Below are 72,089 nucleotides of genomic sequence, written 5' to 3'. Positions count from 1 at the left end.
ACACCCCAAAGGCCGGCCCTGCCTGGCATGACCCTGCTGAAAAACAATGCAGGAAAGGGGCAAATACCCACCTTTCTAAATTTGCCCTGCATATATCGATACTTCTTATATACACATCATCAGAGTTTGCTGCGTGTACAGTATGTCTCAAGTACGTCCAGTCTTATTTTTTTTATTTCATCTCTAAATTCCACGTATATATATCTATATATATATATATATATATATATATATATATATATATATATATATCAACATTTGATGATTCGCTGAAGCTTGGTTTATGAGAGTAAACGACTATAATTTCTCATTAATTTACTTGAGAACTCATTCTGTAGGGCTGGAAGCATCAGTGATTTTGTGATGTAGTGAAAAATAATGTCTTTAATGAAACTCATTAGTACTTTCAACTATGCTGGAGGGGTGGAGAAATGATTTCGCTAAACGAGATATAATTGCTTGAATGCCTAGGTACATAATACAATTTATTTAAAGTTAATGGCTGAAAAAAGATGCAGAAACATCTCTTCTGAGTTTTCAGCCTGTGTTAGATACTATGCTCACAAAAGTCTCATTTGTTCAGATGAAACATTTCAGGTATATCTAGCCTTTTAACAGTCATATCAATGGAATACAGTGGAACTGAAATTCATGGTTTACAGATGAATACCATTACTTATAACATACTAGGTAATCCCAAACTGTTATGGAAAACGGCCTTTTTGTGTGCAGTTTGGGCCTGGTATAATAATAGCTATAAGCATGTTGTGCATTACAGTAAACTAGGATCCTCTATGGATTGATGGTTTCACTTACACATTGACATGGGTTGTTGGCCTGTCCTACTGCAAGATGATTTGTTGGAATGTTTGTTATCAGCACAAATAGATATTAACAGACAAGATAAGTTATCTATACCTTCCAAGGTTTATTTGAGATTTGAGTCTTGCTGATAGTAAGATGCAGAACAAAATAAAAGTAACTTGTATGAATCTACTGAAGACATAAGAAGAGAGGCAAATTGAAAAGGACATAGTATACATAATCTGCAAAACAAATGAAATTATAGAAAATTATATATAATATATATAATTGTATAATACAGTAAATTATACAGGTAGTCCTTAAAATAAACTATCCTCAATGATGTTCTCTGTGTTCTTATAAATTGAGAATTTACAACTAAAACAATGCCAGGGATGCATTTCTGATTGAAAAGAAAATTACAGTTCAATATTTCTTTAAATTATATCAAAGATATACTTTAAATCAAGACTAAGCTCCTAGACATAACAGAAACAGACAATGAAAGGGTGTTTGAAAGGTTTAGAAGTCTGATAAATGATAAACTCTGACAACCTACAAACATGTAGAATCTAAGATATTTAAAAAGTGTATGTATCTAATACACACAGCATCCTCGTGAGTTTTATGAACCACCAAATGCAAACCGCAGTTGGATGCATGGGTCTTATGTATACAAAGTGATTCTGGTACAAAGTTTAACAAAAATTATTACCATAGCAACTAATGAAATTAGTTACCATAGCAACTTCCGCTGTTAGGACGATTCCTTTGGTTGGTGTGGTGAGAAGACAATGTTTAAAATTTTACACCAGAATCCTTTTTTATACACAACTTCAACTAAAAGTAATTAATATTTCTTTCTCCATCATGTTTTCCCTAACCTCTCTCAACTTATGCCTTATTCATGAAAAATGAAGAAACAACCTAAAAATTCCTTAGCAAAAATAGTAACACCTGAAAATGTTCCACCAAAGCATAGCCATTAAATAAATAACAGACACAGACACCATGTGACAGAAGATACAACCATACCATTTATCAGTTTCAAAGCAGCCAGCAAATTCATTATTTAACACTCAACATTTAAAAGGGCATCAAAATGTAGGAATTGGCATTTCGTTTTTTTACCAGGCAAGCTTCCCAATCAACCAGTCTCAGACCTTCCTGTACAAATAACACTGAGTTAGTAGCCAATCAATGAATGAGCTAAACATCTAACCAAATTACAAAAGGTGGTAAGAAAACAGAAGGAGGAAGAAAAATAAAATACATTTAAATAAATTAATATATCAAACACTACTTTCATAACTAAGAATGACTGTAGAATGGGCCTCAATGGGTCTAGACTTGACTTGGACGCCGGCCAACTCTTCGTGTTCGTCTTTGTGTTCGTCTTCGTAGGGAAATAAATCTTCGCATTCCACAAATATTCGCCCGTTCCTGTGTTTGGTTTGGGCTAATATTCCTGTACATTCTTCGTGTTCGTTTCTTTCTTAGTTTTTTTGTATGTATACAAAGTGATTCTGGTACAAAGTTTAACAAAAAGTATTACCATAGCAACTAATGAAATGTTTCTGCTGTTAGGACGGTTCCTTTGGTTTTTCTGTAAAAGGGGTTAATACGGGGTTAACGCGGTACGCAGTATGCAGCAGCTTTGGTGCCAGGATTTTAAAGGTCTGTACGAGAATCTATTGATCGCCAGCAGGGGCCTCCTCTGCCATCAACCAATGCACTTCCACTGGTTTCCCCGCTCCAAGAGTTAAAGGTCCATACGAAAGACCAATAGAGTCGCTCGTACGGACCTTTAACTCTTGGAGTGGGGATACCATGGATACCGCCGTCAGGAGTTAAAGGGCTGTGCAGGCGACTCTATTGGTCGCCTGCAGGGGCCTCCTCTATCATCAACCAGAGACAGGCCTTCAATGAAGTCTCATCAATCATATACTGACAATAGTATATGACGCGGAAAGAACAGGCAGGTACCTGCTGTAATTGGTACCAAGCTCATCGTTCTCCCTATTGTGCTTTTAGACAACTTGTTAAAACTGACGGTCACTTTTGATGGCATTTTTCAAATGGATCTATTCAGTTTTTAGCAATTAGTTTTAAAACTAATGATATTTCTAACAACAAGAGAGTGAGAGAGAGAGAGAATGATCTCCAAAAAATACAACAGGGAATGCTTAAGATAATCGTAGTTTATAAAGTATCAAATAATGCACACTTTAGCGCACAGGTATTTCTACAGCATAAAATCTAAAATCCTTTCAACACAATATACTTAAGATAATATAAAGATTTTTGTGGTTTTATATCAATTAATTTTGTGCTTACATTTTGGAAATTTAATTTTAGACAGGATATTAAAAATTCTCAGTTTTAGTACTTGGCATTAAACATTGCAATCGTTTTATATTTTTGGAAGCTGAACTATAATTAATACTGTGCTGGGCTGTGTTCCTCTGTTTTGTTCCAGAAAACAGCATGGGTTGTGGAACACTTGCTTAGTAGTGTAATTGCATTTGTTATTTTACTGTTTTTGTGTAAATAGTCAACTTCTGCTGTTTCAGAAACATGTTATAGGACTACTAGTGGTCTGACTGGTAGGTACTGGTGCGCTGCAGGTTGACTTGCTACATACACCAGGACACAAATGACAGGGGAACTGCAATGCTCATAAATATCTTGTCTGAAGTTCGAAGCATAGATCTTTGACTTCTGTAAAATGTACTTCCTTGACAGAAATCTTTTGGATAGCTTTGGTGGTGTATTTAGGTGGGGAGCCACCTTAGGCGTTACCCGTACAAGGCCCCAATTTAAGGTGCTGTTCCACAAAGCATTAATGTACTCTCTAGTATGGAAAGCAAACAGCAGATCTGCATACCTGGGAACTCTCTGGGTTTGACCCGGAGATTGACGGGTGAAGCACTGCTTCTCTGGTTCCTAGCTTGAATCAGTTAAAATAAATTGGATGAGAATCAAGGGTACTGGTCTTAACTCTCCGAACAGGGCCAGTCTGCTTGCAGAGCACTGAGTGGCTCAACATAACATGACTTCACTGTGGTAGACTCCAGCTCAGGCTCTGACGTGCAAGATGAGTAACTTTGAGTTGTGTTTGAGTAACTTTGTGTTAAAGTGTGCGAGGGTGTTTTTCCAGCAATTATATTTTATTTCCTCAACTCTTTTCTTCTGAAATCCATAGAATGAAGTCCAAGGTGTTCCTTTTACCCCATACTTTTTTGTAATCGCCATGTAGCTTTACTTTGATTTTTAACCCCTTAATGACAAAGCCCGTACATGTAGGGGCTCAAAATGCATTGTTTTCAATTGGTTTAGGGACCGCCCATTGTCCTTAAGGGTAATGTTTGGTATGTTATTTTATGTAGTGTTTTATATGTTGAAATGTCATATAGACATGTCTTAAATCAAAAAAGACATCAAAAATTGAATCATAAGGGTTTCTCATCATGTCACCAAATGTAGCAGCCTACGTTATTTTAATAGATAGCATAAGATTTCCAAAATTCGTATTCCTATGTTTCCATTTTTATACAAAAAACTTAAATATAAATTTATATTCCAGGGTGCTGCTGCAATAACCAGCATGTACTCACAACAAAGCAAAAAATCAGCGCACATCCAGCAAATACTATTTAAAAGCACCTATCTGAGGCTATAATTCCTATAATTACTATATATTGGAATTCTGTCACACTTTATAGCCATATATTGCTTAGCATGCCACTAACCACCAGTACCCCAACTTCTGCGAGTCCTTCTCGGGACACCACTAATGAGGCACCACTAATGAGGCACCTATGTGGCAATAAGGTTTGGTCAGAACCTGCAGAAAAAATATACAGAAAGGGAGCACATCCGAAGCAAATGTATTTCATTTCAGCAGTTTGTTTCTCTGGTTGTTCTAATATAAGTAAGGGCTGATTTATTGTTGAGATTCATGCAAATTTGAACAACATCAGCTCCCTATAGTGAGGCAATTACTTCATCAAAGGATCATGTTGCGCCTGGTGTTCCAGTAATTTTAACAACTTAAATAAGCACTTACAAGTTACTATTATATACAAGTCTCAGAGGAACCAAGCACAATTTTCAAAAATACTAATGTTGCTCATAATAAAAAAGTTTTGAATTCACAATAAAGTCATCTGTATGTTTTACAGTGAAAGAAAACTAGTGTTCAGTCCAGATCATTGGTGTATTTTGGCCCTGGCCTAGAACAGCACCCAATCTATATCAGCGGTGACCATTATATCCTATTCGCAGTGGGATATGATATCATATCCCAGAACACTGAGTCACAATGTCACACACCAGGTATAGAGGCTGTGAAACGAAGAACACACCTAGTATAACTAGATCTCTGATTTCACCTAGCAGCACATTGTGCAGTGGCACACAGGGGAAAACAATCACCCAACAGGCTGATCTGCCCCAGAGGGGCTGCAACCCCAGACCTATTCTCCTAGGCCTAATACACTACCCCTTTTCACTGACCAAGAACTTTTTTTGGCCTAATTTTTTTTTTGCTTTGGGGGCGTAGCGACGTAGCTTATTTTAGCAGAGATCAGACATTTTTTGCCACATGCTATCCAGTGAATGTGGAACAGCTGACACAATGCTGGTTATTATTTTATTGTTTTTCCACATAGGTTACCATGATAGCAAGCAGCCAAATTAGCTTGCTCTGTGGACATAAAGAATTGTACTTTTTGTTGTTGATGTATGAGAAGCTGTCAGTTGGTCTATGACGAATTTCCTGTGTTATGCTTACTGTAGAGGAAGCCATTGAGTTTAACAAGTCTATAGTGCATTAATTGGATCAAAAGGCATTTTCCAAAGGATACTGACTCTTTGTCAAGAGGCATCCCTGTTTCTCAAATAGCAGATAAAGACAGGTGATAGATATGTTGCACAGGAAGTGAATTTAGGGTGCCAGCTACATATCCCATGCATATGGCACTCTCTCCTCCTCCCCTCACAAATACTGAATGCACGATTACAAGAAAAAAACATCTTTATTTAATAGTGGGACTGCCAGTAAACACCAGACTCTCCATTACTATTCATGCAGGCTTTCAGAGGGGACATTGTGTGACCCCGCATGAATAGCAATGGAGCGTAAGTAACCAAGAACACTCTGTGCCTCTGCTTGTAATCCATGTGTCCAACATGCCTTTGTTTTTTAAGACAATGGACCAAGATAACTGTAGTGCAACCTTTTATCGCCTAAGTGAATGATTGCAATACGAAGGCTTCTTTGCAGAGCCAGAGTGGTAGTAAAGCAATAATAATAATTTTCTAATCTAATGTTGTGAAGGTAAAAAAAAGATTCCCCAAACAGAAAACAAATCCAACATTTTACAGTTCTATGCTATAAATAAACCCATGTAATATCGTTTACAAATTAAAAAAAGATATATATAATCCACCTGTATTTACCCCATAACCCAATAAATTATACCCTATTATTAGGTTGGTGGATGGTAAAACTGGATAGAAAAAAAGGTAGAGAACACAAAATTGATTAGTTAATACTAGTTTTGTCACAGGTTGCCATCAGTCTCAGCTTCTACGAGGTTACATTTTTAACTGAATATATCTCCAAAATAGGTACACTGATTGAGAAACAAAAATCATATGTTACAGGTAGCTTTAATTAATTAATTTAGTTATCCCTCGAGCTGTGATGTGATAGTCCCTGTTTATTAAAAAAACACGCCTCAATATACTACTGTGAATGCTTTGGGATTTTGTAATTCTGCGGTTTAGCTTTCAAAAACAAGAAAATAATGATGGAAATGTATGAATATAATAAAAATATTAATACAAATATCCTAGCTAGAATACAAATGGAATAGTCATTAAACGCTATCACTATTTCTACAAATGTATTTTTAATTATTATGTATACGCAGAAAAAATGCTTACTAAAATGTTAGTAGATTTAATGTGCATCACATTAGCATTGATGCAATATTTAAAATGCTAATTATTAGTTTGTGTCATAAGCCAACTTAACAAATGCACTGATTTCTAATTCTGTGTAAGTGAGTAAGAGGGAGAAAAAAAGAAAAGCAGAGAACAGGAAATTGGAATGGACTTGTGACATGTACCAGTGGCATTGTTCAAGATCTGAGAGGTGAGGCAAAACTAAAGCCTCTGCAGTATCTTAAGTATCTTTGATTGGGCGTCATTAAATCTACCTGATATAAGCAAGGTCTCTGTTGTTATATAAGTTATATATATGTTGTTGTACAAACCTACCCCACTGCACAACAGTGTTCTAACAAACTATGTAGTTTAAATGAGTGCATATGGTTTGATATACATAGCTGGTTTTAACATCAATTTATGGATCATAGGGAAGCACCCTATGCACCCATTATCCTCCTCACACACGATTATAAATCCGTCAAAACCACAACTGCAAGCAGGCTCTCTGTTCCACATTCCACTTGCATAGTTGACAAAATGTGAAAAAAAACTTGCACCAGTATATAGCAAGCCAGACACTGACAATTGTACAGCATAACTCCCATCATCCAATAGTGAGCCGGACACTAATGATGATTCAGCATAATTCCTATCATTATATACAAAGACTGACGATGGTACATTATATGAGTATAACTCCCATCAGTATATACTGAGTCTGTCAGTAGTTTACCACAGCTCTCATCATTACATAGTGATCCAGACACAGACAGTGGTACAGCTTGACTATATACAGTTCCAGACACTGACGGTTGCACTGCACATCTCCTATCATTATGTTTATCCCCACAATAACAGTGGTACAGCATAACTCCTGTCGTTATATAGTAAGCCAGACACTAATGGTTGCACAGCATAACTCTCATCATTATATACTGACCCTGAATTGGTACAGTATAACTGTACCTGACAGTGGTACACGACAACTCCCATCATTACTGATCCAAACACAGACGGTGGTACAGCATGACTCCTATCACTATATAGTGATACAGACATAGATGGTGGTACAGCATGACTACTATTATATATACATACACAGATAGTGGTAAAGCTTGACACGTATTACTATATGGTGATGCAGACACTGAGTGTGGTACAGCATGACTCTTATAATTCTATAGTGATCCAGATACTAAGGGTGGTACAGTATGCCTCCTATCACTATATATTTATACAGACATAGATGGTGGTACAGTATGACTCCTATCACTATATAGTGATCCAGACATAGATGGTGGTATATATATATACAGAAGGGACCAATTGCAGGAGATGTAATAATATTCTATTCTACTATTACTTATTTTATTAAGAGGGCAAACACACAAGCGTAAGAACTCTCTATTTTATTCAGGATCACTTTTAAAATAAGCAGCAGTTAAACTTTGTTTTCTCTACAAGGTAAGGACATCAAAAAGTAATAAAGATGATATAAACAAATCTTACTCCAAACAAGCTAGTAGAACAACACCATTAAACGTAGCATAATCTTTTCAGTAAATCAAAAAATATATACAATGTTACTGTGGGCTATAGATTAAAGGAGATTAAATTTGAACAAATGGTATAATAATATTTGGTGGCACGGTTGTATTTTAGTTGTATGGTTATTGTGTTCGTATACACTGTAGTAAATATTTTTCAAGGTTATAAAATCAAGCTCATAAAATGATATCATGCATTAAATTTATTAATATCATATAAATATGCGCTATTGATATTTCTGTGTTTATAAATTAAACATCTGCCGATACAATTATAGCAGTCTGTAGAACAAATATTTGTGTTGTTTACCTTTGTCATAAAAATTGATTAATATATTCCATAATACTCCAAACCCTGAGCAATCACTGCTGGCTTTATAAAGAACCCTTGTTGTTTTAGGGCGTCAAACCATCCGAATCCAATAGAAGATACATGAGAGGAATATAACCTCTAGTGTTTCTACTGAAGATATGAAGCAATTGGTAAAGGATAACATTTGGTATTTTTTGTAAGCAATTAAAGTGGACAAATAATCAATTCTGGTTTGTTTTAGTTTATGTTTTGTTTATTAAGCCTGTAATTTAAATAAAGAGCAATCCATAAAGAATACAGTTATTCAAACTTGTCTGACGTCTTGATGGCATTTATGACAATAAGGATAAAATATTTCCTGTGGTTAAATCAAATGGACAAATCAAAGCATGTATTGTTACTAATACATAAGTAACTTTAATGTTTTAAAGTAATAAATAAACACTATTATTATTGTATTACAACATCTTTTGGACAAAGTTCAGCAATATACCAGCAGTTTCCCGAGGGATCTAACTCAAAATGTTACATAATCATTATAGCAGTTTTTGTGTCCAAAAGCTAAGTGGGTGATACTGTGTTAGAATAAGTTAGAATTACGGTTTATTCTATCAAAAAAATCCATCCTGTGTGAACCCTCAGCATTTGTGCTGATGTCTATATCTTTCAATATACAAGGCTTTACAAATAAAAGCAGAATGTGCATAACATATGTACTTTATTTTTTGTATTGTATTTCTATTTCTATTGTGTTCAACAAATACATTTTTATGAAGAATCATTGCCAGTCATAACTACTAGACACGGATTTTATCTAAAAGTATGATGCCAACATTATTGATTTTAGACAAACGTACACTACTGTTCAAAGGTTTGGGGTCACTTAAGGAAAAAGGCCTATTTTTTTAAGGAAAGATAATTTTCTCCATAAAAATAACATGAAATGGATCAGAAAAACAGCGTATGTGATGTTGTTAATGTTGTAAGTGACTATTGTAGCTGAAACAACTGATTTTTTATGGAATATCCTCATAGGCATACAGAAGCCCTTTATCACTCCCATCACTTCTGTGTTCCAATTGCATGTTGTTTTAGCTAATCCAAGCTTACATTTTAAAGGCTAATTGATCATCAGAAAACCATTCTGCAATTATGTTAGAACAACTAGAAATTTCCTTGTTTACCATGAAAACAGCTAAGTGACCCCAGACTTTTGAATGGTAATGTATGCATGGATATCTTTTAGTGCCCACTAGGTTACATGTTATACTACAATAAAGTAATGTAGCCTAATAGTTAATATAACTAGTATTATAAGTATATTGTATAAAATAGTCTTTAGAAGAACCTTCAGCATATCAAAAGAAGACTCTTGAACATACTGCTTGCGATAAGTGATGGATTTACCTTGGGCACTAAGCCTGACCTAGGGCAGTACCACAGGTCCTCTTGGACACACACCATGGATGTTGTGCCATCATATTGTAAATTGATCATTTGTTGCCATCAGAGATCTCTTTTGTAACTAGCCTATTGATCAATGGTGCACTAGGCAGTCTGATCCTCCAACAGAGCTACAGAATAGTTGTTGTTCCAACTGGATCTCAATTGGCAGAGCATTGGCCAGGGGCGTAACTAGAAGCCTCGGGTCCCCGCTGCAAGAATCTGTTAAGGCCCCCCCACCCAATCTACCCTCTCCCTGCCCACCTTCTCACTATCTACCCTCTCCCCCCTTCTCACTATCTACCCTCTCCCTACCCCCCTTTGTAGGTCACTTACCGTGCAGTCCTGTGGTGGGGGCGCGAGGCCTTTGTCTCGCTGCTCTGTGCACGGCTTCACTGCTGAGCGCCGGCATATGACGTCATATACCAGCGCTCAGCGTGAAGCGCCGGCACCCGAGACAGGCGCCTTACGCTCCCACCACTGCAGTCGGGGCAGCGCTGAGGCAGTTGGCGGCTGCAGATCCTTACAAAAAATGACTGCTGTGTTTTCTGAAGTAATACTGCAGTTTCATGGACATGAAAAAAACTGCAATACTTCACTTTTACTGCAGTATTACTGCCTAGGAGACAGAAGGGTGCCGAGCGGTTGCTGAAAACGACCGCTCGGCACCCCTTGGGCACCCCTGACTGGCAGAACTCCAGGGCCCAGTCGCAGTTGCGACCCCGGTAGTTCCGCCACTGGCATTGGCCATAAAATGCTTCTTGCAAACATTGAAGTAAGTTCAACAAATTTGACAAATGCTTCACTTCACTGCCAGTAGTTACCCCACTAACTCAACTGAACTCAATGCATGTTATAGTGAACAGCAGAGCTAAAAATTCAGCTTAATGGAAAGTATTACAAATTGTCCAATCAATTGGAGTGAATCTTTTATTCAGGAAGAGGCAAGCTGAACAAATATATGTATTTAATATAAGTGAACACATATAAGTTTTTAAAAGGTTGGTTGAAAAAGATAGCTAAATACCATCCTTTCATCCCATTAATGGTTTAACTGCTCAGTAAATAGACCTCACTTCACTTTTTGATCTGGCAACTGCGCTAATTCCATGAAACTCAAATAACCATCTTGAAGGACGAAACATTTTGCCTTTTTGCATGCCATTGTTTTTCTTTATAAAGTTTTAGATTTTGATGTCCTTTGGAAGTCTTCAAGAGATCATATCACTAATTGCTAACATAACTACTAGTCGTATATATACACTGCATCAGGTTTTGTATTATTTTAGTTTTGGACTAGCCCTATTCTTGGGTTCAAAATGAAGACTAAGCGTTTTGATGTTCATTGACAGATGCCCTTTTATGTAAGGAAAGAGACTCTTTTTTTAAAAGGTTGTACCCTTTATGTGGCAGGGAATTTCCCTAATTTTAAAGTTTTAAAAATCCAGAAAAGTATATATTTCCTTTTCTTGGCCAAAACTAGGGTACAAGTTATTTTCTGTTGTCTCTTGTTCTTTGCAGGTAAAGTAAATTACTATAATCCTCTAAGCCGCAAAAAACCTGTGGTACAGCGTGTTCATGAGAGACCTATCTTCCAAGTTGAATTACTTTAATTGCAAGGGGTATGATGTTTTGACAGTTCATGAAAATCTCTATCTCCGTACAATTTTCTTACTGAAGGATTACATGTTTATTGCTTACAAAGAGATATTGTGTACAATAATGAAAACAAGCGCACCATGCAAAGTATTCGCCTTCCTAGAAAATGATTTGCCAGTATTCTAAGAAGAAGCAATTAGATGCGCTGCATTTTTAGAAGCTGATTAAATATCTGAAATTGAATAGCTGCATCAATTATAGTTACATAAATTACTAGGTGGTAGTCAATAAAGTGCAAAAAGCTAACATGTTAAAGGGAAAGTGTCATGGAAGGAAAAAAAAATATATTTTTATTTTAGATTTAAATTTATTGTTTATTCCTATGCACCACTGCTCAATTGGCCGGTTAAAAAAAGACTGGTGATCTTACCAACTGGCCCATTTACACTAGAGTACTATACAGAGTAGGCACAGAATACATAGTTTACTTCCTCCTGGAGCTGCAGGACCTTAAAAGGTGGAACACCAGGATATCACATCATATCCCGGCGCTCAGAAGAAAGGTGGCGGCACAGGGGTGGCGGCAGATAGTGACACTGCCCTGGGTAAGGCATAGGACCAAGCCAAATATTAATACAGCACTGTACCTTTCTGTTACAATATGCAGAGGAACTACACAGGTTCCCCTGTAAAGCTATTATCAAGCTAGTGTGTGTGAGCAAAATTGAACATCATGCATACAGTACAACAAAAGATAGCTGGTGTTCATACTGGTTTCATATTAATAGATGAGGGGGGGGAATATATCGCTAAAGTAAGTTAGGACTGTGGACAGTTGCGAGCAGTACAGTAAATCATTCATCTTAAGTTCGTGTTCTCGGGTTTGCGTGATTTCATTTCGGTGGAAGCTGCTCATGGAATCTTTTAAGGGGAGAATGCAGAAAATGTGCCACTGAACAGTGCATCACTGAAGTATGGAAGAGGATATGAAAGCTGCTCCTGGAATAAGTCAAAGTGTGGTTGTGGAGAATGCATGTTCTTCCATCATGTTCCAATGAAATAAGCAAAATGATTCCTTAATTTACAACAATTACCTTGATTATAAAAAAAAACCCACAATCAATATTTGTCAATAAAGTGTAAGAATTTAAAGGTACACTCCAGCCATTATAAACATTTTAATACACATGATAGCTGTGATGTCAATCTTACCATTTTTGCATTGCAATGCATTGAGGAATTTCTTAGAACATGCATCTTGGTGAGGCTATTTGGGTCAATAAGATGTCCCTTAAGCGTAGGCATAGACCTGTCCTAAAAAGAAGACAAGGTCTTGCAGCAGCATTTTCTCTGGTGTGATGCTGCTTAATCAGCTAGTTCTACAACCAGCGATTTACACTAGAGAAGACTGGCACAGCCTCCATTCTATGTTGTATCAGGCATCCTGCGTTGAGATATGATGTTATATTCCGGGGTTCAACAGTAAGCTGCAGAGGCGAGTTCTCGGTGCCCTGTATCAGGCCTAGGGCAGCTCCTAAGAGGTTTGAAGTTTTACTATAGAAAATCCCAAGGGATCTTATATCTTAATATTTTGTTTTTAGAAATTAATTTCATGATGCTATTCCTCTATATTTTTTAATTGAAATTTATGCATGGATTGCTATTTGATTATGCATGATAGATTTACCTCTGGCATTGAATCAAGCCCAATGTATACGGCAGAGCTGCATTAAAAATCAATTCTTGGGAGGAAAGAATCTTGTTTTTACTAGCAACTTAGTGAAAAGAGACATCTGTTATGCAGTTTTATTCATCAAGGAAAAATACAATTTATTTTCCCTGTCTCGTTTTTATGACGTTACCACTTGGCACCGTATGCAAATGTGCAATACCCAATCTCCAAATTATGGAGAATACAGCAAAGTACACCCTTTTTGCTGTTGGTTAAAATTTAGCTTTCTTCGAAATTTTCAAGAATGTGATCGGTTAGTAGGTTTGTTGCAATAGAAACTGAATAAATGTCTCTAATATTTGTGTTGTTTTTATTTGATTAAACTTTCAAGGGTAAATAAAATGACATACGCGGTTGTGGTTATTTTATTAATGTGATGGAGGGTGTCAAAATGAAATGACCAGTATTAGAATGTTGATGTTTGCTTTGTGCAACGAGTGGACAGGCCAGTGACGAGCAGGCTCAGCCTTTTCTTTTCATCTGTACCAACTCTTGTAAGGACTTTTCTTCTGTTGTAAGTCTGGTTTGGCTTTTGCTCCATAACTCCACTACTGGTGGATCAGGGAATCTTAGTAAAGTATTAGTAAAGGGTTAATATTTTGTACATACTTACTGGTCTCTTTAAGAATATAAAGTAATAGATATGGTGTAAGCCTAGAAGAAACTAAAATGAAAATATCAAGGAATGCCTAGAAATAAGTACAGTTCTAAAGAAGACTTTTTGGCCAAAACGCGTCAGGGCTTCTACAACAACTCAAGTGTGCTTTATCATGTATTTTTTTATGAATATGTGTAGACGTTCCTGGAAGTGTAATTTTAGTTTGTTCTAGCGCTTACACCGCATCTACTACTGTAGAATTTCTTTTGGGCTTTGGGAACAGCTCTAGTTTGTGTTTAAAGCAGCATTCTCATTTTTCTTCCTTTTTTTCTTCCTCTATCTTACCATTTCTACTGGCACAGGTCTATGCCAAGTTTCTCTTTAAGAGTAAAAACAATATAAGCCAAGTAAAACTAAGCTGTACTGTCTATGTTGCAAAGATTACTAAATACAATAGATAACATATAATATTGCACACTTTATATTTTTGTACGTTCTAAATCCCTTTAAAGTACTTTGTTTTCAGAGGTCTAAGTTTATGATTCATGATTCCCTTAACCAGCATTCTTGTAAATCTGCTGTTTTTGTCAATGATTTGTCTCTGAAGGGAAATTAGATTTTCTTCTACTATGTCTCAGAAAATATATTATTTTTTGGTCAAATGGGCAAGGTAGAAAATGATGTAATTATATATCTGACGGCAGGAAGATCCAATTAAACCTCTAAATCCATGTTAAAAGATGCATGACATACATTGTTTGAACCACAGCGTGAAAAGTGAGGCTTGTAGTCTTGAAACTCTGTGCATGCGGTTTTTATCTGTAGTATAATGTTTAATTGAAGATTTATTTTATGAGCAGTTATCTATTTCCAGTAACATGAATACTTACCTAATTGTTTAGGTACCTAAATCCCCTTGTCCCTATTTCCTCCTCTGATGAAAGCACATTATTCTTGGCAACCACAAACCCTAAAACAAAAGTGTCCCTTCTTGGCCACTTAAATTGTTGGAAGATACGAAAATGCATCAAGAGACTCTGTGTCACAGGAACCCCCTTATCTCCTATGTGTAATGCACATTCTTTTTATAATGTTTATTTGTTAATTGGCTTCCTTATCATCTTCTGTCTCTGACTTGCACCTAGTATTTTGTCCCTGCGACTATTTTCCTTAAAAAAAGAGATTTTTTGTGTGTATTAAAAAACATGTAATCATAAACCTGTTCTGGGGGAAAAAACTCTATAAAACGTTGGATTCCAAAAAAGTTCAAGGTGAATCAATCTCAAATGTCATATAGGAAATAAAATCAAATATATCAGCAATACTTTCTACATTTTAAACTCCTCTCTGTGTTATTAAATCACCGAGCTGCCAAACTAATATTACCTATAAAGAAAATAATAACTGAAGTTGCATATGTCTAGAGGGCTCTAAGGCTTAAATATGAAAGGCAAGAGTCACCATTCAGAACAGAAAAGAATTTTGATGAAAGATATTAGCAATAAAATGTGCCTTTCAAAATAGAGGAAATGTTTCAGAAGTTAAAAATCGGGCACACAATGCCAAAGTTGTGTCTCAACTCATATAACAATAAATCACGGCACAAAGAGGCAGAGAAATCACATACTTTACAATCAATACTTTGCAGACTCCACTTGTCCATCTAGCGTATGCTCGATTCTAAATGAGAATCGTCAGACAGCCTTCAAGACAAGAACTCTAGTTTATCAACTAACCTTTGTCCAAAAACGTTCATCTATTCTCTTTTTCAATAGGTTCGCCAATTTATAGTTGACATATACATATATACATTGTTGTGCTTTGGCCTAGGCTGACTAGGTGGAACAACATACCCCAAAGGTTTCAGGTGTCCAAAGTGTAGGGGGTGTGTCACATACTCGCCTTAACCGATTAGCCAACTAACAACACTATCATAACAAGGGAGCTTATTGTGGATATCCCGTGATCAGGTGATCTCCCCAACAGGACTATGCTCCCCGCTGGTAGTGGGAGAGCTACCCGGGACAGTGCCTGAAAATCAGGAGTGTCCTGCAGAAACCAGGACAATTAGGATATATGCCTTTAATGTACATAGGTGGTACTTGAGTGATAAGGAAGCATTACTGTGCCTTTAAATTTCGAGGCTGATTATATTTACTTTTGATAGATGTATAAAAGCTTCTTTTCAGTACTTCATACATACTGTAGAGTTTATTAAAATAGGTTAATTAGTCATGTTCTTTGGTAGATGGAGGATGGAGGGATTTTGCAGTTAATCTATTTTAACTAATGGATTTAAAGGATGGTTCAGTAATCTCTACTGCGTCTCCGGCACATTTGAAATAGTAAGCTGTGTCTTTTCAATAAATTAGTCAATTTGTGTCAGTGCTAAAAATATTCTCCAGCGTTTTCCTTAATTAATATATGAAAAAAAACATTAATTGACTGCATATCTATTAATGAAAGATAATTTTTTCTTCTATTTCTTTTATTTGAATTCACTTTGAACATGGCAGTGTACAATGTTTGTTATTAACTTATAAGATATATAACCTCCTTGGCTTAGACAACCTTGGGTGTCACCTTAGGTCTGACCCCGTGCAAGACCACCTGAGCTGCTGATGGCCTCACTGCTAAGCCCTGGAATATAAATGACTATATACACGACTGTATTTATGCTCAAGGTGAAAAATATATTCTTTACATAGGACATCCCCTGTTGTCAGAGTCTGTGTCTATATATGTTTGTTTTTAGGGTGACAGATTTGCATAATACATAGCTAAGGATAGATGGATATATAACTGTTCTGTGTGATATACAGTATATGATTATACATTTTCTTATTGACAAACCTTACCTTATAATGTTTTGTTTTAATAAATTTAAAAAGAAAACCATGGACTGGTTTGAGTTTCAACTATATACAAATATATTCATATATTGACTACTTTTCAGTCAAAGTCACTTTAAAAGCCTCATTGGGATTAGCCTTTAGTAGTACTGTGTTGAGTCCGTAAAATATACAGACAACTAATTTGCCCACGTTTGTAAATCTTTCTTTACATTTTCAGTTTGATTCACAGTGTGACTGTGCAGGCTCTGCAATAAATAGCTACTTTTATATACCACTGTCCCAATTAGACAAAAGACCTGTCAGAGCTTTCACAAAATTATACATCCTCACTCCCGCTAACACTGATAATGGGAAGAAGTGATGGGCAGGTTCTAGTCGCGCTAGTAAATCCAGGAAGAAAACAAATAAAACAAGGTAGCACATTAGCAGATTTCATACCTTCGTCCAACTCTCTACTATTATTATTTTAAGGCTCTTCCACTTATCTACCACCCTCACAGAGACATTATAACGGATACTTCTGTTGCTTGCTTATAGATGGTAACCAAAAAAAGCTGATTTATTCACTAGACATTGAGCTTGCAGGTTTGTTAGGTTGGAACATTTGATCTCATTGACTTCACTATGCATTATAATGGCCAAAACTGAGTTAGCTTCTTCTTGGCGTAGAGCTGGGATAGCCCTGTGTTATTTAATTAAATGAACTTAATTAAAGATTTCATGAATACCACAATACTGATTAAGCATTGCTCTATGGAGCATCCTTTAAAGTGTGCAAGGGTCTCTTCGTTAAAGTTCATGCTGAGAAGAGTTAATAGTCAAGGCGTTCCTTTCTTATTTACATTAAAAGCCAGGTCTTTTTTGTTTTTGGCATCAACGTTTACTTTTTTGGAAATGTCTCCTTCCTTTTAAACGGAAGGCTTCTCCTGACCAGTTTGGACATTCATGAAAAGATAATCCTTATAATAATGTATTTATTTACATAGCACCAATAATGTACATAGTATTTACACAGTTTAGTCTATGACAAATTCCAAATTGACAAACTCTTACTCTTCTCTGAAAAAAAATGGATGCAGCAATGCATGTTCTATATTTTTAAAAAGTAATTCAAGCAGGACTCCCCGCAAACTCATGCATGTTTCGTTATGCATTACTGTTCAAGCGACAGTCCACATATACCTGAAACCAGTCACATGCACTCTATGTAATTTGGATGGAATATCGGAAACCGTTGATTATAAACACGAAAGATTCCCATCTTGTTAACTCTTTTTCATTAAATAAACAAATGTCTCTTAAACATTGTAGAACTCTCCCAGGCCTATGATGAGCATACCTGGGAACTTCACGGCTCCGGCTACCCAGAGCCTTACCGTGCGGGACGCGGTCCCACTGACGTTGGGGGGCAGTCCCACTGATGTTGGGGGCGTTCCTGCTGATGTCGGGGGACGTTCCCGTTGACGTCTGGGGAACACTCCCATGTAAATGATAAAATGGGCGGGAGCGAGACCTGTCAAGTTCCCAGGTATGATGATGAGTAGCTTTCTTTTATGCTTACAGTTATTCATTGACCAATGATTGCATTCAATAGCTTTGCTAAATTTTGTTTAAATAACACCTCACATATGGAGGTCAAAGAACTTCAATCTGTTGGTACAAGCTGAACTTCCCAGCACCACATGGACTACTTTGATCTGAACGCTTGTTGGGTATATATAGCAGTATATGCACCCTTTGATAAACAATGCAAGCTTGGACTGAGATTGTGACGGAACAAATAAAAAGTAAATGTTTGATGTGAATCATTCTCTGTAATGATTCTCTGTCCTTAGGTATTCACTTTGCCCTCTCTGGGAAAGACATGTATGAAGACAATTTCTAACCCACTAACAAAGGGAAGAAGGTGAAGCTTAGGTTTACCAAATGTTCCCTTTGACATTTTCCCTTATACCTGAAATCCTTTAACATTTTGCAAACCTGTTGTTCTTGTCTTCTCTAGGGGTTAACAACATCTCAGAAATGGATGTGATACTGTATTTTCAATCATATTCTGCCAGGTGGAGAAAGATAAATGACATCATTTTATTATTTTTCTTCCAAAAGGTCAGGTACTTTTATTTGATTTACGATTGACAACAAGGTTGCATTGCTATTTCATACTGTTCCAAACATCCACTTCAATTGCAGATCTCATGCTGCAAACAGAATTTACCTGCAGAACAGTGCTGAAATATCTCCTTTGGTCGGGAAATGACACAAGCAGATTTTTTTTTTAGTTTTCTCGTAAATTGAAAAATTATTTCCTACCAAGTATCCATTGAACCATTCTGCATAAATAGCTTCTGTCAGTTTGTTCAGTATCCTCGTAATATGTATCCGATTCAATGGCAAAAAATGTGAATGTATTAGAAATATGGTATGTTGACCTCTATCTTACCTAGAGCAAGTCAAACCTAGGGAAAACAAGTCTTAGGTTTGTGGAAGTGTTTGGTAATGTGGCTTAATTTGTAAAGACTGGTTCAAGGGAATTAGATTTGGGTGCAAAACAAAGTAAAGATCAGAAAGATCGCAGAAGATCAGAGTTCATAGTGCCACTACAGATATACGTTGCTAGTTACCTGAACCCACTTTGCCTGCTAGGTATCTCCTACTTAGCTGACAGTGTACTGGTTAAGCATATCTCAGAAATGAACTCTTTATGCAATATAATATATACCAATTCTAGAATCAAGAACATTAATAAAATTATAGTATTGTACATACCAGACACAATCTCCTGTGGAGGCAACTCAAACAGGAGATGTAGGACAGCTCTATCAACTTCAATTGGGCAAAATGCCCTTTGTACTCATCGTAGACCAAACTGTTTAAATGTTTTTGTGCAAACCTAATGTTGGCCTTATTTGCACGATATGATAAGCCAACATCACTTTTTCAAGAAGCCAGAATCTGTGGTATTTTTCTAAGGTCTGAATTGAATTGGCAATACCAGTAGTCATCTATGTGAAAAGTAATGTCCTAAATCAATTCATGGTTTCCCAAACACTTCTCCGCCTCGCATCATTACTTCATATGCCTCTGACATTGATCACTACATGTTTTTTGTCAATTGTCTTAGAATCTAGAAACTCTCTGGCTCTGAACCTTAGTGTCAAAAGATGGCAAGCCACATCATTATGTCCCCAGGATGTAAATGGTTGAATCAGTTCAGCAATCTCTTTTCGTGACTGATTGCTTACACACGACATTAACAGAGAACCAAGTGTAGTTGTAAAAGTAGTATAAATGGACTTTTATAGTAGCGCATAATGTGTGAAAAAATTAAGGAATTCTTAGAGTAAGGTGAATAAACGTTTTATTGCCTTAACAGGTTGCCGCATATTTCTCGTTTATTGGATATAAAAATGTAATGGGACTGATTAATATAGTTTATAAAGGTGATGAACACCTGACCTGAATATCTTTTCCTACAGCCATCCTTAAAAACTGATACGTTTTCAGGAATAGAAATAAAAACCCTTCCATCCCTCAAGCCAAGCTATCATCAAGGCAACATTTTCATGACAAAATCAATGGAGAATAGGAAGTATGTATCTGGAAGGCAATGCTGAAAACACAAAAAGGGAGAGAATGACATTTTCTCCTTGTCAGAAATATCTAATAAATGATTTAAAAATAGAACTACCTAACACCTCAAAAGTCCTTGCAGCAAACTCCAGATAGCTTTTTTTTATATAAATGAACTTTCCGGCAACTACTCTGACATTATAGAAGCAAGAAAGCAATGAGTAATGGAGTAAGTGGTAATTTGAAGTTTATTTATTAAAAAAATTACAGTATCTCTACATACCACCCAACATGTTAGGTGTCCAAATGGGGATACCTGTCTCAGGTGTGTGGCTAGAGGTAGGGGGATGGGTTCAGATGTTAGAATGGACAGACTAGCGGTGGGACTGAGTAGGGCCAGGAGCATGGCTACCTGTCCCTCTTATCCGAAGAACCACCTCATTGCACTCAGGAGTGTCACAGGGAGGCCATTGTGGGAGCTGCAATGGAGGTCTGTGCCGCAGCAACACGCATTATACCCCAACAACATACATGAATATGGCATGTTAGCCATAACTAATTTAAATCCAATCATCTTTCAGTTTTTAAATGCAACTTTTATCATATATCAGAAGCATGGCTGTTATGTCGACCTTAGAATTGATTATCAAGAATCTGGTTTTTTTTTGTATTTTGTTACATTATTTATTTGGTGGTTAATAACAACTGATTTGAATAGCATATGCCCTACTATTTTACAAAACGTGATTATATTACTAAAATAGCAAATATACAGTAGGCATTTGGCTTAATGTTAAAATATGTTGTGCGTTTCATATTTTGCTTATTCAATTTACTCATAGTACATAGTACAATAAGCTATCCTTCATTTAGCATTCCAAATGAGACAGTCCCAGACAGATTAGCGAGTGAATGAAAACAGGAATAGCCGATGTGTACCATTGAAGGCAATTTTGTGCGGTAGGGTTGCCCTTTAATTTTCACAAGTTTGCTCTCAGTTTAATTAACAGGAATGTGTTTTGCACTCAGGCAGCTGTTTAAATGTAAATACATTCAATGTGTAGAAGCGAGATAGATGCATTAATATAAATTATACATTCAAGTTGGTTTTAATTAAATTAGAGCGTTGTAGATAAGACATTATGTGCAGGAGAAATATTGGTTTCACCTTAGTTCCTTTGAGGAAGTGACTGTAAATTGTGCAAACAGTATACTATCAATGGGGTAAAAAATATTTTTGACAAAAATAATGACAAAATTATCTCCATCTGTGCCAGAAAGGCTAGGAAAAGGTCAGCAAAACAACGTCGATAAACAATAAACTGATAGCAGCTGTCCATTCAATATTTAGCTATAATTAAACTCAGCTATTCTTGCAAATGTGTGAGTCGTGATGTTTGCATTTATTCTGTGTCTTCTAGAAAAGCTTCCAAAATAGCTTACCCATTCAGTAAGTAGGGGGTAACAAAAAAGATGCCATGGCTCCTCTGCAAGACATACGGCCAAGGCTGGATTAAGGAGACTGTTCTCATTATTCTGCTATTCAACATCAAACTGCAGGTCTTTACTTTTAATAGGATTGTGCCTTGAACATGTGGGTTAAAGATATGTAAATCAGACTTTAATAATTCCTCTTTAGACTTACAGATCAATGAACCATAAGGTGTTTATGGTTTGGAGACTTCACTATAATGATTATTAATAGCTTTAGCAACCAAAAGTTTGTTTTTTTAATAATAAACTTACATCTTGTTGCTTTGGCTCTTTACTTTGCAAATTAGAATCAACAGCAGAGCTTAATCCAGATGCGGAACTAATCTTTAGAAGGGCTGTTTTATTTGTTTAGGCAATTTGGGCCAGTGATTAAATATTAAAACATTACTGATAACGCACATAGAATGTCATAATGGGCAGCTACATTCAGGATTTTGCCGTTAACGATTTGACACTTTAAGCCATGGAAGAATGCTAGAAGAAACAGAATTTGACAGCAGATACAAGCTCGGTGGCCTGTCTAGTCTGCCATTTTTTTCCTGCTGTAAAAACCTCAAGCCTTTTTTGGTCCTTGGTCTCGTATTATGTCTTTTTTATTTTTGATGTCTTGCCTCGATGTCCAAATACGTGCCATAGAAGGAGCCAAGGCGGATCATCAGATCACCGGATACACCATTCGGCTTTCATACTCATTAAAGAGCATACAGTGGTTTGAGGGTCCATTTAATGTATGGTTGTTGGGAGGATAGACATAATTTTCTTTTCAATCACACGCTCAGGTACCTGCTATACTAATAGGTAATCTACACCATTATATGGATGACCCTACGGAAACACGTATACAGACATATTTACGTGGTGCGTCTGATATTATTGTGTACTCCTGAAAAATGTATGCATCAGTCAAAACTCTGCTGTCTGTTTGTGTTATGCTTGATGGAAAACAATGCCAGATTTATGAGGGAAATATTCAGATATGATTTTCTCAACATGCCGAAAGTGGAGCAGCATTCCGCCTACGTATACCATATGTCATTGAAATAAAAGGAAACAGTGAATGGCAGCACCATATCTTATGCCAGATCGTTTTAAGCCTCCTTATCAGAACTGCTTCAACATTGTCATTCCTGTTTACAAAAGTTAACAAATTGCCTTTTTGAGAACAGGAGGAAAAAAAAAAAAAAGATTATTAGTTTCGAGAACTACACTGCTTGCCCTGACTTTAAAAACAGACTCCTTTGCATTTTAATTGCATTTTGAACAGAGCGAAACTAACAGCCGTCTCTATTAAAACCGTGTATTGATTCTCTTTTATGAATTACATTTTATAAGGCAAAGTCCTTTATTGTGTTTTGTCAATTCTCCAGGCACTGTATTAGGCCATGTGCCTTCTTGAAAAGATAATAGGGAACAGGTCCCCACAGGTTGAATGGGGTCATTAGTATGGCAGTTTCGCAGCACAAACTTTGTTCTGATCTTTTCACATTAGCATAACTAAAGTTTTCTTGTAAATCTCAGACAGGCATAACTTCCAGGCTGCTGAGCTTTACAAAATTCTATCTCACTATTTTTTAACCCCTTCTGGACCGGGGCTTTTCCATACCCTAAGGACCAGAGATGGTTTTGTAATTTTTTTGTCATGATTCCCCTTTCCCATCGCACTCAAATTACACATTGTTGGTTTTTTTTTGGAGTAGGGTCTTCTTTTAAAATCATAGATACATAAAACATCATACAGTAATCATTATTCATGAATAGTAGGTAAACTCCCATACTAAATATACAATTTTTTACCATAGGTGCCGCAGCTGAAAAATGACCAAATTTATGTTCAGCAACATAGCCATACCCCACATACAATTTTTTATGTTCAAGAGGGCCACATCCATCCTTTACATACTATCCCATATTACATAATTTTTAATATTACTTCCTTAAGGGGTTTGGGTGTAGTGATTTTTTAAATACATTTTTTAATTGTAGCGGTAGGGCTAAGGGGCACTTAAAAAAATATATATATTTATATACACTTTTTTTTGTTGTTTTATTTTTTCAATTTTTTTTAGTTTTTGCCCTGTTACTATTGCTATATGACTCAGAATCCCTTTGGGGATATATATAATATATAGATTATTACCGTATTTTCATTTTTTGTTTGTTTCTCCCTCTCCTCATTCTGATCTGTCTGTACTGATGATACTGTAATCAGAAAGCATGACTCCATAGCTCTGCATTGCTGATTGCAATAGGTGTGATCAACCAGTAGAAAGAACCTGTCCTCAGTGCTGACACTCACTGCAAGGAATGTTCAATCGCATGATCGAGGATTCCTTGTATAACAGTGTACCGGCATCGTGCAGCGTACCGCTGCAACAAAGTCAGGACTTCCGGGTACATCCTAAGAGGTGCCAACAGGTTAAAGAGAGCCACATGTACAGTGCTAGGAACTTCTTGGGTTTCAACCTGGAGGAGCCAAGAACCTCTGTAGCCAAGCCCTTTCCAGTCTAGCAAGAGGCATTGCACTTGGTCATGTCCACTCCTTACCAGGTTCCACTTTCCTCAATTAATATAATGTACTTTGTAAGTACATTAATATGCATTCTTTCATTTAAAACCATCATTTCATTTAAAAATACTTAACTTAGATCTGCAGCAGAATGTCTCCTCAGTTATCTGAATCATGCCCATGACTGGCTGCCCAAGATTGTCAGTCAGCGACAGGAAAGCATTCCCATTGAAAACAGTGTGCACAGGGATCTCGTTAGACTCCCTCACTCAGCGTCGAACATATCTCTTGTTCATCAAATATATGGGGGTCAGTTAAAAGTGAAGCGTTTGATAGCAATATCATGGGGATGAGACCATTTTTCAAATTGATGCTCACTTTGTATTGTGTTCTTTGCTTACCTCTGCTACCTTAGACTTCTATACTTCTAGGCTAGTTGAAGCTTCAGAAATGTTCACTTTGTACTATGGGATTGTTTAATTTATGAAAGTGTTTTTTTGACAAAGTATAGTGTTTGGTAACCATCTTTCATTAGAGTTTGTTTTGTGGTCAATGTGAATTTCTGGACTATGTACTACATACAGTAGTCTCTTTGAAAGGAGAACCTTATAGAGTCTTTATTTTGGACTGAAGTTATGCATAAAGTGTATGCTGTGTGTGTTTCCACCCATCAGCCTTTAGCTTTGGTGTTAGATTCATGTTTAATGCTACCTAGGATATCTAGGGAAATGGAGAAAAATATCTTCTTGGTTATAATTCTTTCATCTGGAGGGCATCATTACATGCAACACACCCCCCAACTTATTTCTTACAGCTGGACACACAGATACATAAAATCATATAGAGTATATTCCCATAAACTGATTAGGGAGGAGCTACTACCCATATGTAATGCAGCCATTCGGGTAAGAAGAATTATGTCAGGTGAGATATAATTCTCCCCATTTTGGTATGATGTTAAAACTGTTGTAGAACGTGTACACCCAATAAGATATAAAAAGTGCTGGCAGATGATATAGAAAAATGTTCATCCTAATACAACATAAAACGGGCAGGGGATTTAGGCAACATTTGTTAACACCCTGGACAAGATGTGGAACTGTACACAAACATTACTATCTGTTGGGCTTTTGAGTGACTTAAAGATCCATTTGCCTTTCTGTGATGAGGAAGATTCACAAACTTAAGTTGACAGTGCTTTTAAGGTTTGTCATACGGGAATAAATTGCTTGATGCCATCCAGACTGGTCTGACTGGGTGATCAAGGATTGTCACACCATTCAAATATAGAGCATAGACATAAATGTGTCAAAGCAGAGCTCAAAGTTTTAAAATAGCAGGAATGAAATTGAGAGGTATCATGCATTCTGTTCAACTTATGTGACCCTGCAATGTTAATAAAAACTGCTTTAGTGACCATGACACATCCAGCTAAAAAATGTAGCCCACATACATGGTGTCCTCGTTTGCAAATAAAGCTGATAAAGAACTCAGAAGTATGCACAAGGCAGTCATAGCGTGGCTCGGAAAACCAATAGCTTTGTTACATGTCTTATCACTGCCTGTGCAGTAGGGAGACTGTGTAGGGAGACTGAAATCCAACAGAGTCACTGTCTAGGGGAACATAGCAGTGAGATACTCAAGGATAGTTAGTGTGTACCTGCAGGTCACAAGACTTATAGGTACAATTTGTCAACAGTTAAAACAGCTCTGAAAGGCTTAATGCTGAATGCTTACAAACGACAACTGATTAACTTTTATAGTTTAAAAGACTTCACACCAAGTAAACAGACAAAGATTGTGGTCCAACAAATCTTTAGAAGCAATTTTTGCCAGAAGACAAAGAGATGATGGTTGCATAAAACACAAATTGTTTACCATCTTTTGTATAGTTACTAAATTATTAGAATGATTACTGATCATCCTTTTTAGTGCATATTAGCAGGATCTTCTAGTTCAGGGCAATTCTTTTTTGTTCAGCAGCTCCAGCAGAATGCTACTGTTTTATTATCGAATACTGCTGATAATTGTCTGGTTTTATGCTTGCTGGCAGGTGCTTTATGATGACTTATTGCACAGATTCACATATTCATTTTAGGAGGGTTTACCACTTACATTTAATGATTGTAATTTAACTATTGTGGATGATCTAATGGAGGTTGTCAGCTAGAGTTTTAAAACTGTAAAAGCATTTACCAAGTGCGTGCATCACAAGAACCTGAGTATCTTATATTGAGGCGGGGACGATTTTTGTAGTTTTGCTAGAGTTTAAATTAGGAAATACCAGTTTACACTCTAACTAGGGAGACCTACATTTTATTCAGCACAGGTTAAAATATTTATAAATCACAATCAATCAACCCCTTATACCCTTTATAACACTCCATAGTTACATGAAAAGACCTTGTACCATCACTGAGAAGTCACTGGAAGTATTGCACAATTCCGTTTAAACCCAAGACTTTAAAAATAATAAAACAAAAACTGTGACTGCTGCTTTTGTTTAGCACGCGCATTGTGCAGATTTTCTTTTTTTTTGTTTGTAAAGATTTTGTAGTAGATTTACTGTAGCAGATTGTCCTGCTGCATTACACAACTTCTTCTCAGCTTCAGCCAGTGGACAGCCATCCTGACATTATCCTGAGGCAACAAAGCAGCCCCAAATCATGATGCTCCTTCCACTCTTCACTGTTTTGATGATGTTTTCATGTAGATATGCACTTATGCAGTATGTGTATGAACAGTCCACAAAACATTTGTACTTGTACACCTCTAATCACGTTTCATTGCTTCGGCTCCATGTTTTCTAACTCCTGACTCCAATTAGCTTTTGTTGAAGTGATTAGCCTAGGAGTTCACATACTTTTTCCAACCCACACTGTGAATGTTTGAATGATGTATTCAATATGGACAAGAACAATACAATCATGTGTGTATGTGTGTTATTAGTTAAAACAGAATGTGTTCATCATTCATTATGACGCTTTTATTCAATGGATGAAATTATGCATATAGTTTATTAACCAAATCAAAATACATGCATAATAATCAGATACAATAAGAATGGAACAGATTTACTTACATGCCTTCCTGAACCGGGGGACCCTTAAATATAGATTTTGCTTTAGTGCGAGACCATACACTGAGCTAATCCATGGCAGAGTCTCTTCTTTAGCTGGAAGGGTGGCACTTTTATAACATTCAGTAATATAAAGAGTCTACATGCTTATTAGGCTACATGCTCTTAAATCCATTCATTAACTAAGTACCATTAAATAATACAAAAGGAGTCTATATGTCTATCAGCCTACATGCTCATAAATCTGGATCTTCATACAGCTCTCCATATCCTGTGAACAGCCCAAGACCCTAGGTTCAAAAACAGCTTTGTCATCAGCACTAGAACCTTCTACACTATATAATTCTACATAACATCACTTTAGTTTAAAGCTCCTATAATTTTTTGTTTGTTTTTACAGAGAATAGCTGCAAAAACATCATAGTGACATATTTCTCATTTTTACATTAACCTTTACACCAACTTGCCTTCATTACACTATTAACCCTTTTGCGTCACAATTCTCTTCTGGGCACTACAGTTACCCAGATTTTGGGGCTCAGACACCAAACTAAATGGTTATCTGGTCACATTTTTTAATTCCAACTTTCTGTAATTTTAAACCTCCATAGCCCACTCTGTCTAACACACTGTGTGCCAGGGAGTGATATCACATCCAGCTATGCAGAGCAGTGAGACAAACGGAGTGAGAGGGACTTGCCATGAATGTAGAGAGTGGTGAAGAAGAAGGTATGAACCTGAATTTAGATGTCATGTCCTGCAAGTCCTGGGAAGAGGTGTTCACAAGAGAGCGTGTCCCTGCAATGGATGTGTCTAAAATGTTGTGACAGGGATTTCCCTCTGGAAGGAGATATTTCTGAGATCTAAGTAAATTCCCAGCATCACTGAGAAATGTGGTATCACCTTAAATGGGTGAACAAGCTTTCAAATTCTAGTTTCATGCATAGATTGTATATTTAACTAGGACCCGTCTTTCAGAATACAAGCCACTTCAACTTTCATAACTTCACTGCACCTTGTAGTTGTATTTCATCAGGGGTGTCCAAGTTTTTCCTGCAGCGGGCCACTTCATCAGAAATGTATATGTTCGGGGGTGCACTCATTTTTCACTGAGAGAAAAAACGGCCTTTAATAAGACATGCAGATTGAAATAACGTAAATGACACAAAATCCTTTACAATGCCTCTCACTGATTTCTGGGCCTAGAAAGTTTTGTCCTCTGACATGACTACAAATTCAGGAGGGCATTTTATCTCTGAATACGTAAAAATCAAATAGTTCTATTTATTCTAGGGATGCACCAAAATGAAAATTCTGGATCGAAACAGAAAATGACCCCCCCATCTTTAAAAATAAAATAAAATAAAAACACTTTTAATAAAAGTAACATACCAAAATTGTACAAACAAATTAAATAACAATATATATAAATATGATTGTTAACACCACACATAAATTCCAACATGTACTGGTTGCCTGGGCATGATAAGAGTGTGATTGCTGTTAACAATCATATATAAATTGATATTGTTTTGGTATTTTTGTTACTTACTTTTAATAAAAGTGTGGGTAACACACCAAAATTGGACAATAAAATACAATACCAATATTAATATATATAATTTCTAAATGCAATTCCACTCCTATCATGCCCAGGCAACCAGTAAATGCTGGAACCTGGGCATGATTGGACTGTGATTGCTGTTAGCAATCACACCCCTATTGTTCCAAGTCAGTCAATACATGCTGAAACCTGGGTTGCTGCCCCCTTGTGTATTGACGCTGCCTGCAGTATGGGGTCAATTACAGACTCCCTGTGCCATGCCCCCACACATCTATGCTATCACACATACACTCATTCATATACTCATTCATTCACAGATTCATTCCCTCAATCACGCATACAACCCCACCCTCTTACCTGCACTGCAGATCTCTCACTCACAGACTTATGCAGGGGCTGCTGCTTCCCACTGTGTAGCTTGCGAGCAACTTCTCTTCTGACAAACAGCAGAAGCAGGAATGGAGCGGAGTCATGTGATGTGACATAAATTCACGTGACTCCTTGCGATTCTGCGATCCCGGTTGCCCTGCCTGCGGATCTCACGCGGGCCGCTCCTGTATTACATGTTTCAGAATGAGGTGTCCTGCTGCACAGACAGCTAGGACATATTCATTTGATGCAGGTAATGAGATATTTTTAATATTAACCAAACTGGCTGAAATTATTTTATCACAATATTTCCATTTTCTTGCCTGGATAAAGCTGACACAGTATGTCTCTCTTATCTCGGCATTGCCATCTTCTTTCCATGAATCTCATTTTAGACCATTTACTCCAGAAATGCCTCTGAAGCATGATTTATCAGTCAGTTAATTCACCAGCCTCGCTCTAGCACGATTTTGCCTACAAAAGTCATTTATTTCCTTCCCATTACACTGCTAATAGGTATTCAGTACTCCCATTACAGTACTTTGTTAAAAGCCAATTAGCATCTTTATGAATTATCAGTTAAACTAGAAGTAAAATGTTACATTATTAAAAGATCTACCCTTTAACTCTTATTTGGGATGTTGACCTGTTTACCTTAAAAATGTTACACACGTTAATGTTGGTCATGTTAATATTTTCTGTAATTCTTATAGTTGTAACCATGTATAGCCTTAAGACAAAACTAAACTAAAAAAGTCAACAGTTACTACTATTAACCAAACCGATATTTTGGACAGCTCTTTCAACAATAACACGCAGTCACGTTTTACAAACATTTAAGTGGATTTCTTATCATACAAACAAACTAATACATAGCTGGGCAGTTTCCAGAGAAAAAAAAATCTTATTTGTACAATCAAATTGATAGTTACCGTAAGCTATAATTTTACCAAAAGTTTACTTTACTCCTAGTGTGCATTCAAACTTGAGGCCAGATAACGCAGACGGATTAATGAACAAAGAGGTGCAGATCTGCATCATCTGCATTATTCTGGCCTCCTTAAGTACTTCTACCATTTTGTGCACATTGAGAGAGAGTGAATGAGAGTGTGAAAGAGAGTGAATGAGAGTGTGAGTGAGAGAACGTGAGTGCCAAATGATTGACAGAGGAAACGCGAGTGACAAATGTTATTTCCAAATGGAAAAAGCCCTCGGACTTTTGTCTAAACCGAAAGAGCAGGAAACAAAATGAATTGTCCAAAACAATTTTAATAGTTTTTAGGCTAGCGCCTGAGAGGCTTTAGGGTGAGAACTAGATCCGTATCTCCAAAACACTGATTGTAAAACTTTAAGCACAAACTTTAGATAATCTTAACTAATTTAGTTAATGAAGCATAAGTGCTGTTGCTAGTGAGTATGTATTGATACATATAGTGTTATTTTTAAAAATACTGTCTAGTTAATGGCACTAAATAATTAGTATTACCTACTAATGCTTGGCATCTGTCAATATGAAGTACGATACATTTATTTAATCTGTGATAGCTTGAGCTGAGTACCTTCAAGTCCAGATGACAATAATCAGCTTTTTTTTTAATCATTTCATAGTTTCCTTTTCTGATTCAGCAAAATTGTAATAGTGGGCTGCAAATGATGAATTGAATTATTTTGCTCAATGAGCTATTAGATTAATGATTACTTAGTGATTCATGAATATTTAACAGAAACTTGAAATTATACATATTAGCCCCTACACTGCTGAAAAGCAACATATATAACAGTATAATGACATCTCATAAATCAATCCATACGCAGACTAATGCCATTTTTTTTGTTTCGAAGAATCCTCCTCAATTTCAAAACCACTTTTTCAAGCAGTATAAGTATTATTTGGACTAGATGACTTACAGATGAGAGTAAATATCACTGCTATCAGCGTGTCATTATTGTAATGACATTAAATATTCTTGATTTCTCTGACTCTTAAATTAATGAATATTAATTACTTTGCAATGCACAAAAAGCAAATATAAAAAATAGAGAGTAACATTAACACAAACATCATTTTTCTATAAGGAATGTATAATTTTGGATAAAATAATATAATTTGTTTTTCCATTAGCATTATTAAATTGTTGGAAAATACCTATTGTGTCAATTGTAAAATAATTCACAAAGGGGTTGGTTCATTAAAACGGAAAATTTTCTGCACTAAATTATGTACTTCTCATCAACCGTACTAGACAGAGTGCAGTGAGTTCTGTTTTTAAGCAAAACTAGCATAAACGTAAAGCCAATTTTGTCCAATGAAAGGAAATAATTCCTTAATAAATTAAGCCTGAGTCATAAAAATGTCTATTCGGTCATAATGTGTTACTTGTGTACATGGCAGGAAAATAATAACAACCAAATCTCAACCAAAATCATTAAATACATTTATGAAATACAAGATACAGAAATGAAATAAACATAATCTTCAAATTAGATAGATTTCACTTGAAAACAGGTAATCACTCCAGCTATTAGAACCATAGGAAGACAGAACTTGATGGCAAATCCAAGCCAAGACTCAACCCTTAATCAGTTCTTGGTCTCGTGTTAGACTTAGGAGAGTCTTATGTGCATGTCTAAATCCACCACAGTATTAAACTCCACCACTTCTGTACAGTTTATTGTTTTAGCACACAAAACACATTTTAGTATCTGCAAGTATTTATGTGTACCAAATGCTACTGCAAGCCAACATAATTAGTCTAAAACTCAAATGCTTCTAATTTCCCGCGGTGGGAGTGCAAGGCCTCTGTCTTGATCGCGGTGCCGGCATTTCATGCTGAGTGCCAGAATACGAATATATGGGCAAATTGATGCACACTGTTGTGTATAGTAATTTTGTAACAAAAAACTTCCTCTCCATGTTCCTTAAAACCAGCATTTGAGTTGACCAAATCAGGGCAACTCTGTTGGGGTGTGTAGCAAGGCTTGGGACCGGTCCTGGTGGGACAGGAGGTGTCACCCATCTGCCTTACCTGAATAGCCACTTTGTGACGTTAGTGCAACAGCTTTTCACCTCCATGGGCTGGTCAGGGAAGATTAGAGGGTCTCCCCAACCAGCCCATTCTCCACATTACCCTGTTAGGAGCTACAGGGTTTAGAGTGGGCAAGTGATATGCTCAACCCAGCAGCTGGTTGTGCTTGAAAAGCTATCACACCTTAAAAGTATTTGTCTGTGAAACTGAAAAAATACTTTTTGCTAAAAAATAAATATACATGCCCACTTTCACATCTTTAAAATATATTATTACTAACACTAATTATCTTTAGAATTGTGTTAATAAATGTCTGTGCATCTGCTTGCTACAGAATATTTTATTCCAAAGTCCATAAAACAGTTAACTATATTCTACACACAGTGGAACGAAGATGACCAAACTTTTGGTGAAATTCTTCCTCTGCCTTTATCATAGCCTCTTCGTCTATGTAGACAGCAGGTCTTCGTGAAGCAAGAAAATATTGCACTTTCCGGAGACTCCAACCAATCACGTACATGAGAAAACCACACACTGCAGCTGTAGAACGTCCAACACCTGCATTACAATGAACATAAACAGTGTGTCCGTTTTCTAAAAGTCCAAACAGGAGGTAAACCGCTTGTGGTAACATCCGTATTCTGCCTGAAAATAAACAAACAAGAAATATTGGACATACTGTATATAATCAACAGAATACATTACAAACTATTTGTGTTGTAATTCTATTGCCGGTGACAAGGTTATTTTAACATTAGTATGAATAATACACTTTGAAATAGACACAAACGGGGAAAAAAAGCAACTTGACATAGGATTCCTTTCATGTTAGACGCTACTGATAAAAAAAAAAAAACAAATTCTGTTCAACAACATGCCTACGTACACTAATACTTTATTTTTTATGTTTTTTTATTTATTTTGATTGGAGGTCCTTTTGGGGATCTTAAGAATTTCTCTTGTGAGCAGACAGCACCCCTTACAATGTCATGGTCAGAGCCGGCCTTAAGTGTTCTGGTGCCCTGTGCGGACTACTCCTCTGGCGCCCCCCCATCCCCTTCTCACTGCCTCCCCCCCTCTGCCTTCTCACAGCCCCCCCCCCCCGCCCCTTCCCTCTATCCCTACTTACCTCGTTGCCAGAGTCCTGTAGTGGGAGCGGGAGGCGTCCGTCTTCCCGATCTGCCACGGTGCACGCTTCACAGCTGAGCGCCGGAATAATTCCGGAGTTCAGCATGCAACGCCGGCACCGCGACAGAGTCACGGAGAGTGAGGGGCGCCGAGCGGTCGCTGAAAACTTCACGAGCGACCACTCAATTCAACTTGAATTGAAACATCGGGTCGCACACCCCTAAGGCCGGCCCTGGTCATGGTACTTATTTTTATTGTAATATTGCATTTTTTTTATTTTATTTTGGAACACTTTTGTAAACTCTGTCCCTCCCTATTCTCAATTTGCAGCTGAACACACAGTGATTGGGAAGCAGGGCCATATCTGTGAGGGCCTGGATTTTGCACCAATGTCCTGTGGTTTCTAGTTACACCCCAGATAGTGTCATTCTTTATCTCTTCCTTGGACTGAGGATGATGAGAGTCGCTGTTCAGTAAGAGCTACTTTAACTACATGCAAACTCATACTAGATTCGTGTGATACAGTAGAAAGCATTGTACTGCAATTGGAATGTTTTGAGCAGCAAGAAAGACTTGTAATTTCCACTACATCATTTGTATGTAAAATGGATTTAAACAATGCACTATATCAGAAAGCTTCTGAGAAGCTTCGGAAATTGAATCAGGTCTCTTAGTATTGCTTTTTCTTCAAGCCAATGATTTTTTTATAACCATATCGTAAAATAACCCAGTGCTGTCATAGCAATCATTGTTTTGTACTATAAGGCAAAGAATGCTGTGACATATTTATAATGTTGTACAAAGGCTCAGTATGTTAAAGGACAGTTTGAAGAAGCAAGCATCACTTGTAGTGGAGTACATATACAAAAACAGACTTTCAGACCGGATTAAAGATCTTGGTATTATTCTTCTGAGCTTCAAATTATATTCAAATTATAAAAATGGGGCAGTTGTGGGACTATGTACCATCTGTTACAAAGACAACCAATTACAGTGGGCACACACACTCATATATTGTAGTTAATGAGAAGTGAAAACCCCAAACTAGAGTTACATACCTGATAAATAAACTATTTAATATAGTCAAACTTATGGGTTTTTAAGGAGGGTTGGAAAAGTTGGTGTAAGGTTCTTGAGGATATCATTTGATCATCAAATACAGAGCCCTTTAGGGCTTTTATGGATATAAATGTAGCAATGTATAATAATCACTGAATCAGATGGGGCTGTTTTAACACCTATATTTCTGCCAGTATTTGTCTCAAACTTAAAATGTTGCAGCAGAAGCTAATGCAGTATGCTCACCACTTATGGTGCCAGTGCCACAGGAGATGATAGTACGACAACTGAAGAAGCATTGGGATATGTGAAACTTGTGTGGTTTTATAAACTTTTAAGGCACCTATATTCCCTATACAGAAACAAAGTCTTCTACACACAAGCACAGATCCTGCTCCCAAATCAGATGCTTGCAGTTTTAAATATATATATATATATATATATATATATATATATATATATATATATATATATATATATATATATAAAGTATATATATATATATAAGGAGCTAGATTCTCAACACTTTCATCCTACCTTGATTAGATTCATATGTGCTCACCAGAGGGTTTTGGCTAAGTACCCTAGAGTGACGCAAGAAGAAGGAGGTGATTCTGCCAAATTACAAGTCAGGCATTACCTAGTGTATTGTACACAGTTCTGGAGACCACATCTCTAGAAGGATATTCACACATTGGAGAGAGTTTGGAGGAGACTAACAAAAATGGTAAGTGGTTTGCAGGACAGCAATTATCAGGAAGGGTTAAAGGATCTTAATATGTATAGTCTAGAGGACAAAAGAGAGAGGGGAGATTTGACAGAAACATTTACATACTTAAAGGGATTTAACAAGTAATAGGAGGCAAGCTTATTTCAATGTAGGAGAAATGTTAGAACAAGATGTCATGGGACCAGACCAAGGACTGATCGGGTTTGAGTCTTACATCAGGAATAATGGGCAGATGGATCTAATGGTTCTTACCTGCTGTCAACATTCACAAATGTTTTTGTGTAGTGCCCTGGACCACATTGTGTGTGTTACCTCAGCTCACTTTAAGTTTTATGTTTTGAGGCAGTATTATGTATATCTTTTTTCATTCTGATATTCCATGGTTGAAGATTTATTTCCTACCTTCTGAAATGTATTTTGTAATATATTTTTTTACAGGCAGTCACTATTTTTCCATGTATTTATGTGAGCAGGAGTTGATAGCAATGAGGTCAGTAGGTATGTAAAGTGCCCCAGGAGCCGATACCTGTGGTATCAGTACGTACACGGAGTACAGCAGGAGCTGAAGTAGAAATATGAATTATATTTGAAAGAGCATTGTTACTTTGAGAACAATGAGGCATGACCAAACTAGCCATAGAGAAGTTTACAGAAAAAATCTAGTTCAGTCACAGTTCAAGCTTAGCTGAAGATTAATAAATTGCGTTAAACCTAAAATCAGTTTATTCTTAAGAGTAAAGTTCTGTTGTGCTAATAAAAAATGAATCCCTCATTTACAATTTTAATGTAGACTGAATTGTTACTCAAAGCCCATAATATTGGACATTTACATAATAACCTTTTTGCCCTTCAATTTTTTTACAAAGATTATTGGAATGCAAGATTGTTTGCTATTTTATGATGTCATTCTGTTTCAGGACATTTGTTTTAAAAAAAAACACGATTTAATTCCAAATGTATCCATTGATACTGAGGTGTATCCATTCACATTGATCTTAAGGAACTAGTATATATACATAACTACTCATATCTAGGGCTGCAACTAACGATTATTTAAATAATCGATTAGTTGGCCGATTATTTTTTCGATTAATCGATTAATCGGATAAAAAAAACAATATGCAAATTTTTCGTTTATTTAAAATAATTTAATGAACCGGATGTTAAAAAACAACTTAAAATTTACATTAACATTCTTATTTTGTTATGATGTAATAAAAAACAATATTTTCAAAGTACAAGAACCCAAACACAATATTTATGAAACAAAATAACCCCAAACATTCTGAAAAGAGGTGGACTATTACTGTTCAAGAAACTTTGCCCCAGCCCTGGCACCTTGCACCCAGCACTTTGCACCCAGCACTTTGCACCCAGCACTCAGCACTTTGCACCCAGCACTTTGCCCCAGCCCTGGCACTTTGCACCCAGCACTTTGCACCCAGCACTTTGCACCCAGCACTTTGCACCCTGCACCCAGCACTTTGCCCCAGCCCTGGCACTTTGCACCCAGCACTTTGCACCCAGCCCTGGCACTTTGCACCCAGCACTTTGCACCCAGCCCTGGCACTTTGCACCCAGCACTTTGCACTGTGCCCCTGCACCCAGTCTCCAACTCTGCCCTGCACCCAGCCCTGCCCCCACATTCTGCCCTTCCCCCACATTCTGCCCTGCCCCCACACTCTGCCCTGCACCCACACTCACACCCTGCCCTGCATCCCCACCCCCACTCTGCCCTGCACCCAGTCTCCCACTCTGCCCTGCACCCAGTCTCCCACTCTGCCCTGCATCCCCACTCTGCCCTGCACCCAGTCTCCTGCCCTGCCCCCCCACCCCCACTCTGCCCTGCACCCCCACCCTGCCCTGCACCCACACTCACACCCTGCCCTGCATCCCCACCCCCACTCTGCCCTGCACTCAGTCACCTACCCTGCCCCACCCACCCCCACTCTGCCCTGCACCCAGTCACCTACCCTGGCCTGCCCCCCCACCCCCACTCTGCCCTGCACCCACACTCACACCCTGCCCTGCATCCCCTGAAACCCCACCCCCACCCCGCCGTGGACCCCCACCCCCGCGAATCGCTCTGTGCAAATGGAGCCACTCGTACAGAGCGAATCGCACAGAGCCACTCGCACAGAGCGAATCGCTCTGTACGAATGGAGCCACTCGCACAGAGCGATTCGCACATAGACATGAAGAATACTTACCTCCGGAACGCGTCACATCCGTCACGTAGCTGAAAGAAGGCGGAGACTGCAGAGCGTGTAGCAGAAGCGGGGAACGCTCGCAGAGGTAAGTAAAAGGAGCCGAGTGCTCCAACAACGAATCGATCACTCGATTAATCGATAACGGAAATCGTCGACAACGATTTCCGTTATCGATTATTATCGATTTTATCGATTCGTTGTTTCAGCCCTACTCATATCTCCTACGGACTGTGCTCAACTTTTACGTAGAGTCACACATAGGTAGTATGAACCTCTTTCCCCTTTGTACAGCAGCCAAAAGTAATAGTCTCTATGAGTCATCGTTCAAATGCAAAGCTCCTGGGTATTGATGGACATTGCTACACTAATATAGAGTAGATATGTGCAAATGGGCCAAAAACAATTTGATTTGTTTTCGGTCTGTTTGTTTTCAGACAAAAAATTCCCTTTCCTGCCTATTCGGACAGAAATTGGGGGCCTTTTTAGATTCAGAAACCAAATTCATTTTCCGACGCCCACACTCTCATTTTCACGGACATTACCTTCTGTGAACTGCTGCCAAAATGGTGGAGCGTCTGCTGGCGCCCTCTCTCCGATCCACCAATCGGGAAAGAGGACATCACTGGAAGCTCCATGTTGGTGGAAGTTCACATACGGTTATCTTAGGCGACAATGGCCGAGCTTCCGGTGATGTCCTCTCCACTGACTGGATTCGAGATGGAGGATGTCACTGGAGGTTCTGCCATTTTGGCATAAGTTCACACAGGGTTTTCTTAGGGCAAAATGGCGGAGAAGGAAGTGAGACATTCAGAGATTGATAGAGAGTGAATGTGGACGTGAGAGTCTGATAAGGTGGGTGAGAGTCAGAGTGTGGGAGTGAAAGAGCCCGCCAAGTTCAGATGAAAATTCTTAGCTTTTTAATTACCGTATTTGCTCGATTATAAGACGACCCTGATTATAAGACGACCCCCCAAAATCTAAATATAAATTTAGGAAAAAAACAAAAAGCCTGAATATAAGACTACCCTACAGGAAAAAAAAGTTTTACTAGTAAATATTAATTCATGTAAACAATATTTTCATATTTAACCCCTTAAGGACCGGGCTCATTTTTCGTTTTCTACCCTGTGGGACCGAGGCTGTTTTGACACTTTTGTGGTGCTTGTGTTCAGCTGTAATTTTCTCCTCACCCATTTAGTGAACCCACATAAATTATATATTGTTTTTTTCAGGACAAGATGGGCTTTCTTCAGATACCATTATTTTGATCGTATCATCTTATTTACTATAAAAAAAATTAAAAAAACATGGTGAAAAATTGAAAAAAAAACACATTTTAGGACTTTTATTTGAAAACTCTTTTACTCACCTAAAAAAGCAAGTAAAAAAACTAGCTAAATAGATTCTACTACTTGTCCTGAGTTTACCCAATATGAGAAAATGAGATACCCAATGTTTTTATGTTTTTTTGCTGTTTTTTGTAAGTTATAGGGCAATAAGTACAAGCAGCGTTTTATGATTTCCAAATCTTTTTTAACAAATCTGGTCAGTCTGCCTCCATCTCCTCTTTGGAACATCTTTGAAGCCAGTTAACTCAATTTAACCCATTCAAACCATATATTTTTGAAAACTAGACACCCCAGGGTATTCCAAATGCTGTTATTTTAACCCTTTCCATGCACCAATTATACAACTACACTTTGTCAAACTTTGTAATAGTAATTTTTTTTATTTTTTTTTTCCACACAAATTGTACTTTAGTTATAGATATACAGGTTCTGGTATATGTCACTATCAAACAACACCCCAATGTGTGTTCAGGAACATCTCCTGAGTACAGCGATACCCCACATGCATGGGTTTGTCAGATTGTTTGGCTGGTAAAAGGCTACTTTTGGGGCATGCGTAATTCAGGTGGTCATTTGGTCATTCTGCCTCCATCTCCTCTTTGGAATATCTTTGAAGCCGGTTAACTCAATTTAACCCATTCAAACCATATATTTTGGAAAACTAGACACCCCAGGGTATTCCGAATGCTGTTATTTTAACCCTTTCCATGCACCAATTATAGAACTACACTTTGTCAAACTTTGTAATAGTAATTTTTTTCACACAAATTGTACTTTAGTTATAGATATACAGGTTCTGGTATATGTCACTGTCAAACAACCCCCCAATATGTGTTCAGGAACATCTCCTGAGTGCAGTGATACCCGACATGCATGGGTTTGTCGGGTTGTTTCAGATTTAAAATGCCACATTTGGGAAGTGCGCTTTTTTTCTCCATTTTGGTCAGTCTGTACCTATGCCCTATCTGTGAGCTAGGCCACTCCAATTGACCCCATCAGCCATTTTTTTTATATATTAGACACCCCTTGGGTATTTGAAGTGCTTTTATTTTAACTCTTTGAGACTTTTGAGAAATTTTAGCACTTGCTCAAAATAATAAACTTTATTTTTTTATTTTTTTAATACTTTTTTTATATTTTTTTTTACACATTTTGCTGGTACTGGATGGTTCATCTAGTGACATCACTGCATAATTATTTTTAAATGTTAGCACATTTTTTTTTTTTTTCCATTTTTTTTTTTTTTTTTGAATATTTTACTAATCACATAGTGATTAGAAAGCTGGGCTCCATTGACTTGCATGGTTGAATGCAGTACCTGTATTCAACCAGCAAGTGGAGCCAGTTCTCTAGAGGGTCTGGAGACCATCTAGCAAACTTTTTCTTGTTTGCTTTTTTTACAGAGCGGCGGCCATCTTACTTGATGGCGAAGATCACCGGCAGCTGCGGCTGTGACCGCTCTCCGGAGCGGTCACAGCCCACCTAAAGGTAAGTGTTTGGTGTCGCTGGATGCCTCCTGATCGAGGCATTCCAGCGACACCATTTAAGTTTAGGAGGCGATCGTTGATCGCCTCCTAAACGCTTTTAAAACGGGCGTCCGCCGCCATACAATGTATGGCGGCTGTTGACGCCCCGGGGAGGGGCCAGACATGGCCCCCGATGCCGATCTCGGCCTTGCTGAATGCCTCGACATCGAGGCATTGCAGCAAGGCCGTTTAAGCGAAGAAAGTGATCCTTGATCACTTTCTAAGCTTATTTAACTTTTTGACGGTTCAGGACCGTCAAAGGTCATTTAGTGACCTTCTTGTCATGACGGTCCTGAACCGGCAAAGGTCGCGAAGGGGTTAATAAAAGCTATGATTGAGAAAAATATATATTTTTTTATTTCCTTTTATTTGCCAACCTGCCCCCCCCCGTTATGCACATCTGCCCCCAGGGTTGCCACTCTGCCCCCAGAAATGCCTTATACCTCCTATTTGCCACTCTGCCCCATGATGTGCCTTTTAACCCTCTATATGCCACTCTGCCTCCAGAAATGTCTTATACCCTCCTATATGCCACTCTGCCCCATGATATGCCTTTTAATCCCCTATATGCCAGAGTGGCATATAGGGGGTTAAAAGGCATATCATGGGGCAGAGTGGCATATAGGGGGTTAAAAGGCATTTCTGGAGGTATATATATATATATAGATATATATATATATATATCTGCTAACAGCAATCACACTCCTATCAAGCCAAGGCAGCCAGTACATGCTGGAACCTGAGGATGATAGGGGTGTGAGTACAGCCTCCCTATGCCATGCTACCACCACCACCACCCTTACACATCCATACTAACACACACTCATTCACAAACATTTAAATACTCATTCATTCCATTAATCACACATACTTCACACATTAATCACAAAAACCCTCCCCCACCCCCTTACCTGAACTTCAGATCTCCCACTCGAAGACTTCTGCAGGGGCCCGGCTGTGCATGCAACTTCTCTGGCCCCGCCCCCAGAGGAAGGAGGGGGGAGGCAGAGTTATGTGACACGCTGCTAGCTTCTTGTTCTCCTGCTGCTCGCGACCAAAGCCCGGTAAGTAGCATGGCCCCAGGAGACATTTTGAGGTCTGATTAGAAGACGACCTCGATTATAAGACGAGGGGTATTTTTCAGAGCATTTGCTCTGAAAAAAACCTCGTCTTATAATCGAGCAAATACGGTAGTTTTTGTCTGTTTTGGAGGGCTTGTTTTTAGAGATTTGTACACATTGACGAAATTGTAGAATCTGAATGCAGTCTATTATAGACTAACAAGAATAACAACATTTTTTTCATATAGAAAATAAACCTTTAACTTTTGGTTTTATATTTTCCAAAAAACGGGAGTAGACAATCGGGCCAGGCGTCAGCCTCGATATGCCATGCAGTGCACAGCAGGCTAAAGTGGAGGAGGCACCATGGTCTGCACTGAACAGTTACCTCTAATTTATTCTCTACTTCTTGTAATTTACTTTTATAATTAAAGTGTGCCCAACATAGTGTTGCATTGTGAAATGCTCCAATTATTGCAGATGCTGCATCTCTGTAATGTAATCAATTGGCAGGTAGAGGTTCTGTAACATTAAAACTCAGGTTTACATTTTTATTGAGTTTTCAAAGATGAAAACAAAAACAAGGAAACCAGGATACAACATAATTAGAAACAAGTAAAACTTCAGGACCGGGTTTTTTTTTTACCATGTTTGCTCCACACTCATGTAGAGACCGAAGAACCTTTTCTCCCTGTCCCTGAAGCTGCCTCTGGAAGCTGGGACACAATCGGCGGTTTACTGGTGATTGCAGGAAGGAGTCTCTTTGATCGATCAAAAGGCTTGCGGGGGCTCTTTTTTGCTGTTGCTGGTCTGCGTGGGCTTCCAGGCAGACCACCAGCAGCAGAGCCCCGTACAAAACAGGTATTAACCCTAAAATGCCGTGATCGCAGCATTGAAGGGGTTAACGCTGCACTGTTGCTCTCATGGAGCAACAGCAGGGGAATGTTGTGTCAGGTCCCCACACAAGTGTGGAGACCCAATCAACAAACAACCCCCTTCCCTAAAGCTGCCTGTGGCGCTTGGAGCCTACAGAATCGCTCCGTGGGAGTGAACGAAGGCCGGGGGGGGGCTCGGGGTGTCTGTGCTGGTCAGACAGCAGCAGCGCCCCCACGATCAACATGACTGTGGCAACGTGGGGGCATTTTTTTGGGATGACATACCTGGTACGTCACGGTCCACTGGTACCATGTCACCATGAAGTACCAGGTACGTCTGCAGTCGTGAAGGGGTTAAACTATGTCTTATGGTTACTATTAGTTATTATTTGTAAAAATTATGCTAAAGCATACGTCTTTACCTTCAGTACTCATATCAGGAGTAGGGATCCATATGTATGCCAGGTCAATGTCTTTATACAACCGGAACATTGTTTCAGGGCTCATTGGTTCTGGATACTGGTTGCAGCCCCAGGAGTTCTGGATGATGTCCCATTCTGTCTGGAAATTCATCACAGCTGTTATTCCCAACTCATATTTCATCTTTATAGTCACGTGCTCCAACTGTCGGGGGCAACTTCCCAGCCAGATATTGGGTAGGATCCTAGTTTCACAAACCAAACACAGTTCGAGGGCTATTTGTATATGAAATAAGAAACACAATGTACTCTTACAGTAAAACTGCAATTGAAAAAAAGAAAAAAAAAACTGAACGGAGTTGACTTGAACTGTGGTTGAGTTGACAATTTACTTAACCTCAACAAGTCTAGCCAAGTTGGCATGAGCAACTTGACACAACTCAAACATCTGTCATTTGATTAAAGTTCAATTTTTACATTACTAAGCTCTGACATTCAACAAATGTGTATAGTCTCGACATTTCATGTTTCCATGAACTCTCAGTGAAGATTGCATTCAGGGCCGGCCCTATAATGGGGCAGACTGGGGCAATTGCCCCAGGCGGCACTTTAGAAGGGGCGGCACTTTGCCGCCCCAAGCGCTTTTTTTTTTTTTTTTGAAGCGGAGGAGAGAGAGAGGGGCACCGAGTGGTTTTCGCTTACCCGCTCGGCGCCCCTCTCTCTCTCTCCTCCGCGGCGAGTCTCCCTGTTCGGTCCCGGTGCCGGCTTGTAATGCAGAGCGCCGGAAGTGACGTCAATTTCCGGCGCTCAGCATTACAAGCCGGCACCGTGGCAGAGCAGGGAGACTCGCCGCAGGACTGTTTAAAGGTAAGTACCGGGGGGGAATCGTAGATTATGGCGTCGGCGAAGTTTAAAATGCCGTTTTAAACTTCGCCCCAGGCGGCGTTAAGTCTTCGGCCGGCCCTGATTGCATTGGAATCATACTGTCATCCAAGTTGGAAACTGTGACACATCATTTTTAAAATGACACGGTGCCAATTGGCTCATTATTATATAGAAGAAAAGATGTCAAATGTTATAATAATACTTTAGTGAGAAAAAGATTCTTATGTTGTATACAGGTCAAAGAGTTTGGATTGGGAGGGTGACGGTTCCCCTCTGTGCCCAGCTAAACTAGGTGACTGGTTTATTTATTGTCCATTTACCTGGAGAAGTGCATTGCTTGGTTATCAGCAACGTGGAAGTAGAAATCAGTCGTGTGTTTCATCTCATTTGTGTGGCCAGTGGATTCAATCCAGTGTCCAACTGAAAAGCAATAAACCCCATCCACTATGTTGCTCTCATTGTAAACACAGCAGCGGTCATGATGAGGCCCATTCCCTTAAAGAAAAAGAGATATATGTCTAATATTTGTGTTTTGTAAGAAACAATGCAAATTCTATTTTATACAACATTACTACAGTGAGAAAAATGAGGATAAATATAGATATAGAAAATGTATCACTAAACAAAAGGAAGTAGTAGCTTAAGCATGACCGAAAGGTAAAGGAGAGATAATTAAAGGGGTGGTGAGAGAATAGGGTAAAGAGGCAGTGGTCAGACCTAAGGAACGTTGTAAAGGGTTGATTTCAATATCCAAGTTGATGTCTACAGAGTTAGAAGCAAGAATGTCACCGAACTGTACAAAGATATGACCTAAGAAATATATTACAGATAAGACTACAACCACCTAGAGCCACATGGTGGCAGCAGGGGACCACCAAAATAAAATATTTACCGTAAATACAATTTAATCCGAAGCAAAAATAGCAAGACTCAAAAAGTTGTTTCTTGCAGTGTGTTTTCTCATAGAGCTTATGATTATGAGAGGTTTCTAAACAAAATTTGTAATCAATAGAAAAAAGGTACTGATATTGAAAGTATTAAGATAGGAAAGGCAGAAATATATTAACTTATAATTACAGTAACTTATATTGTATATATCCAGAAGAGAACAAAAGCCTTATTACAATGATCAAAACAAGGCATTTATTTTGTTTACTGGATCAGTATGGTACATGTTCCCAGTTTGTGAAAAAGCAGCATTTTTTTTTATTTATTTTTTTAAGAAAAACGGAATCTGCCAACTCAAATAACAGTAATAACTTCAGTACTTGTTTGAGCTGTATTGTTTTCCCAAGACACGTCCTTATGTTATTCTGAAACAGTTCCGTATGAAGTTATTTGAATTGATCAAAAGTATTGTTATCATATCCACTTACAGATAGGTCTTCACTATAAAAGACAAAGCAATTTTTGGAAAGTCTGTCCTCATTATTTTTAAAAAAGGATTGATAGATGCTGTAATCAGGAACTTTAGATTTAAAAAAAGTGTTCCCTGTAAGTAAAAATAACAAAAGTAATTAACAAAATGTATAAAGAATCTAAATAATTCCGTCCATGAATTAAACATTTTGTGTGTGATATATCTGGCTAGCCTCTATAATCTTTAACAGAGGCTAGGAAGGAAATTGTCCTCAAAACTTTCTTCGTAAAAGTTTTTACAAAACATTGTAAAAAGTCAGCAGGGCAATGAAGTCAGTGAGGTTTCACTCACATACTTGCTAACCAAGCTGACATGCGCTTCTATTTCCGCTTATATATATACACCGGTATATATATATATATATATATATATATATATATATATATATATATATATATATATATATATATATATATAATTTGTGGTTAAACTAAATGATAAAGAGGGAAACAAGACAGCAAGTTCATTGGTCCTTAAGTGCAAATAAAATATATACACACATACAGTATACACATATACATACATGCAACTTAAGTCTTTAAAGGGTTAAACGACTGATAAGCACAAGATGAAAAGGTTTAAAGAAAAATATTTTTTTTAAATGAAAACTTTTACAAGAACAAAGTAAATAGGCATTTGCTGTAAGAAAGTGTTACATGTATAATTTTTATTAAAGCAGCTTAAGTAGAAACAGCTTATGTTTTATGAGTATAATTCCTTCATAAGAACATATTTCTTCTGAAACTAACACTGTGGTTGAAGAAAAAGATGCGGTGTAAAAAGAAGTCTTGCAGTGTACAAGTGTGATGCCTTTTTCAATTATTTTTCTAAACTAGGCAGCGATCATTAATTGCTAACAAAATAACAGGCATAAGAACAAGGAATATTGCTACAGGCGTTCTGTGTAAAACATTAAGACTTTTCTGTGTTGCTTGACAGGTTGTTCAGGGGGATAAACCAAGTCAGTAGCAGCACTTTTTTAGATCCCGTCTTATAAACTATATCATAATAACGTTATTAGTGTAGTGCTTTTTTCCCTCAAAGTTAAGGTTCCTGTTTTTTAATGTAATAATGCAGTACAGAAATCTCTAAAACGCAAATACACACAACAGGATATGTTTACCAAAGGAAGACTTAGAGAAATTACATTTTAATATACCGTATTTATCGGCGTATAACACGCACTGTTTTAACTAAAATATGAAGTTGAAACCCTACCTGCGTGTTATACGCCGATAAATCCTAGAGCTGCACAATCTTCCCCTGCACAGCTCTCTTGCGCGCCCTCTCTGATGCCGGGAGCCGGGTGATGAAGTCGCTCCGGCCCCGGCATCAGCACAAAAAGTAAAATGCTGGAAGATAAAGAGGACCCATACCAGATCTCCCAAACGGTAGGGAGTAATATATAAATTTAATGTGTGTGTGTCTGAGTGTGTTTGTTTGTCTCTGAGTGTGTGTGTGTCTCTGAGTGTGTTTGTGTGTGTGTGTCTAAGTGTGTGTCTGGCTGCATGTGTGTCTGAGTGTGTGTGTCTTAGTGAGTGTGTGTGTCTTAGTGAGTGTGTGTGTCTTAGTGTGTGTGTGTGTCTTAGTGTGTGTGTGTCTTAGTGTGTGTGTGTGTCTTAGTGTGTGTGTGTCTCAGTGTGTGTGTGTCTGAGTGTGTCTCACTGAGTGTGTGTCTGAGTGTGTGTGGTTTCCCAGATAGCAGTGATTCTGATGAAGTTTTTTTTGTGCTTTTTCTTTATTCTTTATTTCTTTTATTACATTATAATAAATGTTATAATGTTATAAACATTATTCCAACATTAAGTTCATAGCTTCCAAAATAAGTTAAAATTTATTTTTTCTTACTCAAATTTCCTTGTTAAAATGGGGGTGCGTGTTATACACCAGTGCGTGTTATACGCCGATAAATACGGTACTTAAAATATCCTGTAAATATGAATATCCCAACTAAAATTTGGAGGGAAACAAGAAACTACAAAAGGTCTAGTTTTATGATAAAGGGTAAACAATGCCACGCTGGTAAAGACGGGTGAATTTCGGTTTAGATGCTAAATGCTATGTGTTGGAACACTAGAAGCTAGTGGGAAAGACTGGTAAAGAATAGAAAATATATTACAATGATTGGAGATGAAAGGAGAAAGACTAACAGTTGACCCTTCTAGGAAGCGGTGTATGTTGAACGGACACACTCGGCTGAAGTCCCTTATTGCTGAGCACCCAATAGGGACCTGCAGCCCAAGGCCTAATTAGCCTGTTCCAGAATATACTGTTGCTTCTAGGTCGCCATTACTTCTGGATTCAGTTGTGTTCTTGTATTCCAATAGGCTGGAATCTGCAACAATCAGCCATCTTTCCCTATGCACAGTGACCGATGAAAGTTATGTTTTTTTTCTGGTGTTTAACAATTTTTGGGACAGTTTACACTGTATAAATAAATAAAAGTCATCAAAGCAACATTTACTAAGTCTAAGTAAACAGACAAAAGAGCATTAATACAAATAACAGTATTAAGCCAGGAAGGCACTAAAAATGGACCTTAAATGGCAGTGGTCTCTTTAAATTTTCATGTGGTCTCCATTGCAAATGCATGGTAGGACCCTGCGGAATACCCCATATACATTTGCCTCTTCCCAATACGCAGCTATTTCACGTGCACATCACCTGCCACGTGGTAGATTTACCGCCGGCACCATCCATGTCTCAAGCTGGTTCCGCAGGCTTTCAGGGGGTCTAAGAAATCCCAGTGTAAATCTATAAATTTGTTTTAGAGGGCTTAAAATATATTTCTACTGCCACTGTGTCAAATATAAATGAAATCACCAGTTATCCACCAACCAATTAGTGTAATTTAATCTATTTACTGATTTCTTTATCGTTTCATCATACACTCTATTGCATTATACTGTATTATCAGATTTTTTGTAAGTTTTTTCGTGTATGTTTGTTTTTATTATTAAGCATTATTTTATTTAAAATGAAGAGCAGTCCAATTGTAATTAATTTACATTAATGTTAACTAACACTCTGAATTTCTAAGATCAAACTGTTTTCGCAGAGACACACGAGAATCATGTGTAGATCGTTCAGACACTTTCCATTTGATAAACACATGGTCTCATGTATTAGCAGGATCAGTCACCCTTTGCCTCCAGATTCCATAAAAGTTTTTTTCCCTTATGAGTTATGAGTCGCAGTTGCCATATAGGGTGCAGACTTTATAGCAAAGCGTTTTGAAAATCAAGGTTTTAAAATGCATAATGTACCCGAGTGTTTTCAGGTTACAGACCCCCGGCTAAGGCGATATTAGTGTCATTACAACCAAGCATAGTCTAGTGAATTAGATGCTAGTGTCATTAGGGTCATTTATTTTCCATTAGCGTCAACAACTCGTTTCTCAAAAAGCCTGTAAAAGAATAAAACGAAGGAGTAATGGTTGGGTTTGTATGATCTGAATACGGTAATAAGACATAAATAAATAACAGCATTGGGTGGCATTCAATGTGTTTCTTAATGCATTCTTCACAACACTGAGTGCAGAATGACCTTTTGATAATTTGTAATTGTATAAACAAGCACTAAAATACCCAAAAGGATCACGGTAAAAAAAGAAGGTGTTTTGTATGCAAGATACAGCAAATACAGACTGAAAAGCTATTCCCTTCCTAGGTCTTGTAATGACAGGACTGAGCAATGAATTATTTCCATTTGGCCGGCACAAAGGGATTATTTACCATTTTCTTCCATTTTAAGCCAAGTGCATATAAATCAGTTTTACTTTTTTGTATTCTGTACATTCATGTTGAAAGTTGATATACAAGTTTAATTCACACAGATATATATTTCAGGTTTTTGAAGCTAGGCATTAATTTTATATGTATATATATATATATATATATATATATATATATATATATATATGGATCGGCCCTGCCTTAAAAATAGCTAAAACATACACATATATTAAGAAGTATATAAAAATGTATACTCTATTCATGAAAACACTTCATTAAGGAGCGTCATTCTTTTTTTTACGTATAATAGTATATTATTATTTGTATATTGTCGATTTTTTTAATGTTTTTTTTTTTATTGAAAATACCACAGTTGTGCCGAGTTCCTTTTTTCTTGGGGTGGAAGGCTGTGTCTTTTGGCTGACTTCCCTCCTTAAAGGCTTCAGTGGGGTCCAACAAAATCCAGCCCCCCTTTGGCTTCCGGAAGTGCGGCCCCAGGAGGGGAAGATTGGAGACCTAATTTGCACTGTGGCCCTATCGCTTATCAATTACCTGTCCACTTCTTATTCGGTGAGGGGAAGTACGAGGTACATCAGGGCATTAAAAAATATTTAAAAATAGCATTTAAAGAATAGCTGTCATAGTTTGAAAATCCACATTGAAATGTTAAAAAAAATATTTAAAAGGATTTTGAGAAAATCAAAAGCAAAGTACAAAACCAAAATGTCTGCTTTATGCCACGTGTTGTGAAAGTGTAGAATGATACAGCATGATACTGGCGAATCATAACGATGAGATCTTCTTCCATAAGCCCTTTGCTTGTTGTTGGAAGACTTTTATTTTTGTGAATATAGTGATATCTGATATTAGACATTCATCTGCTCTGACTTGTAACCGGAGGTAAGTATGGGGAAGCTGGCATCATTTACAGCTGGCACGTCAGGTGCGAGATGGTTCTTTCTGTCAAGGCACCAAGTTGTTGCTTTTCTACAATATTGTATTTGGGTGTGATGATGTTAGTGGTTGGGTGAGTATGAGAAACTGATTAATATTCTAAGTAATCTTATGCAAGATCAAATTTATTTTACTGGTTATCTGCTAAATCATAGTTTCTTGACAATAATAATTATTGTGGCAATAATCAAAACACACATTAAATCCAAAGGATCTAACCAAGCATCATACAGAGCCAGTCAGATTTGGCCCTCAACGTATAGAACGAAAATGTTTCAACTTATGATTTCACGAATAAGTCCCAATAAGTCCCAATATTTACCAGCCTGCACACAATTTGCTGTCCCTTTTTAAAATCTTTGTAACATTTCATTAGCAGTGCAGAATTGCTTAGGCAATGGTAAACACCAAAATATTTATTTGTCAAATCCATCAAACATAGGCATGTATATATTGCCATTACTTTTGTAATTTTATATAGCGTTTGCTTACGGCACTTCCCAGGGTAGACTACTGAGAGCTCTCCCTCTTCTGAAAGTAGGGACGGGGTTAGATACCCTCTAGCAGGAAGGAACCAGGCAAGGAGCAAATGGGTTTGATCAAATGCTGCTCTCCTGCCTAGAGAACAAAGAAACTGAGTACATGCCTGCCAGTCTCATGTACATGCACACACATGGGCCCTGCTTCCACGGGTCTCAGGGTCAAACCCAGTGAGTTCCCAGTTATGCTGAAGCCCATGTGTAGGCATGTACACATGGTTGGTCTTCCTGGTTTACCAGGCCATTCACAAAAGTCTAACTTATTAATTTAAACTGACATTGCCCCATAAAGCTACAAATGGTTCCTGGATTAAGCAGTTACAGTATTTTTGCTTTTCCCCCTAATTCTTTAAAAATGTCCTAAGTGATTGTAACTATTTTGCAGTAAACTAACCTGCTGCCTGCACGTACCTGAAGGTTTTTCAGATGGTGAAAAGGAAAATAAAGACCAGGTCAACAAAGTTGTAGATCATTTTCTTTTTCTGTGTAGTGAGATTTTTAGCTTCAATGTATTTTTTTCACATTGCATTGAACATTTTAAGTACAGAAAATGTATGTATAATTATCTGTATACCAACAAGGCCTTGAAATGGGCTGCTTCCCGATAAAGTACATTTAATAAGACAGAAAAGCACATTCCCTCCCTGCCAGAAAATGGGCTGCACAGTGCAATCCTGACAAAGCAGACGGCGCTTTCATACCTTATTTATATTTTATTTCCATATGCCAACACATATATTACAATTATGTAGTGCTGAAACAATATAAAGACTAAATATCTTCATCATCTTCACATTACAGTGCTTTCAGGATAGGTTAACAGCCTTCCAACATCCCCAGTGTCCAAAACGGAAAAGCTTTGCTCTCCCCAACTGGCCAATAACCCCACAAAAGCAGGACAGTGCCTCGAAAACAGTTCTGCTCCCAACTAATTTAGGATGGTTGGGGAGTATGCAGGTGCATACAAAGTGAAACACAAAAGAAATAGTTGGTGCTTACCCCATACCAGCTGCGCATTTTTAAATTTATGAGTGCAATTTATTGGTAGCCACACGGACACCATCAAATATATAATTGGTTGAAGAACATGTCAGCAATTGCTTTATATCAAATAGTTTTCCCATTTGCAAAGAATATACACTTTATATTTTTAGAGTTAGATAATTTACAGGCTATACAACTTTCACATGGACTGTTCGCTGATATGAAAGAGGGATAATGTTGCTGCTCAAATCACGCCCGGTTGAAGCCCAGCAGGATGAAACACGCAGCGTGTTGAGCTGCAACATTTTTGATGTTTGGGACATTTTCTGCTTTCTGTGCGTAGATGTAGGATGCTGAAAACTATAATGTAAGATATTTTATACATAATACATTTGTAGAAGACTATATTTGCTGATTTCTGCTAATCAAATCCCTTAGGGAAACAATAATTAGAAGCTTTTATTATGATGGACCTGCTTATCTCTATACATACGTGAGTCAGGGGTGTAACTAGAAACCAGAGAGCCCCAGTGCGGACATTTCTCAGGGTCCCCAACTTCACAAGCAACATGTCACATAGTGCCACCTTATCTCCCAAAACAGCATGTCTCTTCCATGTTGACCCCAAAAGCAGCTTGTCAGTTAGATCATTGCTACCAAACAGCATACTGGTGCCATCTTTGTACCAAATAGCTTGTATATGCCACCTTTGTCCCGAAACATCTTGTCAATACCATCTTTGCCACCAAACAGATTGTCAGTGCCCTCAAACATCTTGTATGTGCCATCTTTGTACCAAAACATCTTGTATGTACCATCTTTGTCTGTTAGGGGCACATACAAGATGTTTGGGGACAAACTGCCTGCCTGTTCTGTCTTTGCCAAACAACTTGTCAGTCCTCCTAAACAGCCTGTCTGTTCCATTTTTGTCAAACAGCTTGTCAGTCCCCCAACCAGCTTTCCTGTACCATCTTTGCCCCCTTTTGCCAACACTCAAGCACACATCCTTACATGCATACATTCTCATTCTAACATACATACTCTCCCTCACACCCCCTTATCTCATGGTTGTTAGGCCATTGATGTGAGTGCATTACTTTACAGCACTATAAGTCTGAAATCTTACAGTATTATGCTATGAATATGTTTTTGCCTTTCCTTTGTACAACCATGTTAATTGGAATTTTGAAAGCCTTGCTGCATCGTCATAATACAGTATTTAAGACTGGGAATTGTCTCCGCCATTTTCTGGTGGGTTGCACTGGGCGCACAAATCAACAACTCTTTTAGGTGCACGCAAAGCTTGCTATTAAATTCAACTTTTACATTACAACATTGTAATTTTAACTGGGTAAGTATTATATCAGGCTATTAATAGTGAAAGCACACGTAGTTTATGGTCCCGGACAGCCCTTCTAAAATAGAATGCATATTAAAATATTTTGTTAGTACTGTAATATGCATTGTTTACAAACAAAAAAACTCCAGCTGCAGTTGCCATCTTTGTATTTGCAAGGGAGACATCATAAAAATTCTAATGGACCACTTAGCTATCATATGCATTAAAATGCATATGGGTTACAGTGTCCATTTAATTCCTCACCCATAAATGGCATTTCTTCTTAACTAGAGTGCAGTGACATGAGTCTACTCTAGCTAGATGCAGAGGAGTAAACAGTCTTCATGAATTAAGCATGGCAAAAAACAAAATATTGTTATCTGTAAATTTTGGTATTATCATGTTAAATTTACTTAATTTAGAACTTGTTATATTGTCTGAGAATGACGACATTTTTATGTCCCACTGATAACAAATACAAATATATAACTGGTCACCAAGAAGATCTAACATCAGTGTAAATGACCCTTAAGGAAATAAAAAAAACAAATATTGTCACAAAGAAGAGGTGATAATGTATCAGGTTTGCAATTACTCTGATCGTCACTTTAACATATGAAGAGTCATGGTATTTGGAATTTTGTAACTGGTGGAGAAAGGAAAATACTGACATCTAATGGTCATAAATAAAACTGCTTTTACAAGTATATGCCAATAAATGGTAGATAGAAGGTATAGTTGATTAGAAACATTTAAGAAGCACATAAGTGAAGCACATTTTCCTGAAAATTTGCTTTAAAATGTTTTTGCATGTAAACAGTATTTCTACAGTGTTGCAGCAATTAAATCTTTTGCCCTCTTAATTTCAAAGTGAATGAATTGAGCCAGGCAGAAATAACCGGTATGTCTTGTGTCATTCTACCAGCTGCCAGAAAGGAGGATCGAGGTCCCCTGCAGCGCTGCGGGGGATCTGGATATTAGTCTTGTAGTCAGACCTCTATTTGAGGTCCGACTATAAGACGACCTTGAAAGACGAGGGGTATTTTTCAGAGCATTTGCTCTGGAAAAAACCTTGTCTTATATTCAAGCAAATAAGGTATATCTCCTTCCTCCGAGAGAGTAAGATTATGAATTTATAATACTCATCGTATATAAAATTGTACCTTTTACTATGTAGCCAATTTTTTTTTTACCCATGATGCAGGGTCAAATTAAGACCACTCACACAGAAACATATCTGAATGAAAATAATTTTGGTAAAATTAGGCTACACATTCATACTATGATCTGTGGTCAGTGGGTGCTGTTAGTTATTTGGAAAACAAAGCTTTCTATTTTCCAGAATGTTTTTCAGACAGGTGAGAAGCAGATTTTGTTCAAGAAACACTGCTTTTAATAAGAAAAAAAGAAAAAACAGACATTTAAGTTAACAAAAAAACAGCTTCTTTGGAAGACAATGCTATTTTGGAAATGCCAGCATTATTTCTGTTTAAAGATGTGGTGATCGTCTGTAAGTGTGTATTTTTTTTAAGATTAGTGGAATTTTAGGATTGTTACTCTATAAAATATTATGGACTAAAGAGAGAAAGTATAATATTAAAAGTATTGACAAAAGGCTAGAACTACATAGCCACAACTACTGTCTAGGTGACACATGATTAAACATACATTTAGCAACCCTGTCTTTTGTTATTGGACTGAAATCATTATTCCTTAGTACCTGTCACCAATAATATACACTATGCATATCATAATTCTAAGTAATACAGGTGTCTCATAAGTACCTTCCCATATAAGGTTTCCAGCCTCCTTCTTGATAAACTTAAACCAGAAATTATCTCTGTAGGGTTCCTCCAAAAGAACCTCGCCAACCCATAGTGATGGTTCTGTAGTGGACAACGGGCAACGTGTAGGTTTCATTGGTATGGCACCCTGGGGGTCCCAAGCCCCCATTTCCAAACGTGATCCAAGTACCATGAGCTCTGTGTCTGTGTGGGTCAGAGTGATGACCACTCCAAAACGGAACAACATTTGCTGCATGGACCACTGCAAAAAAATTAAATGAAGTCCATCAGTTTCAGTCCATCCAGTCACCCAGAAATATCATAAAAATGAACATAGTAACTGTGAAAACGTAAACTGCGCTGTTTCTGTGATTTCAAATCCATTTTTGTGGTGTTAAAAATTAACCTCATGTACACTTGAAAATTGAAACACTATGAGTTATATGAATCAACTGTTTCATTGTCACCCCAAATTATGCAACTGGCACAAAAAAATTACTTCCACAAATGTCGACAAAGACTCGTGGTATAATTAGTGCATGGAAAGTATTAAAAACCACCAAATATTATTGTTCAGCAACAAAGCAGACTGTCAAAATGAATGGAAAAATAGGGAAAATGTTTTGTTTTTTTCCTTTTTATGTGTTTTTAATACTAAAATGGAGTTATACTCTATAATGGACAAAAGTATTGGGACACACCTATTAATTATTGAATTCATTTCCACAGGTGTATAAAATCAAGCACCCAGCCATGCAGACTGCATTTACAAACATTTGTGAAAAAAATGGGTCCTTCTGAAAAGCTCAGTGAATTCATGCGAAGTACTATAAGATGCCACATTTGCAATAAGTCAGTTTGTGAAATTCCATCCCTGCTAAATATTCCACGGTCAACTGTAAGTGGTATTATTGGAAAGTGCCGGACGGAAACGGAGGTTGTCTACGCGCATAGCGCAGACATTCACCGGCTGCCAGAGAGGAGGATCCCCGCAGCACTGCGGGGTACCTGGATCCTCCTCTCTGGCAGCAGGCACTTCCGCTGGGGCTTCTATGATGGAGCACATACCCTTCCAGTGTTTATTCGTAGAAGACCCTGCATAAGTGACCAGGTAGCGACAGAGGTTGTCTACGCGCATCGTGCAGATGTCCACCGGCTGCCCCCACTAGACAGCAGGGAGTCTGAAACACGGGGGACAAGTCTGGGGATGCACTGGTAAGTCTGGGGGGTAGAGTGGCATATAGGGGGTATAAGGCATGTCTTGGGGCAGAGTGGCATATAGGGGGGTATAAAGCATATCAGGGGGGCAGAATGGCATATAATGGTATGTCATTTCTGGGGCAGAGTAGCATTTAAGGGGGTACAGGGCATATCTGGGGGGCAGAGTGGCAAATAAAAGGAAATAAAAACAAATGCATTTTACTCAGTCATAGTTTTTATTAAATATGAAAAAAATAGTTTATGTTAATTAATGTTTACTAGTAAAACTTTTTTCCTATAGGGTAGTCTTATATTCCGGCTTTTTCTTTTTTTCCCCCTAACTTAATATTCAAATTTGGGGGGGGGGGTTGTCTTATAATCAAGCAAATATGGTAATGTAGGACAATTTATATCTGTTTTTTCCATTACAATCTACGCAATGATAGCTACTCAATTATTGTGCTAACTCTACCTCCTGCATCAAATCCAGATGCTTATTTGTTAAAGGCGCTGCTTTGCTTAGACAAAACATTAACTGCGCTTTCTAGTATAGTAAGGAATAACATTTAGCAGATCTAACTTAAAGCACGTGGAAGCAGCACTGGAACATGGAACAAGGAAAGCTGTTTATAATGACACATTTAGTTACAAAATAGTTAAATTCAGCCATTTAGGTCAGGGCTCGACAAATCCCAGGCGCCAGGTCGCCATGGCGACAGAGAATTTTGTCCTGGCGCCTAGGTTTTGTCAGCCTCTGACATCCAGAACAAAATTGTTGAGGCTGAGTCGCCACACGGGGGCGCTGCTGTCTGCCCAGGAGTCTGGGCAGACAGCACAGCCACTTCGAGCCCGCCCCCGAACCTGAGATCACTCCCACGGAGTGAGCCTGTAGGCTGAAAACGCGGTTGCTGCAAAAACCAGCAATCGCGTTTTCAGCTGCCACAGGCAGCTTCAGGGAAGGGGGTTGTGTGTTGATTGGGCCCCCACACAAGTGTGGGGACCTGACACAACACCCCCCAGCTGCCTGATCGCTCCATGAGAGCGACAGTGCAGCGTTAACCCCTTCAATGCCACGATCGCGGCATTTAGGGGTTAATTCCCGTTTTGTACGGGGCTCTGCTGCTGGTGGTCTGCCTGGTTCCAGGCAGACCAGCAACAGCAAAAACGAGCCCCCACAAGCCCTGTGATGACTCCTGTAGGCATGGAAGCCTACAGCAGTCATCAAAGAGACTCCCCCTGCAGTGGCTGGTCTATAGACCAGCAATTGAGTCCCAGCTGCCAGAGGCAGCTTCAGGGACAGGGGAAAGGGTTCTTCGGTCTCCACATGAGTGTGGAGACCAGCCCCAACACCCCCCTGCTGCCTGATCGCTCCCTGAGAGCGACAGTGCAGCGTTAACCCCTTCAATGCCACAATTGTGTATGACACATTCGTGGCATTGCAGGGGTTAACATTTGTCCCCACAAGCTTGTGGGGACTAAATATCAGTCAATGCTGTGCGCCAATGGAACATCAGCATTGAAAGGGTTAAAAAAAAATTAAAAACAGCACTGACCTGAAAGTCCAGGGTGCTTCCAGGTCAAATGCTGTGAGTTTAGTAAGTGGGCTGATGATCAGATCACTCCTAACCAACTGTTAGTTTAAAAAAATCCTGGCTCCTAACTTTTTTACCTGGCGCCTAGATTCCCAACAAATTTGTCAAGCCCTGATTTAGGTGGCACAGCATCTCAATTTTTAAACAGACAAAATCTAACTCTGGTGAAGAATTTACTGCTGAAGCGGCAACAAAGCCTTTTGGCCTATCTGTGCACTCGTCTTGTGCCAAAATAATTGCAGATTAAAGGAAAATCAGTCCTTAAAAACATAAAAAAACAAAAAAACATTATTTCAAGACAGGTCAATCAAAAATTATAGGGGTCTCTAATGTTAATTTTGATCATAAATGTGTTGTATTCAGCAGAGCAGATGGAACAAGACCTTTAAACTTGCATGGTGATAAACTTTCCCTAGACATTGAGCTTTACAAGTCTCCTTATACCGTCTCACTGTAAAACCGTTGTCTAACATTTGTTTTTCCGTGCTAAGCCTTCACATGAATATCGGGCATTGACAAAAGGGAATAATAAAGCATTAGGAGCACAGTCATTACATCTGAGCTAGAAGCATGCTGCATAACAATGAGTAAGCTAGTATGTTTAATCCTGGAACTGAAATCCACCTCAACCCATCATGCCTGGCTTTGCCTAACTACAAATATCTATTCTGCTTCCAAAAAGATGATTTTATAGTTTATACACATTTGTATAATTTTAATTTTGGAAAGTCATATATTTTGGAGCCATTGTTTAGAAGCAGTAATATTCAATGGAGGACTAGGTGATAACTGGAACAATTCTAGACAGCATGTAAAACAGAGGCAACTACCTAAAAGTTAGAGAGCAGCAGAGGGATGTCCTGCAAAGACTGGCTAAATCGGGGAAGGAGCTACATGAGTGCTCTGTGTAGAAGACACCAGGACCTGTTATGGCCTGAAGGCTGAGATGCCTATTGTTTAAAGGATGGATCAGTGCATCATAACACCATAACAAGTACTTGAGACATTATGGCGTCTTAAGTGAGTACCAGCAACCAGAAAACTATTTTTGGCTTTTCCAGCAGACAGCACACTTTGCCAGCGGTGTGTTCTAGCAGCCAGAACACTATACCTGAAGCCTATTCCAGCTGTTCTGTAAGCTGGAACACTATGCCTGCAAAAGTGTGCTAGATGTACTGACAGCCAGATCGCCATGTCCGGAGCATGATTCAGCTGTTCTGGCAGCTGAAACTCTATTAATGGACTGTATTGTAGCTGATTCAGCGGCTGTTCATGCTACCACAACATCATGTAAGAAGTGTACCTGTCCTATGTTCCAGCTTTCCCAGAATATCGTCTGTAAAGTGTTCAAGCTGTTCTGGCAACACTGTGCCTGGATTGAGTTGCCAGCAAAAATTATACCTTCAGCGTGTTTCAGCAGTTGTAACACTATACCTGCAACATGTTCCATCTGCTCTGACAGTCACAACACTATTTCTGGATTTGTATTGCAAGTGTTCTGACAGCCATGAACTACACCTTTCTGTTTTAATCACCTTCAGATATATATAAAAAAAATGTTAGTTATAAGAGCAGGAGCATGGTCCAGACATAGTGTCACTGCAAGCCAGAACAGCTGGAACATGGGGCAAGTATAAATTTTCAGAACACACGAAACACTCTTCAAGTAAAGTGTTCTGGCAGCTGGAATATATAGCGTTCCAATAGCAGGAAAAGCTGACATTGGCTGCAGGCATAGTGTTCCTGCTGCTGAAACAGTTGAAGCAATGCTACAGTGTTCTGGTTGCCAGAAATGCTGAACCACACTACAAGCATAATGTTCCAGCTGATGGGACAGTTTGGACACAATGCGGGCAATGCGGGAGCTAGAACAGCTGGAGCACAGTCATGGAATAGTGGTTCCGGTTAACAGAACACACTCCAGGAGCCCTGACAACTCAAACACGCTTCAATTATCCTGTTATATGGCTTCATTCATTTTAAAGCGAACAGTAAAATAAAATAATTAGTACTCCATCTTTAACCATCAGCGTACAGAAGATGCTACCTGTCTTTACTAGACACTCCTTGAGTTCTGAATCTTTTTAAGCTGCTTTTCACGCGCCAGAAGGTAGGTGGTGCTGTTTCCCAAATTGTTCCGCTTTTTACCTGCCCCCCGCCATCACCCAAACATGTTTCTTAGACTGTTGTGGTATTCTGTGGGTTAAAATTTAAAATGCAAAATTGTATGCAGATATAAAACAGGCTAAACGCCTTCGTTCACTGGCCTGCAGCAGTCTCCCATTGCGGGCTGCCACACCGATTTCTGCACAGAGAAGGAGGCTGCAGCTGTCATTTAAAGTGACCAGACCGTGACCGTAACCGTAACCGAAACATTAAAACGCATCAATAAGCCCATGAAACACATGCCAACAAACCTAATGTCAAAATCGCTCTGACTTACTCACCTAACGCTGTATAAGCTTACACGGGTACCGTATACAGCAAACCACGCTGCAAATGACTCTAGCCAATCACAACTCACCTCCCATGCTGCAGCGTTATGACATTTCCTTTTTTGTTTTAAGGAAAGCGATCATTGGCTGTCATTATTAATCTGGCGGGGCTATGCTGTGTGTGTGTGTGTATATTACACTTAGTGATGGGAAGTTCGGATCATTAAAGTGAATCGGATCATTTCGATTCGTTCACTGAAATGATCCGATTCATGATCCGGATCTTCGGATCACTCAGTGTGTCTGCACGGAGTTACTGTTTTCCAGTAACTCCGTGCAGGCACACTAACGATTGGCCCCGCCCCTTTTATTATGAATCCTCCCCCCTGCCTCCAGTGATGTCAATGAAGGCAGAGAGTCGTTCAAAGATTCGGATCTTACAGGGATCCGAATCTTACAGGGATCCGGATCACTGTAAGATCCGGATCATTGTAAGATCCGGATCATTGTAAGATCCGGATCTTTGAACGACTCTCTGCCTTCATTGGCATTCTAATCATTAAGAGAATGTCACCATACTGTTATAAATAAATATATTAATAATCACTGCCCCCAGGATTTACATTCCCCTTTACCTGCAACTCCACCTTAAGCTAACTTTATTAAATTAATTAAATTAACCCTCACCATTAAATTAACCCTAAACACCCCATCAACCATGACTGCCCTAAAATTAACCCTTAACACACCATCAACCATGACTGCCCCTAAAATTAACCCTTAACACCCCATTAAGCATAACTGCCCCAAATTAACCCTAAACACCCCATTAAGCATAACTGCCCCTAAAATTAACCCTTAACACCCCATTAAGCATAACTGCCCCAAATTAACCCTAAACACCCCATTAAGCATAACTGCCCCTAAATTAACCCTAAACACCCCGTTAAGCATAACTGCCCCCAAATTAACCCTAAACACCCCATTAAGCATAACTGCCCCCAAATTAACCCTAAACACCCCATTAAGCATAACTGCCCCCAAATTAACACTAAAGACCCCATTAAGCATAACTGCCCCTAAATTATCCTTAAACACCCCATTAAGCATAACTGCCCCCAAATTAACACTAAAGACCCCATCAACCATACCAATTTATTAGGTAATTTATCTGGAGTACATGCAATTAATTTAGGGGTAGTTATGGTTAATGGAGTATTTAGGGTTAATTTCAGGGGCCGTTATGGTTAATGGGGTCTTTAGGGTTAATTTCAGGGGCCGTTATGGTTAATGGGATCTTTACGGTTAATTTCAGGGTCAGTTATGGTTGATGGGGTATAAGGGTTAATTTTATGCTGATGACTGAGGGTTAATTTAATTAATTTAATAAAGTTAACTGTAGGTGCAGTTTTGGGTAAAGGGGGGCAAACTCAGGGGAATCTAAATCCTGGGGGCAGTGTGAACATTATTAATGTATTTATTTATAAAAGTATGGTATCAGTAATATTCTCTGAATGATTCGAATCTCTGTAAGATTCGGATCCTTGTAAGATCCGGATCCCTGTAAGATTCGAATCATTCGACTCTTCGGTTCATTCGACTCTTCGGTTCATTCGACTCTTCGGTTCATTCGACTCTTCGGTTCATTCGACTCTTTGAACGACTCTCTGACTCTATGAGTCATCGTTCCTATGAGAATTAATGAGCTGTAACCTGACCCCAGAGTGCTCTGCAGATGACTCACAGCTCTAGGATCAGGTTACAGCTGCATGATGATTCACAGACTGAACCGCTACAAACGAATCGTTCAGTCTAGTGAACCGACTCATCCGGATCACTAAAAAGAACCGGATCAAATGAACGATTCGTTCATGATCCGGACATCACTAATTACACTCTGACAGACAGAGTGAAGTCTTTGATGAGGTACTGCAATCAAAAGGAAGTTGTATTGTTGTTATATATGTACTCACTGAAGACGCTGGTATCTGCCTCGTTTTAAATATCATTATCTAAGCTTAGCGGATATAACATTGTTATTACTTGTTCACAAATGTGTTTGGGGGGTCACAATTAACCCCTCCCTGACCGGACTGGGTTTCAAACTTTGTGCTCTTCGTTTCAATGGCTGTTTTAACATTTTGGCAGCGTTTGCACTTAGCTGTAATGGTCTTCTTTCTCATTTAGTGTACCAAACATCTTTCACCTATACCATTACCAAATCATTTAATGTACTATATATATATTTTAAAAATTGGAGAAAAAAAAAACATTTTCTGACTTGTTTGTAAAATCTTTTACTCATTTACAAAAGCTAATGAAGAAAACCTTCTAAATAGACTTTATTGTATTTATTGTAGATATACATTGTTCCTGAGTTTAGAAATACTCTGTATTAACACACATTGTACTTCAGGTGTCAAACAACATGCCAATATGTGACAACTAAACACCCCAGGGTATTTTAAATGGTGGTAGTGTAACACTTTCTGTGCATTAATTCTACCACTTGCTTTTGTCAGCCTTTGGTAGAATTAGTGTATAGAAAGTGTTACAAAAATAAAAGTGCACAAATACCATTTGCAATACACTAGCTTGATGGGGAGTAAATTGAATTGGCAGGCTTCAAAGATGTCCCAAACAGGACCACATTTCCCAACTCCTATTCAGGGACGCTTACTTTCTTACTTACTTTTGCAATTGTAGTACCACAGATGGTACTACAGCATGACTTCAATCATCATATAGCAAGCCAGGAGAGATGGTGGTACAGCAAGACTCCTTTCATTGTATAGTGAGCCAGACACAGATGGTGGTACAACATGACTCCTATCACTATATAGTGAGCCACAGACAGTGATGCAGCATAACTACCAACTACAAATTTTATTTCTAAAATAACCCTATTTCCATGAATACAAGAACAGACAGGCTTCTGTCTGTTTTAAGCAATGTCTGTATTAGCAGTAACTTTAAGGACTGGCACCTGGCCTGGGTGGCAGGTAAAGTCAAGTGGCCTCATAGCCCCCCCCAGTAACTCACTGACACACATTTGTACTTACACTTACGCTAACACACATTTACACACACACACATACAGTAACGCACACTTAAACACTTATGCTAACACACACTCCCCCTCACACACACTTAAACATAGACAGTCCAAGTCAGACCAACCCTTTGTGAAGAATTTTGGACCATTGTCATTTAACTGTATCCTTGCAGGTGATTGGTTGTATGAGCTATTATATGGAAGTGCATGGGTTCTGCTGTAGACTGACCACTTTGAATAAGGATAACATTTACAATATATATAGTATATTTTCTTAACAAAAATCTGTACTGGCATTCCTCTGTTTCCTGTGTGCATGTTTGTTAAATTGGTATATTTTTATTTTCCCATGCAGGCCTGTTTCTGTATACATTGACTCGAAATTACAGTCAAGCAAAGACTATTCTGAGAGATTGTACCAGTGTCAAAACTTGATAATGCTGTACCTTTAAAATTGGTATTTTCAGGTTTCTGGGCCAGAAAAGGAAAAGACAGCATATCCCCATGGGAGTAGTGTAGCCCCAGAAAACAAAGATTGGGAACCCAGTTTCCACTTTGTCCGTACTTGCCACATTGGAGCAATGGCACACAACGAAGGGAAGTACAACACCCTGAGCTTCAATGAAATTTAAAAAAAAACAACATTACAACAGAGTACCGTATTTGCTCGATTATAAGACAATGTTTTTTTCAGAGCAAATGCTCTGAAAAATACCCCTCGTCTTGTAATCGGGGTCATCTTCTAATCAGACCTCAAATGAGGTCTGACTATTAGACTAAGATCCAGATCCCCCGCATCGCTGCACGGGATCTGGATCCTCTTGTATGGTAACCTCAGCTGCTGCCGGCGTCTATCACCGAGCGCCGGCAAAAGTGCCGGCAGCAGCCGAGGTTCCATACGCACGTACCTTCCTAATGGGATAGCCCGCTCACTGCGGGGAAGCAGAGCTGGTTGGGGAGATTGCTGCAGGACCGGGACCCGATGGCACTGTGCCGTCCCAGAGCGGATCCAGTAGACCTCGTCAATTTTCTGCAGGAGGCGAGGCCTAGCGGGGTAACACAGCGTCATGCTGAAATCCCGAAGGAGCTGCAGCAAGCATCTGCTGAGGCATCGTGGTGAGTGAAGTGCTTGAGTGGGTATATTAGTGTCTGGGTATCTAAGTGTCAGAGTGGGTAGGTAAGTGTCTCAGTGGGTAGGTAGGTGTCTGGGTGGGTATATTAGTGTCTGGGTATGTAAGTGTCCCCCTATATGCCACCCTGTCCCATTATATGCCTTTTAACCCCCTATATGCCAGAGTGGCATATAGGGGGTTAAAAGGCATAACATGGGACAGAGTGGCATATAGGAGGGTATAAGGCATGCCTGGGGGCAGATGTGCATAACTGGGGGCAGATGAGCATAACTGGGGGCAGGTTGGTAAATAAAAGGAAATTAAAAACACAAAAATAGTTTACATGAATTAATATTTACTAGTAAAACTTTTTTCCTATAGGGTCGTCTTATAATCAGGCTTTTTCTTTTTTTCCTAAATTAATATTCAGATTTTGGGGGTCGTCTTATAATCAGGGTCGTCTTATAATCGAGCAAATACGGTATTATTAGAGATCAACACAGGAAAAGTAAGCATACCTTGAAACTCTAGTCTTAATAACGTGCAGAATTATTACAGTCTGTCCATTTTTCCCTGCTGTAAATTTAGTTTATCTAAGAAGACAGGAGAAGACATTGAATGTTGGCCGTCCCTGTTGTTTTTTTTTACTTCAATGTGATGTCACTTTGAACTTTTGCATATTTTCTAAACGCAGTTTACATTGTACACCAGCTTCTTGTTTTATGGTTACTCTGAAGTTGTAAGGGAATCAATCTCTCTTCTTGGACATGCATGTAGGTTAACTGGATTTCATTGAATGAACTAACATAACCACAGCAATAAGCCATGAGCTGGTAACCAATAACGGCAGACATGGGGTTGCCACATACTGTAAGTAAATTAGGCTTATGGTTCATTGAGGCATAGGCTTCATTGGTTTTAGTAGCCGTATATTGGATGGAGGAGAAAGACCTATTGATGCGTGAGAGGTTGCACTTAAAGTAATATAACTGTAATGTTAATCATTCTTGTAGTTAAACTCTGGAGGGTGACCCAGAGACACTGGGAAGCAGTGCTATTTCCCAGAGATGCCAGATTAAACACAGAGAGTTCCCAGGTATGGCTAGAAGCATCAAAGGCTGCCACTAGGTTTCTATAGCGCGTGGTTGTGTTTAAGGCAGCATTTAAGGAGGGTCTGGACCAGGGGTACAAAGCAACTTTGTAGGGGATATTTGACTAAATGTGCTATATACACCAATGACTTCTACGAACCGTGTCCTGGATAAACCCTTCTTTGGATGCTTTGCCTGAGAAACTGTCTTGCAGGGTTACGGAACAAGTAAAAATTTACAGAATCAGAAAGAAATGCAGGAGACAGTAATATCGATGTTGTCATTTGGAGTTTAATTTTGGCACATTCAAAAAACAGACATGGATATATCTTCATCTATTTTTTTAAATGACTGAAATAAAGAAAGAACACAAACAGTGTCAAAAGGTGGCATTGGTGTAGTGAAAACCAATAGGTTGTATTTGCATAGATGTGTTCTTCCTTAAGACTCTTTTTCTAAACTAAAATAAGCCCCAGAAAACAGAGGAGTCTGTTTTGTCTATTTTATATTATGGTGCATTTTCATCACTTTCATCTTTTTGTGCTGGGTATGTCTTGATTTAAACTGCATTTAAACTTGATTTAAGTTTATTGGAAATAACATTATGCGTGATGATAAACGACTAGCTTTAATTCACATTTTATTGGTTGCAGATGAAACCCATCTGTAATACTTATTTATTCATGTACTGACTGCGCTTGTACTAATACCCAGTATCCATGATAATCACCTTGTTAGATACACATAAAAAACAGTGGATGTCATTTCATTGACCCAATCAAAACTAGAGGCACATATCAAATGTAAAGAATATCCAAAGTTCTAAGATAATCTATTTTCTTCAATAAATACATACAAATACCCTGCTATAATAAATACCAAGCAATTGCAAACACAACACAGGTTTACCCAAAGAAAATTGTGAAATAAATATGTGGCACAATTATTGGCACCCCTGTGGATTCATATGAGAAAAATATATTTAAAGTATATTCCTACTGATTTCATACATTTTTAGTACACCTGGGTGACTAGGAACAGGAATGTGATCAACCACGACCTCCTGTTTCACAGAGGTATATTAGCTAACGCATAGGCTAAATTCCCAAAGTCATTCATTACAATGGGTAAGACCAAGAAAAAAAGCTGAGCAGGAAAAGGTTGTTGAACTTCCACCATCAGGGCAATAATTAAGGAGTTCCAGTAAACTGGAAATATTTTGAATCAACCTGGAAGAGGATGTATGTTTATATTGTCTCAGCGCACTGTGAAGAGGATGGTTCAAGTGGCCAAAAAATCTCCAAGAATCACAATTAGAGGATTGCAGAATGTCACGTAAGCCTCCGTGCCATGGGCTCCTGGGTTGGGCTGAGGGTCAGCCTCTTTCCTACAGACTATGGGTCCTGGTCTTGGAAGGGGTCCTGTTTTTGGGGAGATGGATACAGGAGTCCATTGAGACTACTTCTTACCCCTGGTTTAGAGTGCCGGGTTTCCCCAAGTACCAGAGACTCTAAAGACTGTGGAGCTCGGACGCATATGTGGGGCACCTGCATTTTGGGAGGGGATTTATGTGTGGTGTGTTACTCTACATCAGGTGAGGACTTACAGGACAAAGACCTCTATGGCTAGTATTTGCATTAAGATCTGATACCCAGCAGGTTTCAGCCAGAAGTCAGGGAACCTGCCCGTGTTTATCATCTTCCCCACAGACTACAATAGCGACCCCTTACTGGGCTGAGTGCAAATACTAAGCCGTGCACAAAGGAGGCTTGATGGAGAACTATGTGTGGTTTGCGGTGTCTATTGTATGTAAATTACCCCACTTGTGCTGTTTAAATACTGGTGTGTTTTCAATAAAAATTAGTTCCTGTTTCACTCTACATTGGTGTTGCCTTGTGACTGAGTGAATTGCCAACAGCTCTGTGTGCTGTTCTTCTTGTTCTTCACTCTACACTAAGCTTGAGCTAGTGGTTTAAGTGACTGGTGGTGGCGTATATTATGTTCCTCACCTCTTTTCAGAGCTGGTAAGCGGGGCAAGCAAAGTTCTGATGGAGGTACCCAAGGGGGTTCGTCACACAGAAGTTAGTTGCATCTTGGGGTCAGAAAGTCTCCAAAACTACAATCCAACATCACCTACATTATGACAAGCTGTTTGGAAGGACTTTGAGAAAAAAAGCCTCTACTCTCATCCAAAAACAAACTCAACCATCTTCAGTTTGCCAGACACCACAGGAACAAATGGGATCTGGTTCTATGGTCGCATGTAACCAAAATAGAGGTTTTTGCCAATAAACACCAGGTAGGTGTGAGGCACACAGAGAAATAATGTTTTAAGGTTGCCAGAGGACCTGGACATTTTGTGAGGATACATAGCATCATCGACAGATATTAAATGAACACCTGACTGCCTCTGCCAGAAAGCTTAAAATGGGCCATGGTTGGATCTTCCAGCAAGACAATGATCCAAAGCATACATCAAAATCAACACAAAAATAGTTCATGGCCATCCCAGTCCCCTGACCCCATAGAAAACCTGATAGGTGAACTAAGGAGGAGAGTCCACCAGCGTCAACCGAAATTTGAAGGATCTGGAGAGATTCTGTATGGACGAATGGTCTCAGATCTCTTGCAATAGATTCTCAGACATTATAGGACTTAGAGCTGTTTTCTTGGCAAGTATTGACTAAAAGGGTGCCAATAATTCTGTCACACACATATATTTATTTGTTTTGGATAAACCTTGTTGTGTTTGCAATTGTATGATATCCACGAGAGCAGAGTATTTTTGTGTATTGCTATTCCTTGGACCTTGCTGACCTCTTGTGCTCCTGACCTTGGCGACTAAAGGTCTCTCTTGATTCCTGTGTACCGACCCCGGCTATTGTCTCTGGACTCTGCTACCTCCTTGAACTTAAACCCGGCTGCTAAGCAGCTCCTTCTCTCTACCTTTCGTGTACCAACTTTGGCTAGTGACCCCGGACTCCGCTACTGGACCTTGCCCTCTTAGTGCCTCATGCTGGTTCCTGTGCCCTGCATTCTGGACTCCTCTATACCTGTCCATCGCCACCTGACACCTTCTTATTATAGATATTCTCTTGAGCTGGGCATCCAGCTATATAGTCTGTGCCTAAAAAATTTTTGTTCTTATCTTTCATGGGTGCTATGATGTGGCCATTACGTTTTTATGCCATGAACAAAATAATAGCAAAGCAAGCTGCATTAACCTAAATGTTTTATGACATGTAAGCCAATGTAGTTGTGATGTGGTCTTACTTCTGAATTCATGTCTGTGGCTCCAGAACAAGCAGTGTATCAGTGTAAGCCCAGCACATCTTCTTTTGACCACCCTACTTAAAATCTGAGATGAGTGAGCCACCCCTTAGCCACCCACATGGCCATCATCGAGCCATGCCCGGTCATGATTTTGACTAATTTGTTATTGGCCTTCTGGTGACATGGTAATTATTGTTGTTATCCTAGGGTCAACTCAGCTATCAGATTATTTACAGAATTGCCTATAACAACTGAATTGTGACAATAATTAGTGCATGGCTCCCTATATTTACATTTTCATGTAATCCTGCCTTATTTTTAAACATTACTGCAAATATGATAAAAAAGGTTGCTTATTTTATTTTTCCCTCTACAAAAACTGATCAGCTCTTCAATAGATAATGGAGATTTGATCCTGAATTATGAAAGCATGTGTGCCTTTCCTATGCTTTTTGCCACTATGTGAGTATACAAGGGTCAGGGGCATGATTGCAAGACATCAACATGAAGATCCTGATGAAAGTGATGTCTGGTAGTTTCTAAAAGGTTGGCTTACAGGCCCACACTTTTCTCCAATTACTGCTGTGAAATTTGCTTTTGATCATCCATTTAGGCTAGCTGTAGGGAATACTGTAAGTCAATACTGGAACATGAATAAAATGTACCTAGGGCTGAGAATGTTAATGAAAAAAGAAGTATAAATTTCCCTAGACTTTACTATCAACAAACAGGATGTACTTTAGTGACATTAGCTAATTACTTAATGTTTGCAGTCATTCAGCATCTAGAAAGTGCTGATCACATTAAGGTTATGAATGATCCTTATTATAACAACATGAATATCTCAAGTTTAGTCACTGCTCTGAAATGTTTATTGTAAACTATTTACACTGATGTATTAAGTTTCTACTTTCAAGCACAATCATCTGTGGGTGCTTTTTGGGCATGGGCAGGCCCAGACTGGGACAAAAAATAGGCCTGGGCATTTCAGACTGAGCAGCCCATTTTTATGAAAAAACATATATTTACATACATATACATAATACTTGGTCATTCAACATGGGAAGCCTGAAGCCACAATTTAGTGCGACTAATCCTTGAAATAAATATTATAGAGTAAATAACACAATACCTTATCTTTTCCACTAAATGATTTCAGGGCCTTGAATGTTTTGTCCCCTGAAAAATTCAAATTCAAATTTTATCTCTGGATAAGTAAAAATGAAATAGTTCCTACTGTAAATTAAGGAAACAGATAACCAAAACACACACACCAGGACAGGCTTTTCCACACCGACACCCAGACACACACACCAGGACAGGCTCTGCCACACCGACATCTAAACACACACACACACCAGGACAGTTAAAAAAAGAAGAAATGGTTCAGCACTCAACTCCCAGGAAGCTGGGAGCTAGCAGGAAGAAAGGACAAAACAAAAACAGAAAGCATAACAAAAATAGCAACATTTCGGCCAAACAGGGCCTTTTGAGCTTGACAGAGGCCCTGTTTGGCCGAAACGTTGCTTTTTTGTTTTGCTTTCCTTGAATAAAGTAACCTAAGGATTGGAAGCTGATTGGAGTGCTGGGGTTCTTTTCTGTGTTCGTACACACACCAGGACAGGCTCTGCCACACGAACACCCAAACACACACCCCAGGACAGGCTCTGCCACACTGACACCCAAACACACACACTAGGACAGGCTCTGCCACACTGACACCCAGACACACATCAGAACATGCTCTGCCACACTGACACCCAGACACACACCAGGACAGGCTCTGGACAGGCACACCGACACCCAAACACACACACACCAGGACAGGCTCTGTCACACCAACACCCAAACACACACACACCAGGACAGGCTCTGTCACACCAACACCCATACACAAACACACACCAGGACAGGCTCTGCTACACTGACACCCACACACACACACCAGGACAGGCTCTGCCACACAGACACACAAACACCAGGACAGGCTCTGCCACACTGACACCCAATCACAAACACCAGGACAGGCTTTGCCACACTGACACCCGCATCCGGAGGGTTCCCATGAACGGTTTCACTCAGCCTGCTTGTGGCATCTTTGCCACCAAAACAGCCTGCCTGTGGCATCTTTGCCACCAAAACAGCCTGCCTGTTGCATCTTTGTCCCCCCTTACACATCCATGCTATCACACACACACATATTCATTCAGTCGTTCACAAATATTTATTCACTAATTCACAGATAATCATTCACTCATTCAGATATTCATTCATACATTGATACTCATTAATTCCCTCACTCAGATACTCATTAATTCCCTCACTCAGATACTCATTTACATATACTCATTCACAAACATTAATTCACTCAATCCTTCACAGATACTAATTAATTCACTCTTTCATTCAATCTCACATACTCCATACAGCCTCCCTCACCCCCTTACTTGAACTGATGATGTATGCGCCGCTCGCAGACTTCCGCGGATCTGCACAGGGGAAGCAGACGCGCAGCAGGGTCATGTGATGTACGTGACGTACGTCTCATGGCTCCGTTGGATTCCTGTGTCCCCCTGGCAGTAGAAGAGATGCTGCTCGCGCGCGTCTCCCAGGTAAGTAGCGGGCCCGCTGCTAGAGTTGCGGGCCCGGTCGCAGTTGCTGCGGGCTTAAGGGGCGGGTGCCCCTTTTCCCCTGTGTTAAGGTAGAGGGGCCTGGAGCTGCAGTTCCATTAGCCCCTAAGTCAATCTGGCCCTGCCGCGGCCCGGCCCCAGCCCGGCCCACCTGTGCTCAGGGCCAGCCCTAGATTTTTGTATGCCAAGCTCTAGGGTGTGCTCAGATCTCTGATCTCCCTGTAAATGTCCCTACAACATTACAAAAAAAATACAAGGCAGAGGTGTAACTACTCTGGGGGGCCGGGGCGACCCCTGCAACCACGTGTTGCAGTCTCCCAATGCCTGTTCAAAATTGTTCAAAAAGGGACCTTTGACCTGGACTAGGCCAGTCCAGGTCGGAAGGGCCCTTATTTTTAAAAATTTTAAACCGGCATAGGGAGACAAGAACAGAGCAGGTTCACATTACATCAAATGACCCACCGAGAAACCGAGGCTGCTCGCAGTGTGAGTGTGAGCAGCAGACTGAAAGCTGCAAGAGCGGTAATGAGGAACCAGTACAAGGCAGGGGGGTATGTATGTTAACATGAATGTGTATGTAAGCATGTATAAGCGCATGTGAGCATAAATGTCTATTTATAAGTGCCTTTGTTACCTGAAAGCATTATTATCAACCTATATCCTAAGTCGCCCCTTCGATCCACACATCTTTCTATTCTTTCAGTCACGAAGGCTCCATATTTAGAGACTTTTAAAAAAAAAGACTTAAACTCATCCTTTCTGCCAAGCATTCAGCAAATTCACTTGTTTTGTCTTGCATTAATGTCCAATTGTGTAACTACCTTAAGTTAATGCACACTCACTGGCCACTTTATTAGGTAGACCTTGCTAGTACCGGGTTGGACCCCCTTTTGCCTTCAAAACTGCCTTCATTCTTTGTGGCTGTCATGCCCCATCCAGGCTGCGGAGCTGCATATCTCTGGTTTTCCCTGTCTTGCTACAGTTTCCCTGTTTTGCTACAATCCATTCCTGGATTCCCTTATCTGATTCTTTGATTCTAGTCCTGCTCTTTGCTTCAGCTCTGTTTCCTTTATAGAGTGTGCCCCACCCATTTGTTGTGTTTGTCTCAGTCTGCAGTCAACAGCCGTTCCAGTGGGCTTCCTGCCATGTGCCCCACCATTGGGCTTCCTGCCGTGTGCCCTGCCAGTGGGCTTCCTGCTGTGTGCCCCGCCATTGGGCTTCCTGCCGTGTGCGCCTCAGAGGGCTTCC

At 38.9% G+C, this 72,089-nt stretch overlaps 1 protein-coding gene across 1 annotated transcript; it reads right to left on the bottom strand.

The window, feature by feature from the left end:
• Positions 1-32,779: 32,779 nt before the first annotated feature.
• On the bottom strand, positions 32,780-59,762 carry EPM2A (EPM2A glucan phosphatase, laforin). The gene is made up of 5 exons (XM_053458941.1): positions 59,693-59,762; positions 54,454-54,715; positions 44,020-44,194; positions 42,818-43,059; positions 32,780-33,102 (listed from the first exon to the last, which is right to left on the bottom strand). Exons 2-5 carry the CDS (start codon positions 54,707-54,709, stop codon positions 32,825-32,827), a joined length of 951 nt encoding a protein of 316 aa, XP_053314916.1. The 5' UTR covers positions 54,710-54,715; positions 59,693-59,762; the 3' UTR covers positions 32,780-32,824.
• Positions 59,763-72,089: the final 12,327 nt, after the last annotated feature.

The sequence above is a fragment of the Spea bombifrons genome, chromosome 3 (genome assembly GCF_027358695.1).
Source record: "Spea bombifrons isolate aSpeBom1 chromosome 3, aSpeBom1.2.pri, whole genome shotgun sequence".
In the NCBI taxonomy this organism is placed as follows: Eukaryota; Metazoa; Chordata; class Amphibia; order Anura; family Pelobatidae; genus Spea; species Spea bombifrons.
Note: the sequence above shows the minus strand (reverse complement) of the source record. Positions and strands in the feature narration are given on the sequence as shown.

Coding starts and splice junctions, on each gene's coding strand:
- EPM2A (XM_053458941.1), bottom strand. CDS start 54,709: ATGCAGCAAATGTTGTTCCGTTTTGGAGTGGTCATCACTCTGACCCAC. Junction 44,195..54,453: donor TGGAAACCTTATATGGGAAG/GTACTTATGAGA, acceptor TTTTTCTTTAAG/GGAATGGGCCTCATCATGAC. Junction 43,060..44,019: donor CAAGCAATGCACTTCTCCAG/GTAAATGGACAA, acceptor TTGTGAAACTAG/GATCCTACCCAATATCTGGC.